At 45.4% G+C, this 66,009-nt stretch overlaps 1 protein-coding gene across 2 annotated transcripts; it reads right to left on the reverse strand.

Annotated features, from left to right (window-relative positions):
* Positions 1-3,053: 3,053 nt before the first annotated feature.
* On the reverse strand, positions 3,054-29,837 carry KSR1 (kinase suppressor of ras 1). Of its 2 annotated transcripts, none has more exons than XM_010157959.1 (18): positions 29,700-29,837; positions 18,405-18,552; positions 15,799-16,270; positions 14,391-14,395; positions 12,839-12,899; positions 11,821-11,904; positions 11,176-11,237; positions 10,962-11,068; positions 10,482-10,650; positions 9,180-9,221; positions 8,778-8,832; positions 8,029-8,074; positions 6,977-7,356; positions 5,942-6,038; positions 5,077-5,210; positions 3,959-4,090; positions 3,536-3,671; positions 3,054-3,191 (listed from the first exon to the last, which is right to left on the reverse strand). In XM_010157959.1, the coding sequence occupies exons 2-18, from the start codon at positions 18,511-18,513 to the stop codon at positions 3,054-3,056; spliced, it is 2,229 nt and encodes a 742-aa protein (XP_010156261.1). In that variant the 5' UTR covers positions 18,514-18,552; positions 29,700-29,837. The 2 variants fall into 2 exon arrangements, with proteins under 2 accessions (XP_010156261.1, XP_010156260.1); XM_010157958.1 differs by lacking the exon at positions 29,700-29,837 and adding an exon at positions 26,097-26,370.
* Positions 29,838-66,009: the final 36,172 nt, after the last annotated feature.

Consider the following 66,009-nt stretch of genomic DNA (forward strand, 5'->3'; position numbering starts at 1 on the left):
TTATTGCACCAGTAGCTACAACCTACAGAGAAATAGGGGAGGGAAGGGAAAAAGACACCGTGAGAGTTAGTTTCCCGTTACTGGAAGCAAGCCCTTGAGCCCTACATACTGCGACAGCAGAATAAAGCAGGGGGTTAGTGTCACGTCTCTCAGCGGGGAGCTGACCGTGCCTTCAGAGGGGTTTGAGTCGGAGGGGTCTCTGGCCCAGCCACGGGGACCCTCCCACGAGTGACTTGAAGAGAGCGCAGCCCGCAGGGGGTGAACAACCACCGGGCGCACTAATTCACCCCTCAAGGCTGGTCAGCATTACTGACCCCCGAAGGACCCCTCCCCGCAAGGTGCTTTCAGCAAAGTATTAACGTATGCAAATCGGTGGGAACCACTCGCGGGGGGCGGAGGGGGATGTCGGTCCGTCTACCCAGGGAAGAATAATGCGGGTAGCTACTAGATAAGACATCGCTCCGCAGTCCCACCAGCTGTTTGAGAGTAACTCCCTACGGAAACACTAATCCAAAGTAATCACTTGGCAAACTGCTCTGGAACTGAGCATTCTCGGGAACGGGCTGCCCCAGTGGGAAGCGTTACTGCACGCCCAGTGTGATGGCAGAGGACACGGCGAGGGTGGGACTGCCCGCGTGGGAGCGTGGGGACAGCCTGGGCTCTCGGACTGCTCCGCCGCGTCTGGTCAGGCAGGTGACAAGGTGTCAAACCAGCGTCAGGGTTAACGACCCCACGCAAGCAGATCTTAGCGTGGAGAGAAACGAGAGCAGGGGAGTGCTGACGCACAGGACGCCAGTGCTGGAGCACAGCGTGTTTCTGTACGAAGGGAAGATACCACCCGGGGCCTGCTGCATGGTGCAAACCCCCCGGCAAAAGGGTTCTCGTCTTTATGACCTAACGTGATGTAAATACAGCCGTTTTCCTTGGAGCAAGGGAGAACAAGTTTAGTAAAGCAAGAAGAAAATGTCATAAGTGAAGGTGGACTTGCAGGGAAGGACAATGGAAAAGCACATACTGAGGGGAGCAGGGTTGGTCTGGCCAGCGCAGGCTGTGCCTGGAAACGGGGTCAGAAGAGGAAAAACCACTGCTTTGCTTCAATTCCGGCTGAAGGACAGGTAAGAAGCAGCAGTTACCCACAGGTTCATTTCTCAGCCCAGATTTCGTTGGTTTCTATTTAAAAAGAATCTGGACAACCGAACCACAAGGAGAGCAGCGGAGCTGGGGCAGCCGCGCTGGAGCAGTGCCGGGGCTGCAGGGACACCCTCCCTGCCAGCGACGTGCCACGGCACGTAGGGACAGCCACGGACGACGCACGCAGTTGGTGCCCAGCGTCAGGCGCTCTCCAGCCCTGGAGGCCCCTTGTTAAAGCCCGTGCTGTGCGCTCTGCCCGTCTCCCCCGGGGGAAGAACACCAGGCCGCTCCAGGTACCAGCGAGCGGGCAGCCAGCACTCGACCTCGGCCGACAATCGCGGCCCTTGGCGTAAAGATGAGGCGCGTTCTTGGAAGAGCATTCCACATTTTGAAGTTGTTAGCTATTGTAATGTGTCGGGGACACAGTCCAACAACCCTTAGGGAAAAGGGTTTTCTCTCCTTAGGGAGACAAACAGCAAAATATTCACCCAAAACCCCAAACAAGGCACAAACAACGCTGTCACCACAGAAGCAAGCAGAAGCGTTTGGTCAGTTATGGTAAGGTACAGCAGGATGATCGTGAAGGGTTATGGGAAAGAAAGGGGTAGATTAAACATCAAAAAAAGGAGGAAAAAGAAAAAAATGAGAAGTTAGTAGATGAAAACAAAGACTGAGCAAAGCCTGTGGTAAATGGGCACTGGCTGCAAGCACTCATGGTCACCCCATGAGGTCACCGAAATGGAACCTTGTGCCTGACAGAACTCCACGCGTGCTGCTGACACGGCTCGGGCTGTCTTCCACGGGGGCTGGCAGGCCCGGCCCAGGCACGGAATCCACTGGAGCTGCTGGGGTAACAGCCATCAGCAGGGGGGACTGGACAACTGGCATGAAACTGGTCTGGGGTGGGGGCTTCAGCCTCTTGGCTCCAGAAACTGTATCTGCTTGGCTTCCACTTGGTTTCGGTAGAAGTCGAACTGGGAGCCATCCCTCTCTGAGGGACAGGTTATCCATGAGGAGGGAGGCTGAAAGTTTCAGGCCTTGTGGCTTTATGTTCATCCAGTCTGAACTGGAATACGCGTTTTATATTGTGGTCTGTCATGACAGATGTCACGGGAGGTACAACCAGGTGTTTGGAGGGACCTCTTCCAGTTCTGACAGTTCACGGACGCTTGATTGCCGAGACCTTCCTTCCCCAACTACCACACAGAACCTGACCTGGGATGTACCACAGCCTGACAGGCTGCCTTCTCACAACTTGTCTTTCCTCGGTCCAGATCTTGACAGCATTCCAGCTCAGAGATTGAGGCCAAACATTGCAGCCCGTTCCTAGCTGTCCGTTCACTGCACCTTCGGGACCCCTGAAGCGCTCACACGGGATCACCCCTCACTGGGTTTCTCCCCAGCAGCCAATTACTCCGAGTCCGGCCTAGCGCTGCTTTTCCTTATCTGCCTGTGCAAACCCAACACTCCTCCATGAGGAGGAGGAGGGGTTGGATTTTTTCCTACATGCTCCCAGAGGAAGGCTACAAATTAGGACATTTCCAAAATTTGACAGTTTCTTTTCAAAGGGAAATGGTGGCACATTCTCTGGCCCTTCCCTTCCTCAGTACCAGCCGTTATGGGGGAAATTCTAACCACATTGGGGTCAGTGTGGGCCCTTCCCGACACGGCTGGTACATAGTGTCTGAAAGCAAATACAAAGCTGGATAAGCAATCTGGGGAAGGAGGGAGGTGGATATGCTACAGTAGGAAATGAAGTGTGTGAAGCACACAAGCCTAACTGGACAGTTCCCAGTAACCCGAAAAGCAGAACAGCATACTGTTACTCTCCCAGCAGAGGTCTGACAGCCTCCAGGAAGGCACAATAAAGCACAGAAACAATCCATTAGCAAATTCCAACTGTTCTTAACAGCAGCAAATACTCACTCAGCAGACTTCCAGAAATGCCCTGGGTGGGAGAGCCGACGATTCAGTTTTGGCAGTTTTTCAAGCATATCCATGAGGACAGTGAAGCTAGGCCTCTCACTGACATCAAATGACCAGCACGCCGAGAGAATCTCCTGTAAAGGGTGGTTGTGGCTCGTTATCTCCACCCCGTTCACAGGTCAATTGTGCTGACCAGGCAACTGATGGAGCGCTGAGATTACTGTGAGCCCAGCCAGAGATACCGTTTAATAGAGGTCTGGGACATTCTTATAACCCAACAGTATCCTGCGTGCTGGTGGGTGCTCACTTCCACACGTCAGTTCCTGCACTCAGCACCTACCCTGCTGTCCCACTGTAATCCGTTCTCTCCCCTGCCCTTCAGTTCGGAGTTACCAGTAAGAGAAATCTCCTCTTTAAGCAACTCCCTCTTTCCTGAGGAACAGCTGTATGGAAGAATTCCTCCAACTGAGGTACTTACGTTGACTTCTTTCCCCAGACTAGCAGTTGCAAGGACTTGTTTCACTCCTTCGCCACTCCCGATCTGCCAGATGAGCGCCTCTGCGGGCTGGTTCTTGAAAGGCCATTCTCTTGCTTGGAGCTCATACCACACAGTCCTGCGCCACCAACAGACAAATCAAGCCTTTGCTTGCTCTTAAGAGAACGACACAACCCCCCGACACTGTTCCAATTCCTTCAGATAAGCTCTAGAAGGGGTATAAGGCCATGCAGCAAACCCCTCCCACACCCCCCATCTCCCACCCATGGCTTTCGCAGGGGGTGAGAAAACGGCATCCCAGGTAGAGCGCCGAGTGTGTGAGAAGAGCACCGACCCGCAAGGCTCAGCCTGTGAGAGATCTCAGGGTACCAGCTCCCACGGTACCCTCAGGTGTTCCTCTCTTACCCAAAGGCATAGATATCTGCAGCTTTGGAGAAAGGCAGCTTGTCTTCGTCTTTCCCCGGGGCCATCTCACGCACAATCTCAGGGGCCAGGTAGCACAACCAGTCATGGGGCAGCTTCAATTCATTCTCCCTCCTGAGTTCAAGAGAAAGAAGTGGTACTGAAACGCTGCTGCTTCAACCAAGAAATAGTGCGTAGACCGTATCTGTGCTTCACCTAATGCCCTGGCTTTATTTACTCAAATGTTGTTGCTAGCATTTCCTTTCTAATTTTCTTGCCATATTAAAAAATATACATTTTTAAATGGACATGTTGACAGTCAGCCTGACGACCCTCCAGCTCACTCTTGGGCTTAGAAGTTTTGTTTGTTCTGAGTCTTACTGGATACGTAACTTCCTAGATGGTTTTTGATTTTTCAAAAAAATCACTGAGCACCTCTGCCTTCTCCATATCCTGGGAAACCAGCTCTCCCATTTCCCTCTGCAGAGGGCCCACCTTTCCCCTGATCTTCCTTTTATCACCTGTTTACCTACAGAGGCCCTTCTGGTTGCCCTGATGTCCCTGGCCAGGTTTAATTCTGTCAGGGCTTTGGATTTCCTAACCTGATCTCTGACTTCTTGGACAACTCCTCTGGAATCCTCCCAGGCTCCCTGTCTCTGCTTCCACCCTCTGTAGACTTCCCTTTTGCGCCTCAGTTTGTCCAGGAGCTGCTTGTCCATCCATGCAGACCTCCTGGTGCTTTTACCTGACACTTTTACCTCTCCATTGGGATGCATCGCTCCTGAGCAGCTGGAATTCCCTTGTTTGCCAGGAGCTCTCCTGGTGCCCTGTGATTCTTCTCCAGGCTCTGGGCGCTTGTGGCACGGGTGGTTTTCCCCCCTTCCAGCCTGGTTTAAGGCTCTCTCCATGAGCCCCGCCAATTGATGGGCAAGAGCCCTTTTCCCCTTTCAGACAGCTGCAGGCCGTCTGTCGCCAGCTGGCCCCATGCCATGTAAACCACCCCCGTGATCAAAAACCCCCAAAACTCCACCCTTGGCACCAGCCTCTGAGCCATGAATTGATCAGGTGTGATTCTTATTTATCATTCTAGAAGTGGACCAAACATTGAAACCTCCACTTACCTTCCTTCCTGAACCACACCCGAAATCCCAAATAATCCAAAGTCAGTGATCACAACTTTCCCGTTGTCATAGAAAACATTCTTGGCTTTCAGATCCTTGTGTACAATCCCCTTTGCGTGAAGATACCCCATGCCCTGGGAAATACAGGCAGAGATTTAGTTTTTATTATTATTTACAGGCCTCTAACTCGGGGCACGCTTTGCTTTCTGATACACGTCTACTCTCACTCCTTCAGCAGAGATGACTAATTGTAAGCGGGGACACAGCAGCTGCCTGAGTTCTGCGGGAAGGGCGCAAGGGAGCAGATCTTAGCTTAGTGCTCGGCCTCTGAACTGCTTTTCAGCCCCTGCACAGCGGGCTGCTGGAAGGGCACACTCAGTTGAAGCACTAAGCGGCTGTGGACTTCCCAGTTCTGAAGAAGTCTGCATGTGCAAGAACAATGAACAACTGACACAGGTTTGCTCACTAAATTCACAGGTTATTTCTGCCAGAAAAGAAAACAGCTTTAGAAATGCTGTTTCTTCAGCTGAGAGATATGGAAAGCAAGCACAAAAAACCCAGTGCAAACCTGGGAGAAAATGCCATCTACTTCAGGATGCATTAACAAAGGGAAAAGACGGGGAAGAAAACCTCTCCTGATGCCCTTCTTCCTTGTTCCCTTTATGTAAATTCTTCCTCGCCAGTCCCTCACTGACAAGCAAAAGCTCCGTTTCTCTCCTTACAGGCCGTTGCTGCCCACGAAACTAGCAGGTTTCCATCAGCCAAGGAGTACCTCCTGCTGCAACACCCTGTTGGGCTACAGAGACTTGCAGGACCCCCCGGCTCTCGCTGAGGCACTGCCCACGTTAGCACAGTGTACCCTTACCTTAATGATCTCCTGTGCTATCTGCCTGGTTTTGTTAATATCCAGGGATATCTTGGGGTCCCGTACAAATGAGTGAAGCGTCCTTCCTTTGCAGAAGCTACAGGAAAGAGGAACAACAATCCTTAAAAAGGTCTTAAAAATGTTGGAGGGAATAAGAACGTAATGCTGGATGTTCAGTTGGTTTTCTTATCGTGTTGGCAGAATCCCAGCCCTCTTCCAGTGCCGAGAAATGCCACTTGGAAGAACTTGAAGGACCCAACTGATTTACATCTGCGTGGGTGTACATGTGTACAGGAGACCTATTGTTAAAGCAGGCTCAAGGGTATGCAACACATGCTCATTATTTCTGCAGAGACTCCATTGTTGTGATGCTGCTCTGACATATGAAGTCCAGTTTGCAAAGTCTGAGCACCAGTTTCTGCTGCTGCTGCTACTGGTCACTTAAGCAGGCAACTTCTTTTGGAGCTGGCAATTAGAAATGACAGAGCACCTCCTCACCAGGCTTGGAGAACCACATACCCTCAGCCTCACTTAAATTTAGCCTGCATGGGAACAGCCCAAAAAGCTGCTGTTATTCGGGAGCTAAATGATCCTCATCTCAACTAAATCCTGAAAACAGAAAGGAGGAGTAAGAGAGCAACATTTCTGCCTAATCAACAAGTGTCCCTAAGTGGAACAGAAAGGAAGAGAGAACTTGCATGATCAGCCTCACACATCGGTTTATTGACACTTTGCTGAACTGGAACCATCTGGAAGTAGATGGCAGAGGAACAGCCTGTTCCAGATTTTTTTTTTCCTCCTGCTTCTTGAATTTTATTATTTAAGAATTCAAAAATAAAAGGAAAATTGAAAAAAAAATTTCTATGTTCCCTAAAATGAGGCAACACTCATATCTAAAACTCTGAGTGACACAGAGTGCATTCATGTCTGCCATCTCCTGACTGCAGTGAGAGTTTTGTTTTTATCTATATATTAAGAATTACCTATCTATATAATACACATATTAAACAGAATACTCAGATGCTATATCCTTACCTGGTAATGATTGCTAGGTGAGGAGGGTTCATGCATGCTCCCATGAAAAGTACCACGTTCTCATGCCGGGTCTGTCTGTAGTTCATCACCTCCTTTTTAAAGAGCTTGAGATGATCCTGATTGTTCCCGTCTATCTCCAGCAGCCTGATGGCCACTTCCCCATGCCACTTCCCCTTGTAAACCTTCCCCCATCGTCCTTGACCTATAGGATCCCCCAGTTCGATCTGTTCAAAGGGGATGTCCCATTCTTGCAGGTAGACACTGGTCTGGCTAGGTTTGCGATAAATCATCCCTTGCAAGTGTGGCCGTCTGTTTGGCAAGTCTTCCACCTCATCCTCATCATCTTCAGGTTCTGATTTATTACTCTCTGGTTCTTCCACCTGTTCACAAAAAGAGAATGGAAACAGATTCCAAGAGTCCCACCAGAGGGGCAGAGGTCAAGGCTGCTTGGAGAGAACGTCAGTGGGCTGGACGTACACATGTAACTGCAGCTCTAGAAATACACCTCACAGGGGAAGTCATCCCAGAAGGCTACAAACCGTCAAACATCACCTGAACACATGCTTAGGCACTACCAAAATCATGAGTCTTGTGGATAGGTATGGAAAGGCTTTCCTACACCAAACATGAGCTCGTGGCAGATCCTGCGTGGCACAGCCTGTGAGCACGGACTAACTGACCAGGGGTGGCACCTACACACGCTTTACTTGCACATCTGAGGTCTGCAGAGCATTCAGACCTCGTAACTCCAGCAGCAGGCCTGCAGCTCTTGTGATGTAAGAACTGCTGTGCCACACTGAGTGAGTCAAAATTTGAAAAATATCATCTTATCCAGGTGAGAAAAACTTAGGTATTGTTACAAGTACTGAATTGCTTCAACCTAGCTACAGCAACCAGGGATTTTCAGCTGAGATCTCTGCAGTACAAACATTCCAGTGGAACAGAGGGAAGGCACAGCTCAGCTATGATCACAATTTCAGGGACACAACGTTTTTATTACACTTTCAACACTGCATTTCTAACTGTGCAACAGGGCAGACCAGAAAACCTACCTCTGCTTCACATCCAAGGCCATCTGTGTCTGGCTGTTGCACGGCACTAACAAGAGAAGACAGGTTTACAGTGAAAATCATGTTTGCGTATCCACCCGAGCCGCAAAATCAGGCTGTGACATATGCCATTAGTGGGGTGGAAAGCAGCAAACAGTGAACAGATCTTGATAGCATTGTAGAAGGTCAAAGAAAAATACAACTACTGCTCCACTTAACAGATAAGGACTTTCTCAGCCCACTTTAGCAAATGAGGGACAAAGACTTGGAAGTGATTTACAACGGTAAGTGGTAGGTATTGACTGGGCGGTGGCATGGCTGCATTATTAAGTGTGCCAGTAAGGGATACTCCCATTCCTACTACAGTAACACCTACAGTGGAGAAGCAGTTGCGAGTGCTGGCAATGCAGGCCCAACTACTGCACATGCCTTACAACTCAGATCTTTGAAAGATGTGTGCTTGCAGCTGTGTCATGCTTTTTCAATTGCAAAACTCCGTTACTTCTATTTCACTGCCCTTTCCGATCTCGGGAATGCACATGTAACTAGATACTAGAGGGATGTGACTGTCTGATCTGATGTAAATATCAGGCTCAGCTTTATAAAACTGGGAATACTGGTATCACCCCTGCTGACTGAAATGATCCTGTGAGTTCTCAGATGACCGGTTTTGGTCAAACCACAGTGACAGACTGATCTGAAGATTATCAGGTAAACACTATGCGAATAGAAGAATTTAAAACTATACTTACTTAGTGTCTGCAGCAGTTTCTGGAGGCTGTGTTATTTGTGCAGGACTGGGAATTTCTGGGAAGGTAGAAACATTTATAATGCATATTTATACTAGCTAAGTATATAACCCTAAAAATGAGACTTTTTAAAGAATGAACGTAGCTGTGTACAGAATCCCACAGCAGAAAGCTACTGTTTTACAAATGAATATTCAGTTTCCCCTTAGTGCATAAATCACATCACTATCTCATATCAGGAGAGAGAGGCCAGAATTACATACCGAGATAAGAGAAAGTTTGAATTGGTTTAAGTACTTTTTTTAAAAAGCAGAATTACTGTTCTTGGGCAGCATGCAGAAGTTTACAAACACGTTACTTTTCAGCAGAAGCAGTTGGTTAGCAGAATTAAAACAATCAACTCACCTGGGAAGATAAATTGTTGTCTATGCTGAATGTAGTAGGCAGCTTTTTTTTTTTTTTTTTTTTAAAGGACAGCAAAAAAAATTAGGAGAAAAAAAACACAAACAGGTTAGAGGATCATCAGTAAGTGCCCAATGTGCATTCAATGAATTAGTCCCAACTCACTGCTGGGAAACAGATTAGTAGATTATCAGCCTGCTTGAGGGGTGAATTTCAGCACATGCAGTTCTGGAGGCCTCTGCGCAGTGCCACTTCACCAATGAAAGCTATGCTACCTATAAGCAAACAGTCTGGTGGGAAAACAACACGTTCAGACTTCCAGTGGCAGAAGCAAATCTAGAGAACCCAGGAACGCTAAAGGCAGGCCCAGGGGAAAGCTGGTGCTTCAACGCTCTCTCATGTCTCCAGCTCTCCAGAGACGCACCCGGAGGAGCTGAAGCTCATGAGCCACCTGTAAGCAGGTTTTTTTATTTCAGTGAATTTGCACAGTATGCCCTAACACAAAGTAGTTGCAGTAGAATCCTCGTACTGAACTGGCTCTGCTTCTGCTCCCTCTGAGCAGGCTAAAAGAGCAACTTCCACTCACAGATCAAAAGCTTGCAAATTACAGCAATGCAGAAGGCCAGAGGTAGCAGCTAGTGAGCAGCATGTGACTTCATTTCCAGATCAAAGGAATCAAATGTATTCTCACTATTTAAATCTTTGCCCTTGTCAGAGAGCCTTGCCTCTATCACTTTGGTAAGGACTGTGTATTTGGGGCCTTCATCTGTAAGGTATGTAGGGTAATTTCTTCTCCACCCTAGTGTATGTCAGTGGTTGAAAAATGAGCATCGATTGCTGGTTATCTTTTGGAAAGGGACTGGTAAAGGAAAACATCCCAGTTTTCATTTTCACATTTTGCCCTAGCAATCAACTTACTCGTGGTTTAAAGCCACTGGTGACCAAACACAGCAGGCAGCATGCATTTTACAGTACAATACACTGAGAAAAGGGAGGAGAAAGAGAGTAATACTTTTTTTTTGTTCTTTTCAATAAAGGCAAAAACAGAAAGATCAAGTCATTTAAGAAAGATGCCAACATTCCTCAATAATCTGTCTCCTGCAAAGATATATTGTTGATACCACATAAAAACATGTAAGAACAGACCATTTGCTTTTATCAGGTAACATGAGATACCTTCATGCCTTGCTTAAGACACAACCATGTATTCAGAAACCAGCAACTGCCTATGAAGTGCTGCTCAGGCTCTGCCTGCTAGACGCCTTTCTGATCTTGGCAGAGGTCTCCTGAAAAAGGTAAGTTTACCTGGGAAGTTAAATCGTCCATCCCTCTGGCCCATAGGAGATGGGTTTGGGGGAGGCGTTGCGCTGGGAGGGTTGGAAGACTGGAAAGGTGCTGGAGAAGATGGTGTGGATGACGTTGTAGAAGAGGGATTACTGCTAGAATCCAGATGATTTATTGCTGGTGGATGCTCCTGCAAAGCAAGGAAAGGCACTCGTGAAAAAACAATAAAGTAAGAATTCCCCTCAATGTTTACTGCACAACAGAGAAAGAAAAACTGTCCCTAGCCTCGATCATAGCTTAGTTTTTCTAAGTGAGCAGGCAGCCGGAGCTGTGCACAACCAGTGTTTAACAGGCAGAAAATGTCAACTATCAAAGTCTTCTTGCAAAGAGGCAGCTCAAGATGCCATTCTTGCTCCAGCCAGGGAGGTCCTGCTGCCACCTCCCCATATTACAGCTCCTCAGTGACTTGCAGACACAAGACTCACTTCAGTCACCGTGTACCTTTTTAGTTAGTGCTTTGGGAAGAGTTCCAAACTGTGGTTCCGTTGGTCTGTCTACTGGATTATTGATATCAGAAGGAACAGACTCTGTTCTTCTTATTTTTGTTACTGAAAAACAGGTTGGAGAAGGGAGGAAAAAGCTTTAATCAGACTTTTTATTCTTGTGATACCATCAATTACATTGAAATGCTAAGAACTTGTCGAAAATTACTTACTGGGAAGGAAAGATATTCTACAAGCAGGTGCCTCTTTAGTACATTTGTTGTGACATTTTAATCTGAAAGAGAAACATTACATGTTAAATAGCAACTTGTTCTTTCCCAAAAAGAGGAAGCCTACCCTTAATTCATCATTCTTAAGCTAATCTCAGAAGGAGTTCTGGAAGGCTCCAGGCCCCAAAGCAGCATGCATTCATATGAAGAATCCCATTATGTGTGTCATTAGGCTAATGAAATCCATATACATATCTTAGCATCTCATTTATTTTTAATATAGTTACCTTCCCTGATGCTCATCCTGCCACAGTGAAGCACTAAAATCTCAGCGCTCTGGACTAACAACTCAGAGAAGCAAAAACTAAAACCCTCGCTGTTATTTAGGTATCCAGCTCTCACTACAAGATCTGCCCATGATCAGGTAGGAAGCCTGTGGTGAGGAAATAAATTTGGCTCGTCTATGTGTCAGGTTGCCAAAGGAAGTCTAAGTTGTGCTGAGAATCCCTGTGCCAGTTCAGAAGCTGACTGTAAAAATGATGCCACTGTCATCACTGAGTGTATCGCTTCAAGAGATACTTGTCACTGGCAAACTTCAGCGAACCAAGTGCAAAGTTGTTCTGAAAAAGCTCATCACTGTGTGCTCACCTGCAGTACTTACACTTCACCCCGAACATCATGCTTTTCTGACAGACTTGGCAAATCTGAGACAACCAAGATTTTGTAGAGAACCTATGGGGAGACAGGAGGAGGAAAATGATGTTAACTGGTGTCTAAGGGAAAATTAACATTTGTGGGTAGTTAAAGACAGGCTACGCTCCTTTAGCCCTTTCTGAAAAGGGCAAGTGGTGTTGAGGGGAAGACTGCCCTTTTTTGATCAAAAGCAACTGAAAGAAGGCTGGCACCAGCTCTGCCTGCCTCTTGCTGCTTCTCCACTCTTGGGACAGCCGAGAGATGCTCAGAGGCGCCTCTGACATGGGGACAGGGTGTGCACGAACACACGTCCCTAGAAGGCCCTCAAAGCTGCAGCTCAGCAATTACAGATCTGAAGCCTCATGTAGTCAATGATATCCGAGTGACAGAACATCACTTCTTTTCACAAAAATAACTCACACTGGAATTGAGCTTCACCTCATGACACAAACAAGGACTCTGAGAGGGAGCAGCCAGCATGCACTCCCTTCTATCAGAAAATTAATTGGAGAGCTGGTTTGTCATTGGATCTGGCTTGCCTAGTTTTGGTTGGGATTGGGCAGGGATGCAGGAAGCTACAAGGGAAGAAAAAGGGAAATACATGCTCTTTCCATGCAGGAAGGAAGGAGCAGCTTCCCTTTCATTTGTAGCAGTGGAAGCATTTTAGAAAGGGCATTATTACACATTTGGCATGCGTGGTCCTGTCACCCCATACACATCGTCGCTACTGCTGGTAGGCTAGTCACCACGGAATCACCAGTAAAAAGGGTTTCAAGTGCTGGACACATCAGTGACATATTAAAAAGAAAAGAAACTGAAAAACAGAAATAAGGCTGAACATGGCAAGCGGGGCACCCAACCCAACTTCAAGCCTATCAGAGTCATCGCTGCTACAAACACATTAAACAGGATCTGTCCTGGTCCGACCCTCCCGTTCGTTCCCTTCGGGGCTCCCCCAGCACATGTCGCTTACCTGTGTGTTACAGCTAAGCCAAAGTCTCTTCGTACCGTTTGAGGGGATCCTTGGGAGAGTTCTGACGGAGAACAAAAGGACGTTTTAGGGAAGCATTACGTACAAGTGTGCTTACCAGTCTAGACAGAAACAGAGCAATCACGGTCAGAGATAAGGACTAGCAGCCGTGATGCTGTTAGCAGCACGGCCGAGACTGGTTTGCCTTCTGCTGTAAAGCTACCAGATTCTGCTCTTCTGTTTGTTTTCAAATGGAGGCAATGTAAGATAAGATTTGGGGATGGAATCATAATTCTTCCTTCCTTTTGTTAAATCACTGTGGTTTACATTTAGGGATCACACAAGTCCACCTGATTAGGTGTAGGCCATTCTTCAAGTGGAAAGACAGACTTCACTCCCAATTGGTTTACCACGAATACCATCACCTGGTTTCCAGGCAGTGTCGGTAGACTTCAGAATATTCTTTTACACTGAAAATATTCTTTTCCATTTCATAGACAGGGTCAGTGTGACCCAGAATAAAAAGATTTATGTGGGATCCCTTAGCTAGCTGGTAAGTGCAGAAAGCAAGACCTAGACTTCAAAATGCCAGTCCAACACTCCAGTGGCTATACCACGCAGCTTCCTAAAATCTCTCAAAAGCTAAGATCCTGGCAAATTTCCTGAATTAAATCTATAGCCATACTGCAAATCTGGAGAAAACTCAAATCTGCAGGCATCAAGACAGCTTCAAGGCTGGACACTGTCAATGCTTACAAAAAGCCAGTCTCTTTCTTTGACCCTAGATGGCACCAGACTCTTTCTTACCATTATTCCAGTGAACTTTTAAAGGCATCTGTGGCCTTCAGCATCTTAGAACAGGCTGGAATGACTAGCTGCTTTTCCAAGCAGTACTGCTGATCTAGTGTGACCATCCAAGTGCACCATCATCTGAATTAATCATCATATAACGCCCGTATACGGCGTTACGCTAGCTAGCTTCCAAGGTTACAGGTTGTGTTTGTGAGAGCCACATTAGGATAGCTGAAACACTAACTGGATAAAAACACAACTCCTAGTCCTGGAAACCCTTAAACGTGTGAATAGGCTCATCAGCATCAGAGGAAACATTCCACATTCAAACACATGCAGAAGCATTTCTCAGAAAGCTGCACACAACTGCCTAATTTAATTTCAGATACTTGGCAATGAATATCCAAAGATACTGAATGGTTAAATACGAAGTTATTTCCAGTACCAAAAGGCACCAATAACAGCTGTCTGATGTCACAGACAAGCAATTACACCCCAACTCCTTGTATTAACCCTTTGAACATCAGTGTTTCTTTTCTCCTTGCTTTTGTCATCTGAAGAAACATCAGGTACAAAAACCACCACAAACATCCTGCAGTTTTCCAGCAGACCAAGCTCCTGCCAAACCTAACAGAAACTCTGGGATACAAGGCCTGTTTGAGGACCTCCAGAGGTTGCATAGGGATGATCAACAGACAGTTGACAACGACAGGTTCTTCTCTTTCAGCAATGAAACGAAGACAGCCCCGTAAAAATCTCTTACCGAACCTAGAGAAGAAAAAAAAATACATTTTGTTTCAGCCACTGATCCTCATGCGAGAGGCTACACACTTCGCTAGAGCAGAAACTTTCCTGCAGACTGGATGTCAGGTTTACAAACAGGTTTTGCACAGGCTCCTGAAGTCACTGCATAGCCAGTACTTTCCTGCCTACAATCGGTAGGCTTTGCTGATAGAGCTGAGAGCGAAGGGCGCACGTGGGCAGCTGAATTTTAGCTTGCAGACAAGAGTGTTAATGGGGCTGCACAGCTCAGCTGGCAGGTGCCGTCAAAGTGCCTGAATCACAGAAGTGCTGCATTTTGCACTTCACCCATCAGCAGCACCTGGATCACAGCAGAACCAGGTTCTTATCACCAGATTTCAGAACAAAGCCTTGCATTGGCCACAGATCTTTTCAGTTCAAAGTCATGTTTTTCATCCATCCATACATTCACTGCATTTAGAGGTTTAGCAACGTGCAGGTTTTAGTACACACTTCACGCGCACTCAGTGTGAAAGAATACCCTACTGCTTACAGTGCTACGCCTCTGTAACAGCCTTTCACATCCGCCAGCAGGCAATCCAGTACTGCAGCATCAAAAGCACAGCCCTTTGCTGCTAATGCTGACACCCAAATCCCAACTGCATTCCGAGCTGGGCTTGTTTCCCTTATACGAAAATCTAATTTTGGCAAAAAGGTCCTGAGTAGAACAAACTCTTTGAACCCCTCCAGGTGCTCAAAGAGTTAGGGTAAGTTGTAATGATCCAGCGCCTGCTACAGCAGTTGGATGCTGACTTGAGTTTCTGCAGGGTTTAGGGACAGTCGGGGGCTTTGGAAGGTGCCTTTCTCTCCCAGTTTCAGCTATTAGTTAAACGTTAGATTAATATGCCTTTTTTTGTGTAGGTAGGATGGAAGGTACCTCAAAGCCTGGGTCAGTACAAGAAAGGTGTAGCCTAAGACCATTTGCCTCGTTATGGAGCAACAGTTGTGTTTTAAAGCTCTCACTAGCAGCTAATACTGCTAAGATTTTAAGATAAAAACATGAAAGGATACCAGGCACTTGAACTGTGAGGAACATTTAAAGTCAAGAGAATTATAGTATGTGGAAGTGGCTACGACCTGCTTGAGAAAAACTGGTTGGGGCCCTTTAATAGCAGCAGCCATCCCAACCTCCCCAGCAGGTGCGATTTCAAATGAATTCAAACAAATTTCAAGTAAGTGCACTATTAACAAGCAGGTTTTGTGGTTGTCTTGGTCTATCCCACTGATACAGATTGTCAGACTACAGTGAGGCCCTGAGGAGGCAACTGGACACCAGCTCGTTTACAGAGTCCTAACTGGAGCACTGCACGCCCTTTGGCATGAACGCAGCCCACCAGTGCCCTGGGAGAGGGAGGAAGTGTCATGCTTACTTTATTGGAGGAACTTCATCTATCCTGTTTCCCAACTGCGATTCATGGGACTTGCTCCTTGTGAGGGTTGGAAAGTTAGGTAGCAGCTGAAAAACCTTCCGGCAAGGGGGAGGAGGAGTCCGTGGTGGCTTCAACTTATGCCGTCTCTTGGCTTGAGGAGTGGTTGGTGGAGTGATGGTGATGCTATGAGGAGTCCTTGGTGTTAACCTTCCGCTATGTGCAGGGAATGCAAAAGGGTCCAGGAGGTTTTCTGCATAGATAGAAGGTCCATGACTCGAGGCAAGAGAGTCTGAAGCGGGGACTGCAGATACTGACACCGAGCGTGCCTGCTGGCTGTTGCCCTTGGGATGGTGCAGTGCCGAGGGAGTCCATGTGGGCGCAGAGGAGCAGGGGGACTCGGTCACGTTCGTCGAGCTGTTCTCTCGGCGTGCCTCAGAAAGATGCATCAGCACATCGTCCTTTAACTCCCCGCCTGTTCACCAACCGTAGCAACGTTAGTGACTGATTAAAAAGAAAAGGCACCGCGTACACACATACCAGATCACGCTGCTATAAGGGGTGTTTTTTGCACCAGCTGAGGTGCAAGCCTAGTTTCTCCTCCCCTGACACCCATCTCAGACATGAGCTAAAGTAACCTTTAAAATGAAAATGGCAGTAACTACCCTTCTTCCCTTCTGTACCTATGTATCTCAAAAGCTAAAACCAGGTCCTGTGTTCTAAGATGGGCTGAGTTCTAACAGACCGGGCCCTACGGAAAAACGTGGGTTACACGTAACCTGCACAAAACAGGCACACACACCCCACTGCAAGCTTACATTGATTTGGTGCCAATCTGTTTAGACAAATCTGTACATCCAACCTGGCACCCTGTCTGCTTTTACAGTGGTCTTTAGTAAAAAGGAAACTATTTTCTATTCACCAACAGAACTGCTAAATGCCATGTAAACTGAGAAAGGCTCTTAGACTGGAAACAAAGGGTATGTAGGAGCTTCTGATGCTCATTTGGGCACCTCTCTCTGGCATGGAACCAGTGCCAAGAACTCACCTGACACCCGGAGTGCTGGGGCACTGCTCTTCAATTAGAGGCAGCAGCAGCAGCAGCACAGAGCCGCTTGTTTGCTCCGACTGCGTTAGGCAGAGCTGCACCGGGGACAGACGGGCAGACAGGGACCACCACAGCCTGCTGGGCGGCTGGTGGAGCCCAGCACTGCCTGCTGCAAGGCCTGGTGCTGTCATCCAGAATGGTCCAGTACGGCTTGTAGAGCAATTCTTAGTATAAATGGGAAAAAAAAGTACAAAGGCCTGCAGGTAGCAAAGCAGGCAGTCACAGATCACTGGGATGATTTCAGAGGCTTAATTCATCAGGGTAACTCTCTGGCTTTATTTTAAGTATGTCCTTAATGACTTAAATCAAGGTGAACAGTCAAAACTTCGGGCCCTGACATCCTGCTGACCAGTCAGTGGTTGAAATGTCATGGCACACCTGGATTTTAAAAAAATGTCATTTCTGCATAGTACGTGAATGCCATGACTTCTGAACAGCGGCTGCGTTTGCCACAGTATGTATGGAAAGTATTTGACAAGCCAGGACAAGAAAGATTAGAAAAAAGGAAATATGAAACTGAGCTGTTTGCTGACTTTTCCATTAACTAATCTTTATGATTTACAAATTGCATGAACTGTCATAATACCAACAGGAAACATCACCTTTCAGTGTCAGACTGATAACTGCTACAAAGAAAGACCTGATGCACGTTAGCAACAGTATGCTGCGGGAAACACTGGTACAAAGAGATTTTACAATGCCTTTGAAAGCAGCCTGGGGAAGGTGACAGGGGCAGACACTGAAACAGCACTCGGAATCTTGAGTTTGATCTTAAGTGACTTGGTCAGATCCATCTGCCTGCTGAAAACATGCATTCTGAATTACACAGCACCCTTCTTTCCATCATTTCAAGGTAAATCAGGGAAACTTCTAGCTCTTGAATCTGCTATTGGAATTCAGCTAATGATCCCATCAATTCTAGCAGGCAAAGAGGAGGCAAGTGGTTTTACAGAGAAATGAATCAACTGGCACACTACAAGCTATGTGGTGATAAAGGGTTTTCAGAGCAATGTTTGTCTCTTCCAAAGCATTGAGCTGAACAATTCTCAGGCTTCTGAGCAAAGTAATGCCAAATAGAATTATACCTTCTCTCTGACCTGGCACTATGTGGGGAGGTGATTACCTACAAGAAATCTGGTTGTATTCATTAAGTCAAGGATATGTGCACCAATGGAGGATTAACTGGAGCATTAGACACAATTCTGAACAGAGAGGGAACAAGGATATAGCCTGTTGAGTAGGAGAGGATATTTCTACACCCCTTTATTTCCACTTATTTATTTATTTGACATGCTGTCAAAACCAAAGCCAATCCACAGCTCTAGATGCATTTGATCACTGCAACGTCATGTACGTCCAAGAGCCATAACCTAATACTGGTTACAGAATACACCCAACGACATTCTCCAGGGTTTTTTCCAGATTGTCTCAGATGAAAGGAAGCAGGAGAGGGCAGGGTTGCTGAGAAACTAATTCCATGGAACAACAAGGCAATCCGTACCTGATGCAGTCACCTTCCGTAAGCAGCTCAGTGCCCCATTGAGTCTGGAGCACTCCTCATCTCTGGCACCACATCTCTTCATTGTTTCTTTCACCTTTGACTCATTCATTTCTAGTAAGGCATCTAAGGTTAGCTCCTCTGGTATTCTCTGCAGAAAAACAAGATGATATATTTATTTGCCTTTAATATACATGTATAGATAAGACTGTCAACTGTTATTCTGATGTACTTTAAATAGTGCCACTGTCTCGTTGCCTGGGCTGACTCATGATTTATTCATTTTGGTAGTGCATTGCTCTTAGGGATCACTGGGCCAGTAACAGCCATGCAGCAGATCTCAGCAGGGTTCAACAGCTGCTCTCCCTCCTCCCTACACCAGGAGAGACCAGGCATATGTTCGAGTGTGCTGGTATCACTAGGATGCTGTGGTCAGTCTCTGGTATTTAAGTTAGGATTAGAGATGATTGAAATATTCTTTTCCCCTTGTGGAAAGTTTTCACTCAGTATTTTTTAAAAGCTACTAACAAAAGCGTAACTTTTTCATTAAAAATAGCAGTCAGAAACAAAACAGGCCTAGAACGTAGAAAAAACATCAAGATGTTTGGCTTTTCAGTAGGGAAGTGAAAAGCAAAAACAGTGAGGAAAATTACTCCTTTCGTTAAACAAAAGTAAATATTTTGACAAAGATATAGCAACCTCCTCCTCCTCAAGCAATTTTCCCCTCATTAGAGAACCAGCCTTACCCATATCTTGCTTGGAAAGATATTTGTGCAGAACTCCTCGTACATCTTAACAGACCAAAGGCCCCAAAGTGATGAGGTTTAGATCAGGCAGACCCAAAAGACTGCAAAGCATGAAATGAGCTGGTATTTCCTGACACAGAAATGAGCTGTGTGCCTCTCACCTCCCCCATTCAAATGTTTCCAGAGTAAGTCTGCAGCAATTGTGGTTAATAAACAAAACCAGGATACTTAGCCCAGATATCCAGGAATTTCCCTGAAAGTTTTGCCTAAACAAACCTCACTGCTGCCTACTCTCACAATGAGATCACAAATTTCACAATATTTGGCCTCTGTCCTAAAGTTCCAGCTCCTGGAATCATGTTATATAAAAGGCTTTCAACTTTCATTTGAAAGGAAAACTCAAGTGTCTCACTCTTTGAAAACAACAAGCTTGAAATCCTCTAGATTCTTAAACCCCACTTCCGACTGCAAATCAAATTTGCATGGAATGTCCTTCAACAATCACATCTTTCTTAATCCAGACTCATGCTTGTGAGATGTGATGCATGACTTTTAACCGCGACAATGCTAGAAACAACCCCAACCCCTGGAGGTGGTAACAGAGTAATCACATCGTTTCCATTTTTAGTAACTGTTGCAAGGAGTAAAGAAAAATAATAAATTAAGAAAGGGCAGAAGTCTAAGAAACACATCTTCTGCCACAGGCCCTGATACGGATGAAACACAAAAACACAGCTGACACAAGGAGAGGCCAAGAATTTAAATGAGCCATAAACACAAAGGAGGTTCATAGTAGAGCCAGAGTTCAATGAAGTTTGGGTAAATTTTCTTGTTCTTCTATAATTAGTATTAGCAGAGTAACAAAAGCATAGATATCCCACCCGACACGTGGTATTATTCATTTTTCTGCACACCTGCACCACCAAGATGCAGGAGTAAGACTGCCTCCAAAAGCTTGCTCTTGCATGACTTCCACCTGGATAAACTGCAGGAAGCACACAGACTCCAGTGAAAACGCAGTGCAGAATCTGCTCTCCTGGGATTGCTAACCTGATACTATGCTCCAGAGGACGAAATAAAAAAACAGGGGTGCAGATCATCTAAGTTGAAACTGGGATGAGTTTCAACAATTCAAATATTCCAGCGCACAGCCAGTGCTAGAACAGGTTTGCTCACACACAGCCCCAGCCAAACCGGGATGATAACAACAGAATTAAACCGAGTCTTTCTCGTAGTTAGTTATTTCCCCAGCACCCCTTGAACTCCTCTCCCAGCACGCAGACCGGCAGTTCACAGTAGCATCCTTGTTCAGCGCTATTGCAAGGGCAGTTCTGCGATGCAGGACACAGGCAGCTAGCTCTAAAAGGGACAGTGACTGGGGGCAAACAGCCATAGAGCAAGTTAGAACGTAGTACAGAAGAGAGTTTTCCACAGCACCACGGGTGCCCCTGTGCTCTGGAGCATGGAAGGTGATGCTTCCCCATTAAGCATAAGGGAAAGCTTACCAAAACTTTTATCCCATTTCATGCTTTTGCATGGTCTTAGAGTAAGCAGGATTACAGCGATGTCATTCGTGAATTATCTTAAAACATTTCCTCACTCCACCACTCCCCTCTAAGAAAACAACCCAGATTACGTAGCCACTGGTTTAAGCAGCAGCGTCATTCCAGATCCCAGTATAAGCTACCAAGTCACGTTCCCCAGTATCACCTCACTTCCCTACCCTTCGCACGACACAAATGTAACCAGTAACTTATTAGAGCTATTACTAAGTCAATCAGTAAAGTGGAAGAGACCAAGATTTCCTTGGTAAAGCAAAACTTTTCCACCACAACCAGTTCCACAGCCCAGGCTTGAAATGGCCACTGCAAGCAGCTGAAACGCAGGGCCAGCTGGGACGGGACTGGTCGCAGCACAGTTGGGGACCTGGTGTCACCAGTGCCCGCTCTGTGGCAGGTTCCAGGGTGGACAAGCACGGCTCATCGGCAGCGTTGACACTCGGGCAGTGACGGACACGGGGGGTATCAAGGCTTAGCAGCAAACAGCAATGGGGCTGACAGAAATGCTAGTGAGCCACAAAGCCTCGTAACAGCACGTGTGGCATCAGATACTGAAAAACCTTCTCTCTGCCTAGTTTAGAGGTCACAGGAAAGTCAGTAAACACATCCCAATAAAGTAATTTTAAAAACCCCAAAATACAGACGCTAGAAAAAAAAAGGAGGCCACCAGGCTGATCTGCCAGCCTGTGTTGACTCAAGGAGCTGGGATGCAGTGGGGTTCTCTGCTGCCTGTTCTTTTACAAGGAGGACAAAGTACAGCAGTTACACAGGGCAGATGCCACCACACCTTTGACAACAGCCTTCCACCTGTACAGTTAGTTTCAGTGGTGTGAGAAAAGGGCTATGAGGTCTTTGGACTGAAAAAATTGAGTCTATACCGAGTGCGTGCTTCAGTTTGTATCAGTAAGGCAGAACTGACTGTTTCAACTTTCCCCATATTGGCTCTCCTGGTTGTGCTAGAACAGACAAGGTTTAACAGGGGAATTCCCACTCCCTATTGTAAGAGGTACGTGGAATGACACCTGTGCTCAGCTCCAGGTTGTAACAGCACACATGCTCACGACTCCCAAGGCACAACTCACAACCACAAAACCGTTGAGCTCACAACCGGCACAGACATCCCAGGATGGCAGGGGTGGGGTATTGTGACAGTCACCAAGTGGGCCTGGGTCCTGCGCAGCGGCATCCAGCGCCACACAGGCCCTTCTCTCACTGCCAGGGACAAAACCAAACGTCTACTGGCACAGAGAACTTCGCTGTCATCTCTGTCCCAGGCAGCTTGATGGTTAAACTTCAGGGTTGCCTGTTCTTGCAAGTCTGATGGTGTCTAGAGCTTTTCTTTTTTTTTAAAGATCAAACGCCTGCAACCAGGAATCCCCAGCTTTCACTTTTAATTTTCAAGCCTTCCTGGCTGCAGAGAAAAACCTTGAAAGTTACTTCTTTAAAAATTATAAAGCATTCCAAACTACTGAGCTTTTTAGAAGTGTTTGGGCATTTTTTCCTTTGTCTCATTACTTTGCAGGACACAATGACTGTGGAGGGCTTGAGTTCCCCTAAGCTGGTGGGTTTCACTTCCTTAAACAAGTCTGTACTCTACAACTCAATGTGTGGCCTGCCCTGAAAGCTGTAACAGTTCACACCAGGCACAACTGAGCAGCAAAGAGCAGCCCCAGCTCTTCATCCAGCTTTGCTCTGCATCCTTAGCACGATCTCATGCAGACATGAACCCGGACAAAGGGTCCAGCCTGCTGCTCCCTCGCTCCCGTTCTGGGCCTGCCTGTAAAGTCCAATCTACTCTTTCGCTCAACAGTTTAATTTTAGAAAGACAGAATAGCAAGTTGTAGGAAAGTATAAGTACAGAAAAGGAGATTATATTTAAACAATCCCAGTGACCTTGAGCTGGGAGAGCTCAGACTTTCTGAACCTGCTGCCAGCCCCCATGACACGCGACAAAAGAAATAAGCCTTAAAAGCAGGGGGAGGGAAGGGAAGTAAGAGGCTTTCTTTAAACAGCCACTCATGTGCTGCACATATGGGGTGGCTTAATATAAAACTGGTCAACCTGATCCCTCTAAGATTGGCCTGATATGATTTAGCTCCGTGTTAGCCCCCCAGCCAATGTGATAATGATGAGGGTCACTAGTTCAAGACGGCTCTTCAAACAGGTTCAGTTGCTGCGGATGCTCTGGCTCAGCTGTTGAGTTGGGGGGAATAATGTCCCCTGCGAAGTGCCCTGACAGGGTCCATCTCAGAGGAGCATAGCGCGGGCTCCAACCCCCTCAGTGCAAGTGCAATTCTGGGCCCTGAGGGTGAGAAAAGTGGGTCCAACAGATCTCTCTCCACCTGCTTTTCATGGGTGCTGTGGCATTAAAAAAAATACAGCTTTTAAAAAATGCAGCTTAAAGGCTTGCATTAGGACCAAGCTAAGTACCACCTCCCGTGGCACACCTTGCCTTGACCACAGAATGACAGGGGAAGCTCCAAGATACTCAGATACTACTCTAATAATTATTCAGGTCAGATTAAAAAAAAAAAAAAAAAAAAGAAGAAAGAGTAGGAGGAGGAAGAACCTGCTTACAATCTTTCAGCATCTCAAAACTGCCAGTGAAATCTAAAGCCTTCCTCACCACACATTGCTCAACAGAAGTAAAGCTAAAAAGCCCAAACCAGGAAATCATTCCTCTCTACAACAGGTAAGAGGACTTTTCTACAAGCCCTCCAGGTTATCAGACTTACACACTGTGCACTTTATGGTATGCATGTTTAAAAGAGGGAAAAGTAAACCACAGCGTATCCAAGAAGCCATCCAAAGGTTAGTCCCAATTAGTTAGGGTGAAAAGTTCACAATAGTATAAGAAGGTCTTTAATCTTGTCTGGTGTCCAACTTAAATCCCTGAAACATGGCAAAAATGTTGGTATCTAGCACAGTGGATGGGTTATTTTTGGTAAAGTTTCCTCCCTGCAGATAAGCCTACAGAGCTAATGCTGCTGCTAGCGCTCCGCAAAAATCAGTCTGACCCTCTTCTCGACCTAGTAGCCATGGCTCTTCCTTTAAAGCCAGATAGTTTTCAAGGCCCCAAATGCCTCCTCTTAAATCAATACATTCCCTCACCAGTCATCCTCCCGAAAAGCAGCAGATGCTAGAAGAGAAAGCCCATTACATAAGGTGCTTAAATTCCTACTGATAGCTCTAAGCAAAGCATGTAAAGATGCTCTTAAGAACATCTTGTGCCTGCCAGTTGTTATTTTGCTTTGGTTTTCTGGTGTCCAGCAAAGAAGGTACTGAAAAAATGTAGTAATATTACATTGCCGGCGATTTTATGGGCATTCTGGAAAGCTTCTCACATGAAATTTCTAGCTTGCATTAAGCTGTAAGTATACAGGCTACAGTTCCACATGACATCTCCCTCTGTGTCACCTCACACACCAGGTGAGGTGAAGAGGATCCGACAGTCTGAGGGCATTCCCATTCAGCTTGCTCTCTGTGGGCAGGACAGCTGCTGTCACTTACTACTTCTCTGTGGGAAGACAGATGTGGCAGTTGCAGTGTTTCACTGCAGACCCTGAGGGGACACGCGAGCCTTGTGCTGACCTCATGCCATGAGCCATTCTCAGTGACCCCGGGCTGCAAGGGGCACCTGGACCCACTGGCAGGGGAAGGGAACCCTGGCAGTAGTAGAGTATATTTTCCAAGAGCTCTTTATTCCAGCCTTCGGCTGGAACATGGCGATGGAGTTTTAGGTTCAGGAAGCCAGCAGGACAGAGTTAATTTGCATACACACAATTAGCACATTCAGGATCTCTGCTATCTGGCGGTCCAGTCCGAGCTTCTGCTGCCAGAGCCATGGAAATCCCCAGCAAATGGCCAAGTCCTCATAGTCTGTTCATGCAGATATGCTGATAGAAAAAGATGAGGATACAGCTGTGGCAACCTGACAGGCAGATCGGCTTCTCCTATTTCCCCAGCCGAAGGATGCACACACATAAACCGACACTTTTCCTCGACTGATCAGCATGATCTGCTACAAGCCAGATCACGGTCCATGCGAGTAGAACCATCTGCTGCAGGCTCATAGTATCGACCCCACGCCAACGTCTCATCCCCTACAGACTTCTACAGGGGCAGCAGGAGACTGAACAGACAATCCCTACTCAAGGCACAAGCCTTTCCTGCTCTGCTCCCCAGTGTGCCAAGTGTTGCCCCTGGCTTGCTCAGGAACCACTGCCGGCTGCTTCCAAGATATAAGGTCTTTGGCATAAATGAAAATGGGGAACGAGGCAAGTTCCACAAGCAAACAGGAGTTGTTATGAGAAAATGTGTATATTGGGAGTCAAGGATGTTCCCCAAGTGAACAGCCATAAACCAGACCCGATTGTTTCATCTGCTCCCAGATAGTCTGCCTGGTGGGAAAGTTCTGCTTATAGCCAGCAATCCCTAGGGCAGGATTTGCCCCTCCCTGTGCACGACAGTTATCTGCTCTAAAAACAGCTTTCCTAACTTGATTGACTGGAACCCCTGCTACATGGCAGGCAGGGCTGGTTCAGACACGTTTCAGAAGATGATAAGGAGATGACTGTGTTCTTAAGTTACTTTTTAAGATGGTGATGGGTTATGTGTGGGAACAAATATAATAGGGACACTTCTGGGAAGAACAACGGTAAAGACACAGAGGCTTTTTTCTGTGCTAAAGAAAATAAACCAATAGATTTTATTTTTTTAATCTCTCTACTTTTGGCAGACCTGCCACAAACCCAGAACCTAGTAAGTAGCTCTGCAAGAGACTTCTTCCATCAGTAGGGACAGCACTCTGCTCACATCCTCCCTCACTCTTACATCCCCCATCAATTCTTGAATCCAACTTTCTAGGGGAGGAGGACAATCCAGATCAGTATACATTTCTAGGTCCATTTTAACAGCAACTTTTAGCCCCTGGAGACAGCTAAAATATATCTTCTGCCTATACGGTTCCTTCTCCTATCTTTTCTAGTTCTCAGTTCAAATATCTCTTTTCCCAGTTTCAAATATCTCAGTTTCAATCCACAATATTTAACCATTTATGCATCATTTTCAGTATTAAACAACATGTACACAGTACTAATCAATCTCTGGGACTCACAGCCAAAACCAAGAACTCCAACATTTCCTAGAAAAACACTTAAAAAGAAAGTTACAGAACAATATTAGCCAAGTCCCAGAGCTGAGCCTGCTCCACACTCGCCACCGTTTTCTATGATAAAAATCTGTCTGGCAACTGATTAGAGGAACAATCACAAAGCAACAGAAATAGCACAAGTTGGGGTGGGGGGGTCCAAGTTTCCTTACCCCTCAGAACTGTGTATTCACAGACAGCAAACAGGATCACAAACTCGAAGCCTGTATTCACAACCTACCTCCAAGTCTGCTAGGTCCACAGAGAACAGCCCTTTCACTCTCCGCAGCACGACCGGCTGACTGTTATCCGTGCTCGCAGGAGTTTTAGCTGTTGCCCAACGCCATAAACAGTGCATTGTTATTACTATAATCTCCTCCAGAACTAAAGGATTTTACAAGCAGTCATTATTCTTGGTTTAAATATAGGTTTTCAAAGAAAGAAAAGATCCCGACAAGACACCAATTATAACAGCAAGAGCTTTCAAGCTTCACACTGTCTAGACCAAGTCAGTGAGCAAAAATAGTCTTCACTCTGGACTAGAGGAGTCAGCAGATATTCTAAATTAGAGCTGGTGCCCTGACAGGAGAGCCTGGGAGCTTCTGTGCTTCCCTGCACGGCAGCTTTATTTGGGAGAGGACTGGGGGGGAGAGAGGGGAGGGGAAGAGAGAGGGAAGAAAAGAGCATTGTTTCTCTAACCACTGAGCTACAAAACTGTTTGCAATTAGGCTGTTTTTCAGAGGTGTTATGTCACAGATTAGCACAACCTTGAAATACTCCCTCCACCAACATCAGAAATGCAAATGGAATCAGAGCCATTTAAAAAAAAAAAACAACTCACCACACTAACTCAGGCCTTTCTCCCAGTTTGTCCCTGATGAGCAGTGGGTCACCGGAGAGCCCCTCACAGGCACACTCCTCCTGCATTGTGCCCGCGGGTTCTGTTTGGATCTCAGAGGTGGCCAGGGAAGGGCTCTGGTGCAGCTCTTCGCCGACACTCTACAGGTACCTGGCAACTTCTCCAACCCGTTTCGCAGCCAAAATGTTTCAAGAAGAAGGGGCTATGTACCCAGCAAAAAAAACTACAATACTTGTGGAGTTTCCCTTTGCTCTGTAGCCCTTGTTGGAAGCATTAAGGAGAAAGCCCAGTATGACCAATTCAGTTTTACAGATGAGCTAACACTATCTTAGTGATGGGAAGTCATTCCCCAGTGTACTGTACACCAGCCACAGACCAGGTATGGGACTCAAATGTTCCCATTTTCACTGTCTGACCTACTCAGCCATCTCTTCAAAGGCTCCCTAACCACCTCTCTCCCCAGTCTTTTCAAAAGCAGTGTGCACAAAAGCTAAGGGAAAACATTATGTATTTCTTAATAACTAACCTATTAAAGCTCCTTCTGTCAGTGATTTCCATTTGGAAAGCATTCAGCTGAAATGCAGTTCACATGCTGTATGAAATGTAAGCAACAGCAGGACCGAGCCCAGGATACCTTTAACATTTCTGAAAGACAACTAACTCCCCACAAACACCTGCCCTGCACTGTCTGCTGATGGCCATGCTACAAACCCCAACAGTGACTGCATCGCTATTTTCTATGCAATAAAATAACAGGACAAAAAAAGTCACTGCAAGCACAGAGCGACTGGTTTCTTAGCCCAGCTATTTCCATTTCCCCCAGGTTACAGCCTGTTCCAGCATGCCTACTCAGAAATAATTCTAATGACCCAATGGGTGCTGCAGTGCTGTCCAGCTAATCTAAACGCTACGGAAGTTGTCTGCAGCTACATGACATGGAAGCAGAACCATACATTTGGAATCACAGAGGGATGTAAATGCTTTGTACAATGCTCATATTTCTGTCCCAGAGAAGAGAAGGAATACAGTCCATTACACTGGGCATTGCCTGGGAGAGGGCAGCAATAGCACAAATGAAGATAAGAAACAGTTGGAAAACGTCCTCTTCCTGCCTTAGACCACCACTCAATTTGTTCATCCTTCTCAGAGACCACACAAACAGACGGGCAAGTCTCAATGCTATCTACACCCTGAATTAGCAGGATGTAGCAGATTTGAAGTGTCCACCTCCCTCCCCCTTCCTCCACCCTTCTACTTCACCTCTTCCCTTCCCCCAGTTCTGCAGGCATCACAAAGGATTTAAAAAAGAGCTACAAAGACATTCTTTTAGGCTCAGGCAATTCCAGTAACCTTAGAAACCAACAATAGTTGGGAGCCTGGCAGTTTGGTCACAGCAACAGGCTGCTTTTCTGTTCTCTCACTGCCACTGCTGCACCTTTAGCCGAGCTACCGAAAACCTCGCGGGGTTGGAAGGCAATATCCAGCATCATGTTCAAAATAAACAGTAGTCAATAAAAGGAACAACTCGGTCCTGAACTCATTTCACCAGAGTCTGCTCGGTTCCATCAGGACCAAACTGGAATAACTTCCATGAAACTTTGCTGAATTTTTCACTCAGGCACATTCACGCTGAAGTCAAAGAAAATTTTTGCTTGTGTAAGGATCAAAGGAAACTGAATGAGAACACTGTGATCTGGTCACAGAGCCAAAAATGGAAAAAATAATGGAAAAGGCCTTCTCCGCTTATTTTAGCCATCAGTGGACTGAACTCTACTTACATTGCCATTAACATTACACTGAACTGAGCTGTCCCCAGTACAGAGCAGCATGGGGAATCCAGGCACAGTCCAGACCCAAGGGACAAATGTGGTGTCAGTGCCCCGCACTCCTGGAGTTCCCAGCAACCACCTGGTGGAGGATTTCAGGCTCCTCTTCCATAAAAAATAAAATGTGTCAGAGACAGGAGCTGGGGGCCTTGGCTCATCTGGTCATTCCTGATTCGAACAGAAGTGTCAGATTATTTTACACAGTAGAGAGGCTTCCAGGGATTTGCATGTTAAAAATGAAACTGTGAAGATCAGCAGGAGCCCGGGTCTGCGAGCAAGAACAGCTGATGATGGCCACCACACAGACCACCACAGGAGTTACTCATTCCATTCTTTTACACTGATGCAATGGTCTTTCATATCAGATAGAACCAGGGACTTCACTCATGGGTGAGTGTGCGTGTGTACAAAATGCAAAAACTTCTCTTGTTTCTGAGCAAAGACCCCCACCCAGTCAAAATCCAGATGAAAATCCCCCTATCCACTACTGACTCGCAGTCTGCTGGATTTTGTAGTCGGAGTGCTGTGTGAAGCTACAGAGTTTCAAAACCATCAGTCTGTGACAAACTTGTAGACTAGCAGAAGGGGTCAGAGTTTAAGTTTAGAGGGACACAGTGCTGTTGGCTATTTTTGGATCTTGGTTGATTTATAATTGTGGCATGTATGCTTTTAGAAAAACAAAAGCTCTTGGCAGTAACAACTCAACGTTTCTGTCCACTTGTTGGATATGTCAGTTCAAAAAGTTGTAACGCTTGGTCCTTTTTTGGCTAGTACCTACACAGAGTATAGTATGGTACAGCATTATTATCTGAAAGTCAGTAAGTGATTAAGTTATGGCGTCATTCTCAGACCCAGCAGGCAGGAGAGGAGTTCCTGGTAATGCAGGACCTTGGTCTCATACTGAGCAAGAGGTGTGAGGTGTTGCTTCATATACTATGATGAGAAGGGAGGAGGACAAAGGGAAGGAGTGTTTCAGCACCCACTGGGTGATCACTGCTTCTGAGAGGGAGGAAGCACCCTTTCCAAAGGTCCCTCTGTGAACCCACACACTCCCACCTTGCCTGAAAGTAGCTTCAGGAAACTGGCTTAAACCCAGCAGGCAGGTGGAATGTCTCGACTGGGCAGGAAGGTTCTGTGTTGAGGGTTGTCCTCCCCTTACCTGCACAACTTCCTTCCTCACATTAACGATGTCCAACCAGTCATTGAATCTCGGGTAGCTGTTGAGCTCTGCTGTCCTGTCGTTGAGAGGCACGCTGAGCTTGCACTGCCGCTGCCTGTGGATGTAGTCAATCAGCTTCACCTGTTGGGATGCAGAAAGTCAAGAGTTAAGTTCCTGGGATTCCTTGTCCTCTTCCTGGGCAATAACTGGTCTGCACAGTACCTAGCCAAAGGGGATGCTGGTTTGTGAGTGGGGCTCTTTCATGACAAAAATAACAAACTCTTAGCCGGACTCTGGGAAATTCATGCAAGGAAGCACTTCCCTCATGTCGAGCATCTTTACTCCTCAACATCTCAGTAGACCTTGCATTTACACTCTGACCACCCAGCTGAAACCAGAGGAACCTTTTAACCATAACTTCCTGACATGGCTTTGGAGCATAAGCCCTAAAAGAGACTACCTTGGAAATCCCACTCAATGGTTCTTAGTCTCAGTACCTCTTTTTTATTTTACTTCCTTTTTCCACACTTTGTCTGCTTTCCATAGGCAGACCCCATGCTGCAGAGCAGGACAGGGCAGGCAGCCATGGTTCTGCTGAAGCCAGCCAGGCTCCGAAGGATGGGCTCAGCAGGGACCCGGGCACCACCGACAGCCACGTTCTCGTGCCTGTACTCTGTGCCAGTTAGAGACAAGCCAGCTTGCCCCCTCAGCAGCGTGCCATATGGTAGTGTGACTATGTGACTTTTAAACACTGCTGCAGCTTGTTCTGCCTGTACCCGTACTCTTAAACTTGCTGTCAGCTGTCCTCTCCTACACAGTTGCACCTTCAGTTGGACGCACCTCTAAATTAACATGTTCCGGGAGCATGCATGCTCTGTCCCTTCAGAGTCAACCCAGCCCCGGCAAGGGGCACACATGATGTCGTTGGCTGGCTTAGTCATCACCTTCTGCTTTCTTACGCCATACGTATTTGCCCAAACCAGCCTATCCAACAAGCTCTCCCATTCAGTCAGGTCAGAAATTATCTGGGCTTCAAGTATCTTCCTGCTAAGTGCTTGGTTTATATTTCTTCTGCTTCCCAGTGTACTTTCTCCCCACCTGAAGGCTTGGCTTCGTATCGGATACACAGCAGCTGCAGGGTGATGCAGATCTGCCTAGCCCTCACTGGTGTCTGCGCAGAGCTGGGGGTCACTCCCCTGTTAGGGCAGAAGCTGGAAACACTGTCTCCTACGGTTACCGCAACTGTTCCACAGCTGGGACTGAACATGCTCATGGATCTTCATAGACTCAGAGAACACCAGGCTGGAAGGAACCTCAAGGACCATTTAGCCCAAACTTCCTTAGCAAAAGCACAGTCTAGACAAGATGGCCCAGCACCTTGTCCAGCTGAAACGTAGAAGTGTCCAATGCTGAGAATCCACCACTTGCCTGGGGTGATTATTCCATTCTTGTTGTGAAAATCTTGACTAGGACTTATGACTATCTGCCCTAAAACTTTTTTAACAGGAAAGAGCTACTTTCATCATTAGGGTTTCATTCCACTCAAGACACTTGGTTCTGTTCTTACTGCCTCCAAATGTATCCTGTTTGCATCCTGGGTTCTTCTCTTGAAAGACACTAGGGAGGAAGAGATTAGAATGAGAAAGAAGGCCTTTGCTGTGGGTGAAGACAGGACACGGGATAGTCAAGAGCCCTGACAGGAGAAGTGGAGCACATTTGCCCTTCCTCTGAAAGAAGGGGGGATCTTGGCAACCCATGGGCTGTAAGTGTGGTTAACAAAGAACACAGGGTGGGAATGGAGGAAATAGGAACTGGTATGCATAGAGCCTAATAAGAGGCAGAAAGAAGAGGCTGCAGGAAGTTTGAGGACTACTCAATAGCCCTCAATATGTCACAAGTCAGCCTACATAAATCAAAAATAGTTTTCCAGCTGTGCAATAGATATGCCATGGAAAGGGGAAGGAAGACAGAAATCACCCAAGCCTTCTCTTTTTCTGGAGGCCGTTCCAAGCAAGGTTCAATGATGATATGCACTTTGATATACAAACTTCAACCACAAAATCCAGCCCAAGGCAAACAAGTCAGCTGTGCATTTGTAAACCGCGGTATGTAGAATTCCCAGGGTATGGTGGTATGTTACTGCTTCTTCCCCCGGGTCACCGCACCCTTTCTCCAGTCCTGGACATACCTCAACGTTGCTGAGTACCTAGGGTAAGAAGCAAGATTGCACAGTGATTTTGAAACTGGTACAACCAGGCATGACAGGCCTCGGTGTAAAAGCTGGAGTTCGGCTCCTGAGTCTGTTCGTAATCTATTATTTTAGTGTAGGACCTCCCAGCAGGCAAGATTTATTCTCCTGGAAGAAGGATGAGATATCAGCATACTTTTTAAAGCTAGAGCTCCATGCTTAGTTATATGTAACGCTAATTATATGCAAGTGTCTTAAAGGTAGCGCATAAAGCAAGGAACTGCAAGCACTGACAGTGGCAAGTAAAGGTGTGGGAATCTGTTCCAGAAACCACAGTGGAAAGCAAGACGGACTCTACACCTATTTATAGACTAAAATCACAAATTAAGTAAAAAAATTATACAAAGAGTGTGCTGATTGAGGAAGGATATCCTTGAGGTACAGTCACTATTCTTGCACTCCCCACAGAAGTTCCCTTCACCACTTTCAATGCAGCACCAGAAGCATCCCGCAGCACCAGAAGCATCCCATTTAATGAAGAAGAGCTGGGCTCCACTCCTAGCTCTGCCACTGACCTGCTGTCTGACAGTGAGCACATTAAATAATCTGTCCCCTCTCCACCCCACACGTAGCTCTGCTTGCCTGTACTGTGTAAACTCCCTGGAGCGGACGCTGTCTTCAACTATTTTTGTACTGCTTAAAAAAATATGGGTTAAAGTATTTTCACTTGACAAGTCTCATCCATAGCATGAACTCCTAAAAGGATACTGCTGGAAGGTATTCTACACAACACAGATTTCAATGTCAAACTTCTCTTCTTTATTGGGTTATAACAAAAATATAATTCTCAAAAATGGAAAAGCAGTCTGACAGCACAGATCTAAGTATCTTAGACCACCAAGTCCAGTTTTCCCATGATAACTCCTTCGCATTGACTCTTCAAGTCCAAATTTGTTTTCCCCTAATCCTATAAATAGTATATTTGCATTCTCTTCCCACCCTACACGCACCACGCTTCTCCCCTAGGATGAATTTCATTTTGTTATTTCCTGCCCAGACTTTTAACTAAACTACATGGTTTGGCTTTAATAGCTGTGCTGTTGCAAAACCCTTTTCTGAGAATATAATAAAACTTCTGGGTTCAGTGACGCACATAAAAACCCACAAACAACATGCAGGTCTCCAACCACAAACTAGACAGAGAGATAAAGCCAATAGTAAGCTATTCACTGCCTGCTTGCCAAACGGCACATCCTACTCATCACAAATGGCAAAGCCCACAACAGAAGCAGCGATACTCCAACTGCCTTAAACCCACAGAGATGGGAAAGAACAAGAACAGAGACAGGATATGGAGCAGCTGGAGTAAATCGCTGTTTACAGGGTGTGCTCCACGACAGCCCTCCTTCTCTCTGTCTGGTGGAGCTGATGGCCAGGACAACCAGTTCTTATTTTGCCCCAGGGACTGCACATTGCAAGGTATGGTCCTGGATGCACATTTGTCTTCTCCTTACGGCACTTTTAAAATGAATATCCCCTTACAGCATATGCAAAAATCAGGCCCAAGGTGTTGAGGAAAAAACTGCCAAGCTTGGACTTTTAAAATTTATGTATACAAAATAAACAGCAGATCTCTTAAGATACGTTTGCCTGTATCCATGCCCTTAAGCCAAGAGTCAGGAGTTCAAACGACTATGAACAACAACAAAAAAAACACCAACCAACCACCCACAAGTTCTTCAGTTGCACTTCTGCAGACATGGCACAAGAAAGCAAGGGCATCTGTAAAACCAGCTCACTGGCATCCGGGTGTAAAATTCAGGAGTCGTTGGCAAGCAAGGGGAGACTGCAAGGATGAGTTGGAAGAATTCAGTGTTCAAACTGCAGCCAAAATATTTCTGGCCTCTGGTTAATTGATCAGAAATCACATCCTCACTTCGTCAGAGGATGTTAATAGTTACGGTCCCTAACCAGAGAAATTAAGTTTCATGCATTTGGGGTCAACTGTCTCTCAGCATTTTGTCAGTTATGTTTTGTTCATGTTTAGAAAAATGACATCTTATCCCAGAAGTCATTAAAAGGCAAGCGCAACAAACCTACTGTAGCTTTTGCACTTGATCAAAACCCAATCAGTCTGACCTCAATAACCAGGGGGGAAGGAACAGAGGATAGAAGAGTTTGCATTTTTCTTAAGTCTTCCCTAGCTTATTCTCATGCTTTTAACCCACATATCTTGGAATACCCTATAAATGCAGCAAGGATAATTATTTTCAATTCACAAAAAAAAGGGAAACTGAGGCATAGAATGCAAATTATACAGTAAACTTAGGGAGAGCCAGAGGGACTCTGCTATACCAAAGTGCCAGGCAGGATTCCTTCATAATATCAACAGTTTGAGACCAAGTTTGATCCTGTCACAGATTTCACAACCAAACACCATGTTTACACATTTATACAAAACTTCATAATGCTCTGCTCACTGATGCCTACGGCTTTTCCTGATGACTTAAAACATATGCAATGTTTAGAAGAGTTTTTTTTTGCAATATCCAAAGAAAACAATCGTCAGTACTTAATCAACAAATCAAATACATGTTCGAAAGCAGATCATATTTCTCCTGTCCCAGGAGATGAAATCTCATGGAGTCTGGCAGCACTTGAAAAGACGATAAATATGAGCTTACACCAGTAGTTCCAAGCCTACAAGCACTTACTGCCTTGCAATTTAACAAGCCAGTGGCTGAAGTTTTAAAAGGATCAGATCGATGTATGACCCAGCTCTCACATGTGTCTAAGAGAAATGCAAATCATTTATCTTCCTTCAGACAGGAATTAATCAGGAAGGAACCCCCCTATTAACCTCCTGCCAAGAACAGGACCCAGGGGGCAACGGTGCATTCTCTGAAGCATCAGACAATAGCTACTGCTGTAGCAGGAGGTTGCACTAGCTGGACCAGTATCTCATGCAGTGAGGGAGTGCCTGCATTTCTAGCTCCTGAAACAGAAGACAGAATTTATGATCTCTGCACAGGACACTGGAGAAAGTCAGATGAGTCATTTTAAGGCATCCAGTGAAAGTGGATTCACTTCACACCTTTAGCTGACTCTTATCTGTTTATGCCAGTGCCATTACAGAGACAAACCCTAAGTCAGACCAAAAAAAAAATATTCAGCAACCTGAGCATCGAAGAGAACATCAAAAAGGTCAGGCTCTGACTTGCCAATTTGTCTCTGCAGTCATGCTCAGCATCCATGTGAGAAAGTAATAAAGAATTCAACAAGCATTCAGAGACTAGCAGCAATGCAAGTGTACTTCAGGACAGTTTTTTCAAAGTCATCTGAGTTCAAAAAGAAAAAAGGTGCAACTGAATTAATCCATGTGAAGGAAAGAACTAGCACTTCAGTTTCATAGAGCAAGCTATTCTGTATGCAAGGCTGCTTGCTTTGAGGTATGAAAGTTGAGCGCTGGGGAAGAACCTGTGATCTGAACCAGAGCTCGGAAGGCCCCTGTGCAGATGGCCAGCACAGCGAGCCACCTTCCTGACCTCGCTGGTGCTTGCTCCAAGGACAGCCCAGCCATGAGGGTAACTGCTCGGCACTTTGGAGATACAGGTGACACCATCCACGCTGCTTCATGGTTCCACCTTTGAAACAGCCCTAAGAGCACACCTTCTTGCATGAGTTTTGGAAAGCTGATCACAACACAACTAGTAAGTCACCTGGATACCACAGTAATGGGGAGAGAATACTGCATTGGTGGAAAGTAGCAAACACCAAAGTAATAGAAATACCAGCTAGTTTCTCCCATTAGGACTGAACTGCAGCGGTGCTGTGTGTGTCCTGAGCAGACCCTCCCTGGTACGTGGTAATCAAAGCAATCACAGTTTGCACTCAGAGCTGTTGGCCAGAACACTTATCTGGGGCCAGAGGAGACCCAAGGAAATACACCAGGACGAAGTGCCTGACCAGAGGAGATGAGAATAAGGCCAAAGAACCATTACGGTGAAACAGTGCTGAAGTTTTCCTGGTCTGTCTTGCAGACTGTGCACAGAGCCAGAAGCAGACGGATGGAGGATCACAAGACACAGCTTCTAGTCCCAGGTCTGCCAGGGATCTGCAGACACAGGGCAAGCCACCTCATGCATGCCTGAGAGGCCAGCCAGCCAGTCACCCACCCAATCCTCAACAGTTCTGACCCAAAGTAACAGTCTGCAATAGCCTTCAAGTAACAACAGATCGACTGTCTTTGTAACTCCTGTATGCCACACAACCCAACACTGAGCTGTTCCTCCTGTGAACTTCAACATTAAGCAGCTGACTCATTTGAATGCCCCCTGGCTATCTGAACTGTTATCATCATCTGATCACAGCATCACCAAGCAGCAGCGGAAGTCTCAGAAATTCTCATTTCCCCCTCTGTGTTGAGAGGACCAGCTTGGTGTGGGTATAGGTACAAAGATACCTTGTAACAGTGAAGACTCTTCCCTCCTTAGTATAGGGAGAGCTAAACCAAAGCCTGTTTTTGACTGGTTTAAAACCCAAGGTGCCTGGTGAAATGGAGAGAGCAGGTCTGCACCCTTTTAACATGACATATGTTCATTTTGCTGCGAAAACTCATCCAAACCTGTTCATAGAACATTTCGTTCGACCACACAGAAAACCATCCTTCCCATCTGGGCTTTCATTAAGAATACTCAGATGATGCAGGATTCAGCCGGAGAGTCTCAGAATATCACAAACTTCAAAGCTACCTTGAATCCAGCATGGAATTCAAACAATTCGTTCCAAGCCAAGCACGAGAGCTGCAGAGGGGCAAAATGCACAACCCAAAATAAGAAGATTAAAAAACCCCAAACAAACATATTTATTTAGGATACATTTTTACATCCTAAAAAAAAAAAAAAACCCAACACTTTTCAGGATACAATTATTTGTATCCTAAAAATGAGGTCACTCAATTTCTCACCCACATTGCTTTGCCCTCAAGGACAACAGAGCTGAATCCACTAAAGGATGATATTTTGACACGTACCTTCACCAGCCATATATGAGTAAGGCCAAGCTAGCAGATAAAACATTACAAAGGAATAGCTGGTAGCAGATTAATTTGTTTATTTGAGATGGTATCTGAGAAAAGGAGCATGCATGCATGTCCGACACTGACTTGCAGCCTGTGCAATTCACATCCACTTACTTGTACCCAGCCAACTGATTCAGCAAGGAGGTGTAGCACCGTGAGCAGGACTCCTGTCTGGGGTGTGAGGCCTGGCTCCTAGCCCTGGCTCTGCTGAAACAACAGGCAGAGTACACACTCCCTTGGGCCTCTCTCCCCTCCACCTCCCCACTGATGAACTGGTGCAAAGGTACCAGATGCGCACGTTACTGTTATGCTGGACCACAGGCACAGTCCCCCCTGAAAAAGGCAGCTTGCAAAACAGTGCCCCTGCTCTGAGTGCCAAACACAACTCAGGAACATGCACATCCTCACAAGACCCCATGCAGTAGCACCTTTTTAAAAATAAGAAAGAGGAAGAGGGATTAAAAATAATTTGCACACAGTCAAGGAGCAGTTCTAAAAACAGGTCATGAAAGACCTGACCTTCAGTCCTTTGATCTGACCACTAGATGATGGCAGCACTGACTGCGACAGAGCTGCTAAGAAGCAGAGGAAATCAGAGGGATGACACGGGTGGGAGCAAGCACCCCGAGTGACCGCTGCACTCGGGGTACCTCTCGGCAGGCTGCAGCATGCCGCAGCGCGGGAGCCGTGCTCGCTCAAGTCAGCTGAGCGGCTGCGTGTGGTTTCACTGCCAGCCTTACATGCAGCGGCTCCTGCACAGAACCAACTGCCAGCCTGCTGCTCCTGCAGCCCCAGGGTGTCTGGGCTGACTGAAGGACTCCTGGGTTTGCTCAAAAAAGAGAAGGAAATAGTTTCTCGGTGCATTACTAAACAGACCCTGCAAAACAGGACCCAGCACAAGCCAGCAGAAAAGTGTCCTGACAAGGTATGCTCTGCAGAGGGGGGAGGAACCCTTAAGAGAAATTAGTAAATAAAAGCACAGAAAGGTGGAGGGATAGGGAGAGATGGAACACCAGATGGATGGATTTTCCTTTGAACCTTCAGTCATGCCTGAGGCTGACACAATAGCCACTGCCCAAACACTACAGTATGTTATTTCTGCTTTGTCAGATGATGCAGACAGCATCATTTCTGGGTCACTTGGAGGCCATAGTCCACCCTTTTTTTCTCTCCCCTCCTTTCTTTTTCACAATCCCAGTGACTGAGAGACATGAACACTCAGTTGAGGCCTCCCCAGCTCAGAGTGGGAGGATGAAACTGCACAATCAAGTGGTTCCCTGCACCTGATAACATGATTCTCCTCCAAGATTTCATCCTAGTGAGCATCCAAGCCTAATGCAGCTGCATGAATAGTCCTCTGCTTAAATATCTTAAATATCTGTTGTGGTTTAACCCCAGACAGCAACTGAGCACCACACAGCCACTCACTCCTCCCCATCCCAGCAGGATGGGGTAGAAAATCAGAAGAGTAAAAATGAGAAAACTTGCGGGTTGAGATAAAGGCAGTTTAACAGGTCAAGCAGAAGCCTCGCACCCAAGCAAAGCAACACAAGGAATTCATTCCCCACTTCCCATGGGCAGGCAGGGGGTCAGCCATCCCCAGGAAAGCAGGGCTCCACCACGCGTAACGGGGACTTGAGAAGACACACACCATCCCTCTGAACATCCCCCCTTTCTCCTTCTTCCCCAGCTTTATATGCTGAGCATGACACCGCATGGGACAGAATATCCCTTGGGTCAGTGGGGTCAGCTGTCCCAGCTGTGTCCCCTCCCAGCTTCCTGTGCCCCCCGAGCCTCCTCGCTGGTGGGGTGGGGTGAGGAGCAGAAAAGGCCTTGGCTCTGTGCAAGCACTGCTCAGCAGTAACGAAACATCCCTGTGTTACCAACACTGTTTCCAGCCAAATTCCAAAACACAGCCCCATGCTAACTATTATGAAGAAAATTAACTCTCTCCCAGCCAAAACCAGCACAATATCAAAGATTTCACACCCACTGCACACTAAAAATGAAAGCCCTCCCCCCTCCTTTTTAACCTGAGGACATGCAACTGCAACAGAACAACTGAGAGTGCTCTGCAATACTAAGAACTGTACTTGCCACGTGCTGAGCACAACCCTGCTGCTGCCACATCAGATCTGCAGCTCAACCTCTTCTCAGCTCTGACTTCTCTCCAGCACCCATCAGGCTTTTTCAGCTCAGCTATGCTTCATCAGGTTTAACTGCATTTCCAACCAGAGCAGAGGAAGACTAATGCCTCCTCTTGCACAAAGCACCTACTGAAGGATATCATTACTTCAAACCGGTCTATAGACCTGTTAAGGTTTCCCATCCATTCATGAATTTAGTGCATGTGTCACTTAGCAGGCTTATGGATTTACCCTGCTGTGAAGAACACTTCTGTCCAAGCACAGCACACCTCCTGTTCTCATGCATTTCACTCCTTCCACATGGTGCCCAGAGCCTGTATCTGTTTACATGCAGTCAAATCTCAACCAGCTGAAACAAACTGGGTAACTACCTGTAAGAGTATCACCATCAGCCCAGAACCTGGTCCTCAACAGCTAAGGCTTCCCAAATTCTAGTCCAACAGTCTTGGCCTTCAACCAAGGTCATTAACAGTAAGTTAACAAGCATCTGTCAGAAATGGACTAGGCAGAGCTACCCATGCCTTTAGCAAGACAGCAAAAAGGATCTCCGGAGATCTCTTCCAGGGATTCTAAATTGGCTGAGACACTGATATACATCATAACCGCACTGGAAGAAATCTGGAGAGCCTCAAAAAATCAAAGATTTCCACCTCCCAGTCCCAAGCAAAGATCAGCCCTGAATAAATCTTTCTTGATAGCTGGGGAAACTCAGACTCCGAACCTTCCTCTCCTTCCTATTTCCTGCATGCTCCTAAGAAACCACTGCAGGCCAGATCCTGCAGGCTTCAGTACCGAATTAGGGCCTTACATACTTTGATGGTTCCACAGTTTTCAAGGCTCAGTTCCTGGCTTGTTAGAGCATACAAAGTCCTACCCTATTTCACCCAGCTGGGCAAAAGGGAGGAGTTTACGAGGCGCTCAGATCCTAATACAACACAAGCTTCCCAAAGTATTGCAGATAAACAATTACTTGTCCATCTTATCTGCTGTAGTTATACAGAGGTGAATGCAGCCCAATGATAAGATTAATACTATGCTTTACTAATTGTTCAGTGTCTTGGCAAATCCATTGTATCTCTCCTCCCTTAAAGAAAACAACTACCCCACGTCCCTGGAGGGTTTTAGAATGACTGCAGCCAGAAAGCAGCAAGTGACAGGGAGAAAGACTACAAAAGGTTCATAATCTGAAGAGGAAACACCAGGTCATGGCTGGGGGATAGGGGTTGTGTTATAACCCATGGATCTCTCTGTAACATTCAAAACTTAAACTACCTTTAAAGACAGTACCTTCCACCATTTTTATGATTGCACCTATCATTTTCACACCTCTGTAAAAGATCTCTCAAGTATATTTGATTGCATGGTGGGGCAGGAATGAAGAAACCAACCACCTGTGCACATGTAAATCATAGAATCATAGAATCACTAGGTTGGAAAAGACCTTAGAGATCATCCAGTCCAACCGTATCTGTCCGCCACTAAACCACATCTCTCAGCACCTCATCCACCCGTCTCTTAAACACATCCAGGGATGGTGACTCCACCACCTCCCTGGGCAGCCTGTTCCAGTGCGTGATAACCCTTTCAGTGAAGAACTTCTTCCTTACATCCAATCTAAACCTCCCCTGGCGCAGTTTGAGTCCATTCCCCCTCGTCCGATGATCTGTCATTAGGGAGAAGAGACCAACACCCACTTCTCCACAGCCTCCTTTCAGGGAGTTGTAGGCAGTGATCAGGTCTCCTCTCAGCCTCCTCTTCTCAAGGCTAAACAAGCCCAGTTCCCTCAGTCGCTCCTCATAAGACATATTCTCCAGACCCTTCACCAGTTTTGTAGCCCTTCTCTGGACACGCTCCAGGACCTCAATGTCTTTCTTGTAGTGAGGGGCCCAAAACTGAACACAGTACTCGAGGTGCGGCCTCACCAGTGCCGAGTACAGGGGGAGAATCACATCCCGGGACCTGCTGGCCACGCTGTTTTTGATACAAGCCAAGATGCCGTTGGCCTTCTTGGCCACCTGGGCACACTGCTGGCTCATGTTCAAAATGAGCACACTCCTTTACTTGCAGCACAAGTAAAGAAGTAGAGTTTACAGTAAAAAATGTAAAGCCAGACATTTCCTTCAGCAAAGTCAGAAAGGGAATGACTAATTCTAGGCCTCCATCATATTCTTGCACTTCCCTTTCCTCTTCGTTGCATGCCTCATCCTGCAAGGTACCGAGCACCCCCAGCTCTCATCAGAGAGAGTGAGGGACCACCTTGCATGTCTGGCCTGAAAGCTCCCAGTACTGGCTGAAGGAACGGAGAGGTCTCTGATGGAAATGAGCTCTTTGATGAAGGATTTGACTGCCCAGGATGCAGCCCCTGCTCCCAAAGGGCTTTTTCACATTTCTCTGCCCCTTCCCAGAATCTCCCTTTCACCTTGCGCATTTCTATTTCTGAAGCCTCAATAAAATAAAATCTATTCACAAGCCTCCTGTGTCTTCCATTCCCTCAGACACGGGCCGGAAATGAGACAGGTCAGCAACTCGTTCTTTGCAGCACCTGGACTTATTAGCAGACCCAGGGAAGGAAAACAAAACACAACAAAAATCAAATCCTCTGCTCCTTTGCGTCAATTATTTCAGCACTTCAAGAGTTCCACCTTCCCCTCCTCCCTCTGACACACACACTTCCTCAAATTGCTGCTGGGCTGGACTTTGGGGAAGAGGTTCACACAGAAGTTTAAGCCCATGCAGGAGCAGGGTGCAGGTCTTAAGAGCTGGAGACGTATCTCTGCACCCTGGGAAGTCTTAGCTAAGAAACCTTATTCTGTGAAATGTTCCAAATTATTAGCTTTGCACTAGAAAAAAATGGAGCTATTTTGGGAAGGACTGGGGTCACACTTCTCTTTTCACCGACGCTGCATGAGAAAGCTGCCATGGCTCACTGCTCACATTTTGTTTTTCCAAAAATCTCTTTGGGGTTCTGTCTTACCAGTTAACATTTGCCTACAGCAGTCACATGGGATTTCAACCAGTACTTCAAGTGCAAACACAGTACTTAGAGTAGAGACACCTGAATCCAGATTCCCACACCACAAAAGAACATTTTTCATTTGTGACTCAGACTTATCTAAGCCATGTTGTGCCCACTCAGAAAGTGGAGGAAAATATAGCTGCTGACCTAGTGATAGTTGTATGAGGAAAAACACACAGGAGCAGCAACTGGCCATACAACAGCCAGTACTGCAACAGCTATTTGCATCATACAACAGCCTGGAAAGATTTTAATCAACACTGAAAAATGATCACACACGATGCAACAAGCCCCAAGTTTAGCATCTTTACGCCAGATACGATATCCATTACTTTTGTGAATCCCACAGAAACTCCACCCAGCCCATTTGTCTCTGTGCCTAGTCGGAGGTGGGGTTTGGGGTTGTTTTTTCGTTTGTTTTTGTTTAAGTGTATTATGACAAACGTTTTGTCAAACTCAAGACATCCCCATGACAGGGATCTAGGTAAGTTTCTCATTTTCAGACCATTTCATGGAAACAAAGCACATTTCTCAAAACATTCTTTTCTCCTTAAAAACTGCATTTAAAAAGATTTCGCTTATGCACTGAAGGTATAATGAAAGGAAAAGTGCCAGTTCAGGATCAAAATTTAAGCATTTTGTGTATGTGTCCAAAAATTCTTTGATGCAGAATTTGGGGAAAAAAAAAAAAAAAAAAAAAAAAAAAAACCTGACTTGGCGCTCCCCTTGAGACTGGAAAAAGGTCTTCAGAACAGGAAAGTTCTCACATTTGCCATCATGTCTACCCAGAAGTCCTGATCACTCAAAAATTCTGAAAACAATCCCAGAGCCTGTACAAACATTTCTACAATGTAATTTATACACTTGTTCTCCTTCATTCCAGTTATCTGCTGAGCTTTGCAATTTTTTACATCTTTCAATTTTCATGCTATACAGTCTCCTAGGAAACACTTCAGAATCTTCATCACCCCTTTTGAATTACACGTGCTAGGTTAGATCCCCTTTGTCTGAAGTATCTCTTCTGATTATCCACTAGAGAGCAAGTTCAGCAGCCTTTGGCATTCAGGATTTCTCTCAACCTCTTGCTCAGATGACTGCAGAGGAGGGACTCTGCTGAGTGACAGGGACCAGAAACGAGAAAAAAAAGACATGACTGCTTATGAGAAAATAAAAAGCCATTGTAACAAGCCTGTATGCTATTCTGTAATGGAAATACTCCCCTCCTAAGGAGCAGCGGAAAGACAAAGGGATTCTGTGTTGTATTCTTCTGCTTGCGAACTGACAGTTCTGAGTGCTGGATACAAATTCAGTCCTTAAGCTTTGAGACTTTTTCACTGCAGCCAACCAACCCTTCATCGTTATGCAAAGAGCACTCTTGTGTTTTTTTCAGACTCCTTTCATTGCCATATTTAATCTTATTCATGTCCCTTTGGGAAAGATCAAGTTAGGTATTACTGAAAATGCTAACTTCCCTAGGATGCTTTTGAAGACCATGCCACACCTCTCCAATGGAAGATGCTAAATGCCACTGGTCCTCTACTACACCTCCCTCCAGGTGTGATACGAAACACTGGTGGGAGTAATTCTTCCTACAGCACCCCTCCAGAGTAACACCACCAGAAATACAGTGAAGGCCTACACGTTTGAGGGATGCAGCAGTGCGACAGACAGCTTCTTACCTATCTCCCAGGCACAAAGTCAGTGGCCACATACAGCTTTCCTAACATTTGGCTTGTTTGAAAAAAGAGCACATCAGTTCTCCTTCCAAAGCTGCTGTTCTGAGGATGTCCAGACACAAAACTTATATCTACTAAGCCCTCACGTGATGGGTGAACAAAATAGGAGGATTCCTTAAGCATCAGCAGTCTTTCTTTAGTATCCAGCTTCTGAATCCAAAATGACTTTTAACAAAAAACTTCCTACCTTCATCCTTTTGTCATAGTCTTATTTGTCTTTCGCATTTTGCAACGGGAATTTAAAAAACTACTGGATTGTTTACAGTATACTCTTGGAAGTGCAAACAATGAGCAGCAAACTATTACTAGCTTTCCAGCTGTGAACCAATTTAAAGAACATTGACGTTATCTGAAACTGATTTCCCAGAACGCTGGATTAGGTCCCGTTTCTGTTCTCTGTTACCATAACACCATAGGTGACATTCATAGAATCATAGAATGGTTTGGGTAGGACATTAGAGCTTTGTGCTTGGTTAGGTTAGGAACACAGGCATTTGACAGCTCAGTACAAGCAGTTTGGCTGCCCACTCTGGTCCTCAGCCTAGTGTTTCATTTTCTGAAGTCCACTTCCAGAGCCTGCCTGCAAAAAACCCTGCATGTTGAGTCTTGCCTCTACAACACTGCCACTGCCAATCATTTTCTTCTATTGACGAGAGAAAAGGAGAGGACTGAGCAGTCACACAAAAATAGGAAGCTACAGCATTACTCACTACCTTGAGGATTTGCCTGCCCTTCTTCCTTTTCAATTACTCAGCAGATGTTCTTAAGTCAGTTACTCAGTTTTTAAATGCACCTGACAAAACCTGATTTCGCAGGACACGCATCCACCCACTGCACTCAGCAAGGTAGTTACTGCTACCCCCTTGCTCCAGTGAGAAAGAGCAAGGCATTTTTAGTGAGCCTCACTACTTCAAGCCCTAACACAGCATCAGGTACAGCAAGTGCTGCTGTACGTGGCTGAACAACTACCTGTTCATTCCTCTATCACAGGCTGCAGTCTGAAAGGGCAGGATTCCCAAAGGTTCTATTGCTGACTTGCGTTTAAGGTCTGCTGCAGTAAAAAAGGAAAACCTACCCCCATGAAGGAAAATACTATTGCTAAAAAAAGACACAGTTCTTAAAAACTCAAGTTTGCCATCTATGTTACAGACCCCAGCACCAGGGCTCCACGTTCTGTTCTCAGGATGAGACAAGCGGAGTTTGCTCCAGGGCTACTGCTAAAGCACGACTACGACCAAAACTTGTCAGCAAAAAGCAGTGGATTCTTTGAATTCATCTGAACAACCTTGGAGAAGAGCAGGTGAGGAGCCATATAAAAAGGCAGGGGAAAGACAAAAACCAATTCACATAAAAGCTTTTATTTCTTTATGTAAAGATGTTTGTACTGCCATCAGTTTTAAGCCTAGGAATAATTTAGTGTCACACAGCGGGACAGACTTCAGCTCCTGGCAGTAGATTGTCTACTGCTGTATGTCACTGCCTGCTGCTGTATGTCTGTCTCATCCACCATGCACTTTTTAAAACTAGCACGCGACCCACCAGTAACACATTTCTCCAGAGTGACTGAGAGATACACAGCTATAAACTTTGGGCTCTGCACTCTAACTGGGTTCTAAATATGTAACCCATTCCACAAGAAGAGTGTTAAAAGAAAGCACTTTTTATTTACACCGTATTTGATACAAAATATTCCCCACCACTCACTCATTAACATTTGTTTCTAAGAGAACAGACATTTACAATCAGGAGATCTTTACAGTACACAATGAATCAAAACACACAGGCACGCCACTGGTAGACACTGGCCTTCCATGGCTTCCCAAAGAAGACTCACCTCAAATGTGTAAGTATTAATACAGGGGTGAGGACTTCTGTGTTGTGGGTTTGGGGTTTTGGGGCTTCTCGCAGTGAAAATGGAGGAGGGAGATGGCTGAGAAAACCACACATTTAAAAAAAAAAAAAATATGTCAACTATAGGAAATTGCTTAACTGGGATGTGGCAACTTGCCACATTCTCTAAAAGTGTCTTTTAAAACAGCAAAACAGCTTTATTTTAACAAGCTGCTATGAGATTGCTTTTTGGGATTGTCAAAAAGAACAAAATACACTAAAACCCGCTCTGCTCAAAATGCTTTGAACTACAAGCAAGCTTCTTTATTTCAGATTTTAAGAGGGGAAACAAACCCACTTGGCTATGTTGTGCCATGCAGTGAGGATCAGAGATTTTTCAGTTTGCTCATCAACAGCAGAGAATGCTTCCAGAGAGCTGTGTGCAATGTGCTGAGGCACGAAATACAGGAATGAAAGATTCGTGCAAGCATAACTGAGATTCAGCTGCCAAGCTGAGTTCACCCACAGCTCAGCGCTAGAAAAGACTCCTAAAACAATTAAAAGATAAAATGGAGGCAACGGATGAGTCTTCTTTAGCGAGCAGAAGAGCCTAGCCCATGAGGTCTAAGACATGCCTTTCACCAGGCAGTATCCCCAAAACCAACTCCCATGCAACATGGTGAGTATGCACATCTCACAATCCGGATACAGTACAATGAACACAGAAATTCCTGTGATGCCTGAAGTATCCTGAGCTGGAGAATCACTTCTCCAAATCACTCCTGATTTCCTAGTCTAGAAGTACTCGCGCTCCTAGCATATTCACTTCACTCTCTGCAGAAGGCTAGAGATTTGTGAGATTTAAAAGTTTAAGACATTTACTTCTGTGCAGGCAGGAACAAGGGAGAACAGCATTCTGGATAGCCAATCACCCCAAAACCCAAGAGGGACTTCCCTGCAGCGGATTACAGGTAGAAAATTCTCTCTGAAACCCTCGGAGCATCCCACTGTAGAAGTCGGTGTTGTTGTAATGAGAAAGAAGGACGAGTTCAAGAAGTTTAGGTTTAACATGAGATGTGGAGAAATGCTAGGAAGCACAAGAATGGTGTTGTAGAAAGGCTTTATTTATTGCCTTTTTCCTGATTTTGTTTTGAAATTACTGAGGTAAGCTACGTGCATATGCTCTACTGTTTTATTCTGCTGTAAAACTGCTCTTCAGTTGTTGGGCTTCTTTGACTGTGTGTTGAATGAGGTTTTGTACTGTACTAGTTCTTCCTTCCTACTCCCCCTGCTATTTTGCAGGGACACAAACAGAAAGAGTGAGGCAACAGGAAGAGTAGGAGTCAGCTCTACAGAGAGAAAGCAGGATGTGACCTCTGTTCCTTAAATAGGGCAGAAATGGTTGGATCATGATATCCAAGCTGGTGTCTCCCTAAAGGAAAGACTATAGCAAGGACCAAAGTGAAGCTGTTAATCTTGGGTTAGAAACCGAGAATTTAATGACATCAGTGGTGCTTTGTAGGAGGAACTGTAACTGCAAAGAACTTAAATTAATGACTAACTTGAATTGGACTAAGATGGACACTTACTAAAGAAACCTTAAACACTCTAATACTTGATGGAGCCTCAACTCTGCTAAACTTTGATCTTACAAAGTATTGGTGCAGCTCCGACCTGGGAGCATCCAGCTGCTGCAGCCTTGGTGCTCTGCTGGATAGGACAGAGTGTCTGGAAACCTGTGTGACCTGTTTGTCCAGCCTGGAGGCAACCCTTCCGCTCAGGCTGTGCTGCCCTATTAAACTTTGCCTTTGAATTTAACAACCTATGACACTGTTTTGTTTCCAGGAGCTGCCTGAGCCTACTTCCCAGGGCAGTGCACAGGTTACTAGCTGGAAACAGGGCAACGAGAGTGGCTTACCGTAGGGCAGTCTCATCTCCAAGTACAGTCAGTGAGCTGTACAAAGTGCCTTTTCAAGCCTCAAATTTTTAAAAAAAATGCTGTATTAGTATGCAGCAAAATACAGTTGAGGGAGGCTTTACTGCTAGTAGCCAGGCACCCTCACTAACACAGCGCTCCCGTGCTGGCAATAATTATGGTTGGATTACTGTTGTTGGGACTGTACCAAAAGCACCAAAGAAGGTACCCCAATGCAAGAAGTTCATATTTTGAGGGTAATGATTCATCTAGTTCAGCCTGTTTAATTTCCAGTCCAGGAGATCACACCAACAACCTCTGAACATGCCTGCCTTCAAAGCCAGGGCCTTGGCTGACCTTGTCTACGAAGGATTTCTAGTAGTATCCTAGATAATAAGAAAAGAAAAGGCATTGAAGTTAAGATGACTAGTTCAGATAGTGGTAGCCAGGATGACTGAACCCCAGAGGAGCTACACCCACATACCATAACAGGGTTGGATTGCTCAGGCCACTGAAGTCAGAGCAGCCACATCTGCTAGGGCCACCAGTCTGACCCCAGCCTAGCAAGGTAGTTCTGCATATGTTTTATTCAGCTATGGCCTAGCTCAGGAATTCCAACACATACTGAGGCAAAGCTAAGAACTATACTCAGTACATCTCTAGAGACTAAGAAGGGAAGCTTCCACTGCCGTTTTAGTGCTTAGTGCTCCCTGTATCTCTTTTCGACTGGAAGGGACTTTACTTAGTTTATATGGATGACTGTTGAACCAGACCCTTGCAGTGCTTCAGCTCCAGCTTGCTTTTCCTGTTTAGCTGAAACACTTGTGTATGAAGCTAAGTAAAACTGACCTAGAGCTTGTTTATGCATTCAAAGGGTATATGCTCAGTGCTGGAAATGAGTACCTCTAACCAGACTGACTCTGCACTACAATAATAACTGGAAATGAACTCTGGACCATCGCCTCCCAGACACTCTACGTTAGATCATGTTGCATAAATAATAACCAAGTCTGGGGGAGGGGAAAACTTTCAATAACACAGAGCAACCTGTCTTCTGCTGCAAAGGCAAATACTCCTCTAGCAGTCACAAAGCTTCAGACTAGAGATGATATATATGAAACCAACAAAGACAGCAACGGGAGCCAGAGAGGGGAAAAAACTTGGGTTACACAGCAGCTGAAAGGAAGGGACCAGGTTATAAAACCAACTACTATACAGTTTCACTTGAGCCTGAACCTTGAGACTAGCAGATAACCTGTTAGGAGTTTGCTTCAGACATCCAATCCAGATAAGCAGTGCTACGGCTCCATTTCTCATAACCATGCCATCTCCACAGCCATTCCCACACAAGAATTACAACTGCACTTCTATTGCACTAAGTCCGTTCTTATCCCAACTTCCACACTGTCCTGTCTTCCAAATACTAGGTAACATCAGGACTACAAGAACTTTCTCCAAAATGTGTCTGCCCTAGCTACTTGCTGCGAGAGGTTAGAAAAGCTAGTGGCTAGTAGCAATGTTCTGATGAACAGGGGGATGCCTTTTGGTTCCTTTCTACTGAGACTGTGATGTGCTCAGCTTTCCTTGAACATTAAAAAACTCCCTTCTTGTCTTTGGTCATTCTGGAGAATGAAGAAGGATAAAGAGTTGGTTGAGTGCAGGCAGCCCTCCCTCTGATTGCAGGGGGAATGGCAGAGTACACCACTTCCCACCCCGATTGTTCATTCTGAAGAGCCTTTCAAAACATACTGACACATCCAGTATACCTACACAATCAGATTGTAAATGAGTCTTCGGCTTCACAAAGGCTAATGACAAATGATGATCTCCAAGGAGATACAATGAACCGCTAAATTGTCTAGTGGTCTCTTGGGGGGTTTCCAGGACCTCCCTGAATATCGTTTCCTAAAGTCAAACATCTGCACATATCCACTGAGAGAATGTATGGCTTGGGTAATGGTAGAGCCACTTTCCTACATACTATTCTTGATTCCAAACTATACTAAATAGTTCATTATCAGCCTCAGGAAAAAGTTCAAGCCCTTAAAAATGCAGCGAAAGACCTTAAGAGTAATTGGACTTTAAAGCATTCCTGTAACCATTTCAGTGGCAGAGATTTTAAAGGTAGGTGTGAACAAGTGCAATCTTTATGCAAACAGTGAGTATTATTGAGGTCACGGGTAGTGGTAGTTGCATGTTATGGAGGCAAGGACAAGCGCATCATGCAAGAAATTTCTTGCCACACATATGGCTCAAAAGGAAGAAACACAAAGATGACTTGGTTCTGGATACTATGAAGGGGCTGAAGAGCTGGAGCAGCAAAGCAGATATACAGAGGGAGGAACAAGAAAGGAGGCAACAGAGGAGGGTGAAGAGCAAGATACAGTCTTCGAATGGTGAAATAGCTCTGATGGTATGCTATTGTTGTCAAGGTATTATGCCAATTTACTGTTGTATTGGCCCCATAAGTGATGAGAGAAAACTAAGTAGGCCCTTGTCACATGGTCTTGTAACCTCTGTAACAGTCCTTTGTCCTTGTGCAATGGTGTGGAGAAGTTTTAAGTTGCAACTTTTGATCTGGAAGCATCAGCCTTGTGAACGCAGGATACTTTTTGTATAAATGATTAAAGCGTTTTTTATAGGTTGGAGACCAGTAATGGCAGAATAGCTGGAAACAGGACTCTGACAATCATTATATTCCCCTTTAACCCCAGCTATAAATATTGTTCAAGATAACTACATCAAATTTTGTACTTGGTTGTGCAACTACAAAACGTACAATTTCTGCAAAGACTTTTATAGATCAGATGCACAGGGTAAGTCAGCCCAGGATTTGTTTCTTTAACATGCGTATAGGAGAAATAAAATCATAGTAAAGTCATTGGCCTGATGTCAGATATGGCCTTCCATAGTGTAACAAATATCCTTTCTCCATACACTGGAAGGAATTTGACAGAAGCAAGAAAGACAAAGTCATCTTCATAAGTACTTATTAATTTTCCCATAATGAATGGAACTTGAGTTGCATCTAGAGCCTGCACATTAAGCGTTAAAACCACACCCAAGCTTATGCTCATTTTAAATACCAAATAAGCATAATCAATACCAGGCATAAGGTTTCCACAGGTGACAGTTCTGTATCACTGATGACGTATCTTCAAACTTCATTTACTTCAGAGGCTACGTAAGCAGTGAATGGAAGACGGTTACTGCTGTAAACTTACAGGTATACTTGGGTGGAGGTGGGCTGGTGTCCTCCTGTGCTGGGGCTCTCACAAAGAATGTGAGCTAAACTGGAAGAAAAGTAACATTGCTGAGACAAGCATCCAACAGGATGAAAGAAGAAGGGATATCTTATGTCTGTGAAACTGTCACCACCTTAAGGGACAGAGAAAGAATCCTTCTGTATTCTAAAAATATCCCCCCTCTCAGTTTATTATCCCTTGCTATTTGAGTGGTTTTTACTACCATGCCCATTCGAAAACCACTTACTTCAGACCAAGTCTGAAGACATTAAAAAAGCACCTCTGTTTAAATAGCTGGAGCTTCAAGTGAGGGTCAAGGCCACACCCTAAGGTATTCAACCTTGAAAGGCACTTACAAAAGAACTGAGCCAGCAGAGACTAAAGCTAAATTCGGCATTTACCCTAGTTTTAAACGGCTTCAACTCAGTCTGTTTTCAGCACAGCCACATCCAGTTTCTACTACTGTAAAGGAAAGTGGGCTCACATAACCTAACATTCGTCTAATGTCAACTGGGTAACCCCAAGGAACACAAGCGGAGTCCTAAGTTAAAGCCAGCTGTGCTCTTTGCTATAGATATGTCACTTACGTGATACCTTTAGCAGACCAAGTCATCAAGCGATACGGCTGTAAATAATTTACCAGCAACCCCATAACACTTGATTAAAACCTACTGAAAGAAGATCTAATTAAATTGTCTCTGAAAGAACAGATAATGATAGGATGACTGTGTAGAGGACAGATGGCAAGTAGAAGCTCACCAGAACACGAGAAAATAGTTTAGAAGAAGGTACCTTTATCTCTCTTGAGCTGTAGTGATCTCCACCTGTCTGATGCTGGCTGTTCTGGAGGTCATTCCTTCATTCTGCCTTTGGGCATCTGAAGTGACAGCAAGAGTACTGGCTGTCGCCATGAGTGGCATTTGGGTATCCATAAAGTACCTAATCTCTCATGCAACCAGGTTAGAAAGGGTTTACCACATCCTTTAGTGATGAGCAGCAGACAGCAGGTAAAGTTAGAATTGCAAGAGTCATAAAACTGGCAGTCTTTTTTATAAAGAGGTGGAAAATTTATTATAGGAATATGATGACTACCTTCCCGCAAATCTCATGTACTTTAAGATAAAGGAACACAGCTCACAGCAGACGTTCTCCATGTCTTTCAACCTTTGAGGAAGAAAAGAGCTCCATGTCTTAACTCACACCTAAGAAGAGACATGTACATAAAGCTGACATCAGGGAGTTAAGTATAAAACTACAGTAGCCCCAAGTTCAAATGGGTATCACCCAGTTCAAAGTTTTTGCTTGGAAACTAAGAACTTACTGAATAAAATAGAGACTTCTGTACTCTGTAGAATAAAGTACAACTCATAAGAAGGGCATGAACCACATGCATGCTCCTTTAACAATACTGCCCGTTTCCAGTAAGGTAGACTCAAAATATAAGGCATATCTTTTCCACCAGCTGAAGGGCAGTCCAGGGGTGAATCAAGGCTCATGTCTTCAGGATGTGCCTCTTCGTGTTCTCCTGTCTGAAGGAGTTTCACTGCTTAGGCCTCTCAGCTGCCATGAAAGAGGAGTGATGTTATAATCTTAATAACTACAGACTGTAGCAAGTTACAGTCTATCGCAGGCTGCGCTACCGGTGTGTCACAATGCAGGCCCTAAATCCTGTTCTACAAACAGGTCAAACTTGGACAGCCAGGTAGCAGCAGACACACTGTGGAGTTTCTCAAGAAACAAACAGCCTGGCCTAGAAGTCATCCTTACTTCTGGCTGGGATAAATTGATACAGACCTCCAGGTTGGGTCCCTGACACTGGACACAGTATTTTGAATTGCAGAAAAAAGTTATGGTAAACATAGGGATTGGGCTGAGTGCGGAAAGTTGAGTGGAAACTGCTCTAATATAATCCTCAATACTTCTTAAAAAAAAGTTAGCAATGCAAACACCCAGAAGAATAGCTCTTCCCCACATAAGCCCACATTAGAGGATGCAATACCCAAAATAAATCATCCCTTCCTCATACAGGGTTCATGCCAGCCCTCAGCCACAAAAGTATATTTATAGCCCAATTTGCCAGCACCTGGAAACAGCTTTCTTTTGAGGATATATTACTAACTACCTTCCCCTTTCCCCAACAGCATAAGCATAAACAAACCTGGAAATGAAAGCAACATTAGAAGATACTAAAATCAAAATTTGGCAGGTACCCAACCACATCATTTCTAGACAAATTTGGAAGACAGCCCTTCGAGTGGACAATAGTCATTAAGGAAAGAGATTTTCTCCAGTCATTCACTTGGGAATTAGCTTCTGGACATGCAACTGCAACGGCAGGGGCACTGTGATCCCCTAATTGCCAGAGACCAAACAGGAAATGCTTCCTGCTTTGGGGTCAGACCCTTAGCTAAAGTAAATAGGTCCCACTTCACATGAAGCTACACAAAATCCTTACAAGAAAAGGATTTGAACCATCTGGAGCGAACAGTGTGTGTTGTGTCACCAGTATGATGGGTGAAGGAGAGGTGCTCTGATAGTATCAAGTGCCATTGTTCTCATTTTGCCAATAATCTTCCTGCACCCCAGTAATCCCCAAGTGACTCAGAAAGCTCACGAGAAAGGAACCATCCCTCCTGAGCTGGGACACTGATCAACCTGCCTCTTTCTGCCCATGTGTCACTCAGAGTCAGATTTTAAGCTGTGAAGGGTCTCACCATTGTTTTGCAACCTCAGAAAATGACAGCCAACAGCAACTCTTCCACTAACTGCAGAAATGAAGGTTCAGCTTAGTCTCTGTGCTTGTCTATCCCAGCAGAGCTAAGAGAATTTGTTGCTCAGAGACAGGCTTTCGAAGTAATTAAATGTGGTTCTGGTGCAGCTACCTGCGATCAAAGCAAAGCTCTGCCATGTTATCCACCCTGATCTCACAGAAGCGGCAATCTACTCGCAGGCAGTTGCACTGGCATTGGGTACACGCTGGCCTTTGTTAAGGGGGAAATTGTTAGTCAATCTCACACATCGAAAATAAACACTGCAAAACTCAGTCCACTCCTCACTGGTCCTCACAATCGCTGCTGTGCAGGCTAACTTGTGAAGTACCTTTCCCAAAATGCCTGTCATTTGAGGACAGGAAGACCATGCACTTCAGAAAGTCTTATCCTTAAACACCTCGGCAGCCATCTGCACAGCAGTATGGAAACCACAGTCACTCTCCTGCAAACAGAAGGTGCTTTGGACTATTTAGTAGGCTAATACAGCAAAAAGAGGTGGTACCAGCACTTCTTAGGGGAAAAACTCCCAAAGTAATTTTTATCCCAAAGAAATGAGCCTTTCCTACAGATGAATTTCAGAATCCCTCACCCATCAGGGTGGCTCTCCAATTTTCCCCACATCCTCTGCCCCAAATTTTGAGGCCACATAATCCTCAGAACCACAGCTACGTGCATTAAGGGGTTGAAGGCTCAGCATGTAGAAGAATGCTAAAGAATTCTAGCAATGCAGAGACTTGCAGTGCTTGCCGATACTGTTCCCACACCACTGAGGCTTTGTCAGGAAAGCTGACAAAGGCCATGCTGCTAACCCACCCTGCAAAGTACAGTTTGGATGTGGAGACTATTCTCTGCAGTATAAAGGGGCCATGCCTGGTATGGCAGAGACCTCACACCAGCCTCCTCTCGTCAGGAATACAGAAAAGGCTGAGCCAGCCTGTTTATGTAGCGGATCCATGACGAGTGAAGGGGAGGGGCAGGGATCAGACCATGTGTATTCTCATGCGTTTCCCCTTCCCCCCTGCACCCTGGTTTTACAGCTGCAGAAAAGATCAAGCCAGAACTGTGCAAAATTGCTGAGTCAGGCTATCGCTGTGGGGCCTCTGAGAGGATGTCCGCAATGCTTACCCCAGAGGACAAAGCCTTGTGATAAGGCAGAAAGCGGAGCAGCTGGAAAGACACTGCGGGCTAGGGACAGCCAAGGGTACGATGCACCCACTGCAGGCACAAGCAGGATTTACTAGGCTGAAGGTACATAGGGCAGCTGAGCCTGGAAAAGGTTAAGAACCAGCAGCATTTTGTGTTACGAGAACTGGAAAGAGGATGTAAGTTAACCCTAGCAGAAGGATTTTGCTAGTCCTGGCTAAGTTAGCCCAAAGAAGATGGTCAGAAACAAGCACGGATGCTTCTGTGAGCTCCCAGCAGCCTGCTGAAAGATGTCCTGACATACAGCAGGAGTCTCTGACAACGAGAAAGATGCCTCAGGCAGTTAGGAGGTCTCTGTTGCCACAGAGTTCAGGCTCCCACATCGCAGGCACTTCCAGTCTATCTGGAAAGGGCTCTGCCTTTAGAACCACAGGGAAGAGCCAGCATTCTGGTCACAACTTCAGCTGCCTGCATCAGATGTCAAACTCAGCAAGGTGAGGGGTTAAGAAAATTTGGCCTCTGATGCCAGACAGGTAACAGGCATTTTATAACCCTTCTCTTCAAAAAAGGCTTGTACATCAGCAGTGTGTTAACCCTGAACTGTCTGGGCAAGAGCATCCGCAAGAGAGGGTGGCCAGCATGTTTCAGAGCTACAGGACCAGGCGTGCCGTCACAGAGACGCCTGAGCCACCCGCACTGATTGATGCTTACGCGCCTCAGACTTCTCACCCCCCATTCCAAACAGCTCCTAGTTGCTCCACTGCATCACAAAGCTGACTACCACAGCAAGGCTCAAAGCAATTTCTGTACGCAGCTTTAAGAAGGAATATCTTGTAGCTGTCAGCTCCGCATTCTGTTCCCTGCGCTGCCGTGAAAAACTGGATGCCTCAAAGCCAGATGGTTAAGTCCCTCAACTCACCTTCCTTGGCATAACAGTTTAAAAGGACACCGAAAAATCTGTTAGTAAAATGCTACCCCTTCGTTAAGGAACACGGCAAAAGCTCAACTACAGAGAGGAGCTGTACGGAGCACACTGACACTACCACAGACTCCGCTCAGGGCAGTGCTGCAACACCACCGCATTGCTGCTGCCGAAGCACTCATTTCTCACTCAAATGAAGGGATAGATGCTACTACCTTCAGTTTGAAATCTTATGTTGTGAGGTATCCATTAACTTCAAAGCTCTTCACCTCAGACCACAAACTAGTTATTCTTGGCAACTGAGGCAATTTGAGTAACGCAGTATAAAAAAAATAAGGAAAGAACGCATCAGTGGAACTGGAGCATGCTTTGGCAGCAGAGTCGTGCTGTAGATTCAGTTTCCCTAAGAACCAAAAACTAAACATTAGTGTCACTCCAGTAGAAGCATTCAGCTAGCTCTTGCTAAGTCAGCTATGCCTCCAGTTGTAGACTGGCAGGTGATACCTGACACAGCCCATTCAGTTAGAGAGGTGTTCAACTTCAGTATAAAAAACACCTTCTCCAAAAGTAGGATTGCATTCCCTACGTATGCGGTCTCAGTACAAATCCATCCAGTGTTTCAGTGAAGTAGCTAAAGACCTGGGCTTACAGCCACTCTCCTTTCTCACTCCAAACCTTAGTTTCCACACACTCCGCTCAAGTCACCAGCCATGACTGCAAATGGTCCAGGAATTTAGGGTGCACTGAGAGGATTCCCACACAAACTCTGCCTTATTAAACCCATACAAAATGCCACTGATAGAATAGTGCTTAAAACAGGTCTGTAGCAGTCAGCCAGCGGTTCTACAAATACTACACTTGACCCACAAAGCAAGACCAGACCAGTTTTAATGCACATAATATCCTTAATAAAATGGGGTTGACAAGCCTTTTGATATCTACACTGGAGTTTCTCCCAGCTTGGAAGTGTGAGCAAATGCTGTGTCTTTGGTGTTTATGCTCACCTTGGCTTACTTCAACCCTATGACCTACTTCCTCTTCCAGAGCACTTACTGACACCCTTGAGCTTCAAAAAAAGAAACCTTTCTTTTTCCACAGGGAGCAGGTTGAAGGCCTGTGTAAATCTCCCCAAGTGGATCAGTGTCCTGATAACAATACCTGTGCACCTGAGTCAGTTGTTTCCTTAACACAAGGGAGAATAGACGAGGGCATAGCTTCCAGAGTTCACTAGAATGAGGGGAAAACATACTGCGTATGATCTGCACCTGCACTGAGAGAGTCCGGTACTAGTAGCTGGTGCTGGTCTGAGGCACCCAGAACTGTCAGAAGTTATGGGAGAGTTCAAGTTAAAAGCCTTCACGAGAAATGTTTTACTTCGTGGAAAGTTTCAGTTTTGGTTAAAGAGACAAAAGGCCCATAAACTGAAATGCTTTGCTTGGCAGATGAAGAACACTTTTTCAGAGGGAGATGTCTAAAAATGTCAGGAAATTTTAAACAACAAAGACTGAGTACTTCTGCTGATGGCAGTGGAGCAATGCAAGTGCGTTGTAAGCCAGGAGTCTTCTAGCTTATTCTAAAGGTAGAAAGAAGAAAACACCGCTCTGTAAGAAAAAATACTGTTGCTAGAAAATGTTTCATGTTTTAAGGACAGGTAGAGAAACAGGCGTGGAAAAGTTCTCCTACAGCACTGTAAAACTGCCTAAGGGGCACTGACACACCTTCCAGTAACTGCGCTTACTGACAGGCTCATTTACCTCCCCTATCCAACACCTTTGAGTGCTGATTCCTTATTGAAGTTCTCAATCTGTAAAGCATGTTATTTCTTCTTTCCAGTTTATTCAGCATCATTAATAACTGAAAATAAAACTTCACACTGGAATCTGCAAGCCTCAACAATAGCCCACACACACAGCAGCAATGAGAAGCTCAAGACTTCCTTTCTAAATTTAGATTGCGTCAAACAGAAGTGAAAGTTCATTGACAAATCAACAAACCCATGTTTTAGAAGCACGTAATGAGAGTCGAACAGGGCAGGAAAGTGCTTGCCTGTCCTGTTAAACTTATTTGCAAAAGGTTCCTGAAGATTTTCAGGGACCCAGACCGACGGCTGCTGGTTGCCCTCTGAAAACGGCAATCGATAATGTGTTTCGGCAGCATTCAAGGGGGCCAGATCCGAGCCTGCATCTGCCGCATCCCAGCAAGATTCCTCAGTGTCATGTTAACTACTGCTCTAAAGTGGATCTTAGAGCTTCTGCTATTAGAGCTTTTCCATTTGGGATAACTAGTATCAGAGGCACTGTGCAGCCCCTGATCAAAGCATGATCCTATGATTCTTCTCTGCTTCCCGAAGATGCACACAGTACAAATTACATTTTCTTTCTAGGCAGAAAAGGAATGACAGAGATCTGGCCCCTGTTCACTTTAGAATACATTCCTTAGAGATAAAACTGTTATATTTTAACTTTAAAACCAAATTTAAAAGTACCAAAAGCAAGATGGGGGCAGTGGGTCCAATTCTGCCTGCCAAACCTTCAAAGCAGCCAGGGAATGGCTAATGGGCATGAAGCAGCTTCATTGCAACTGTTCTCTGAGTTATACCAGCAAATATCCAGGGAGGTTCTGCAGAGGATATTTGTAATTCCATTTACACTGACATTAAAAGAATAACTACTGTTCAGCTACCTTCTGGACAGTCACTGCCCTAAGCTAAGGCAAACTCGCGTTTCCCTGTAGGCACATACAAACACAGCATAGCCCCAGCAGACTTGGAGTTAGCCCTTTAAAACAAAGAGCATCAAGACAGATTCTCCCTACTGAAATTTAAAACCAGGACATCCTGGTCAGTGGATGGTTTTGCACCATGATGGGCCAGGGCACCCTTTATCTCTGTCGAGAAGCAGGGTTCAGAAGACGACACACTCACAGAAAAAAATTCAAGGCAATGACAAGGAGTCACCTATCTTGCTCTTAGACAGAGGATGCCATGAGCCTGCAACAGAATTCAGCACTCAACACTGTCCCTCCAACGACCTCCCCAAGGATAACCAGAAGAAACACATGAAACTCCTTTTCTCCTTTTAGGAAAATCACTACTAAAAAAATATGCCACAACAGGAAGCTGTCTCTCTTTTTCCTCTCATTCATTAAAGCATGGAAAGTGTATTCGAGTCACAGCCATCTAACCACACATTCTGCATGCACCATCTGTTACACCCCCTTCCCCGCATCTCTTTTGGCTGACCAAAGGTGTTGCTAGCCAATCTACAAAATTCACAGCCCATATTTAGGGGAGAGAGTTCTATCAAAAAGCTGGCTGCTTTTATCTGCCACTGTAGCTTTACTTTTCAGAAACAAGTAACATGAGGTATTTTGAACAATATGCTGAATAACACCTGAAAAGGCTCAAACAGAGCCAAAGAAAGTAAATATTCTGGCTTTGAGTTCTAGTTTAGTCTTTTCCACGCTAAGAGTAACATGCTTTTCCGACTATGCTGAACATGGCCATGTTACTAGCTGAACAGTCTTGACCTCAGGTGGGTAAGTCTAATGAGATTTGCATCTTCCATCTACCTCCAGCCCCAGCAGCTCAGACTGAAGAGACGTGCTGCCTAAGCTAAGGTCTGAGTTCCCACCTCAGGAATGATCTGGGGTTCAAGTTAAGTCCAAAAAGCAAAAACACATGCAAAAAGCAGGCTCACAATGTAGACAGTGAGCTCAGATACAGAACCGCCAACTGTCAGCTAGCACAGGTTCCAGTGAACACTACAGCCGCACTGATGATTGCTCCGTGTTCCTTGGCGTGTGCAGTGGAAGTTCAGCTGGGCCAGGACATGCCTCTGGGATCGATAGGTAGCACAGACACTCTGTGCAGCTCCAATAGATATGTCTGACCACCTGTATACTTGGGTGGTTCTCAGCTGTCCTCCCACCTCATCAGCAATTCAGAGTTTCTCCAGTTTAACTCGGGCCTGATCCTGTCCTAGATTCTAGGGCATGGACTACAACCCACCACCTGCCCACACCCAAGCTCTGCCAATAAGGAATAGCTGCAGGCAAAGCCAAGCCATATTGCTCAACTGTTTCTTCATCATGTTGAGCTAGTCTTTGGCTAGGTTCAGAACCCCACCAAGAAGCAGGAGTGCCCATGACACTGCCTGCACAGCTGCTCACAAGTTCTGTCTTGGAAGAACCAACCATTTCTTTTGGAGCCTCTGTGTTTCCAGACTCCAAGAGCCTCTGTTACCCCAGTTTGCTAGCCACAGCAACGCAGTGAGGCTGGTAGCGCTGGCTGTGTGGGATTACTCCACGGGAGCGAGAAATGAGCAGGAAAGAAAGTCTCAAAGAGATGTCTGAGTCAGTATCTCTGGGCTGTGTCATCTATACATCATTCTGTGCCTTTCACCACAGCAGTAATCCATCCAGTACCTTCTTCAACCCCCAAAACAGCGAGAGAGCCAGGCTTGCTTTCATCACAATTTTCCTTTAATAAAAAAAAAATCCCTATGGGATGAAAATAAGGATAAGAAATTTTAGTCTCAAAGGAAAGGTGAGGGCTTATCCCTCAAGCATCTGAAAGATTATACTGCCTATGCTGGAAATACCGTTTTAAGCACAACTACTCCCTACATAATTTGGCATGTCATGTGACTCTTTTGTTAAGTGTTCCTATTTATGAACAAGAACAGGTGATACATTTGTGTACCACCATGCTGACTCATAGCTGTAAATGTGTCACTAGCATGCAGCTGGAACACTAATCGGGGTTTTCCTTGTGTGAAGTGCAGTTAACAGCATTTGAACTTGAGCAGCAGACCAAGTTCTGCTCAGGTGGCGTCTATGCAAGCTTGGTTACGTCCATGAGCTTAGCCAGATACAGCTGAGATTCAAGCTGGGCTGCGTCGCTGCTTAGATCAATTCTGAACATGCAATACACATCAGAAACTGTATGCGGCGACTGAGGCTTGTCTGGCACAAGAGACTGTGGGTTCCTGTTAGTGTGTTCAGGCACGTAGGTACCAGAGGTCTCAACTCCAGGCCCTGACGAACTTCTTTATTGGAGTTCAGTTGCTGAAAAGGGTCTCCAAAGTGACTCTGCATGAAGACGGGCAGGAATAATTCTGTTTTAACATAATCCAGTGACCACACAAGCAGTCTGAGAGAGACAAAGGCAGCACAAAGTCTTACTCCGATAATTCCTTTCTTGCTTCCCAATCAGTGCATCATAGAATCCAATTCAAGGTGAGAAATACCTACAGACCTTGACAAAAAAGTGAAGACACCTCTGTTGTGTCTTCATCTTCATGATAACCTACTCATCAGAGCTTGTCCTGGAAACTCCAGGTATGTTAAAACACTCCTGCTGACTTTCTGTGTAAACATTTATATAAAAATCAATGTTAGAAGATACAGTGTTAGAGCTAAATTCCATTATGATGTGCAAATTCTGATCATACACAGAGACACACTAACACAAAGAAAAGATGATGTCTACAGACTTGATGATAATAATGTATGGGTTTCACTCCTTCCAAGTCAAACATAACCTCTGTTGAACCCTATCTTACATAAAGAAGTGCACCAATTCAGGAAAAAAAAGGGTCCTACAAAAAAAAAAAAGATGACACCTTTGAGAAAAACAAATGTGTTGCATACACGCAAAAAGAAAGATGAAGTAAGAGACCTTCTTCTCTTACATAAGACCTGCTGGGAAAGGAAGTCCTTTCAGCTGAACAAGGCTCAAACATGTGGCTACAGGTTGCAGTTTGGCCTGAAAAATTCACTACTCCCACTACTTTCAATTTACAAACACACATTTTTCCTTTCCTTAGCGTACCACAGGCCCAACTTCCAGTCTGCAAGTCTGGGCAACTACAATTCCTCTTCCTCTCCTCTCATGCCTCCCCCCATTTTCAAAGCATTTGTTTCTGCTTAGAGATTGGTTGGTAAGAGATAAGCCTTTTTTAGCCAAATTGCCAAATGAATCAAGATAATGCCAAAGCAAGTTCAAACACATTTAATCCACAGGTATCATTCAGCCAATATGCAAGGCTGATTTGTGGAGCAGTAGACCTCTTTGTGACACAGGACAGCCGAAGTCAAGCTTTCTGATCTGGTGGTGCTGAACACAAGACATTCCTAAGGAAGAAGTCCAAGTGACCTTTGCCGATGAGGCCAAGAGTGCCTCTATCACAGACATGGTCCGGCCAAAGAGCAATGAGGACAGTTTTTCTCAAAGAGCAGGCAGGCAGATGTCAGCAATACTTGCTACCGCCCCGCCCTGACACTCCCACCATAACCAGTTTGGAAGCGGCTTCCATGCCAGAAACACTCTAGTTAGTTCTTAATATGCAAGAGCGAAAGTAAAAAAATAAATCTGAAATCTAAATACACTCTAGGTCTCAGTTCAGCCTTATCTCTGACGCAGTTAAAAGTGGCAGGGGGCTGGGGAGGGTGTCCTGTTTAGTCTGGTAATTCCCACAGTATACTGAACTAGATATGCTGTTTCCAGCAGAAGAGATTAAGAAACCATAGGAACCTTCCCTCCAACCAGGACACAGGACTGTATTCTCCTCCTCACCTACAGCAGACTGGCTTGAGCTATGGTGTTAGAAGTTTCATGTGCTCCACTACAGATGTCACATCTATCCCATTATCAGCTTCCCAGCCAGAGAAATTAATCCAGAAAAATACCACTTCTACAAAAAAAAAACCAAACAAAACACACAGCTAAAAAGAATATGCTTATCACTTTGCAAAACCAATTTAAGAACATATAAGGGATTAGCATAGAGTCAGAGTTAAAGGCTGTCAGATTTGTTCCTTTCCAAGGACGCTTGGAGAAATGCTGGATGCTCACCACATGGCAAGACATTTTTTGCTCTCTTAGGTATGGGTTAAAATTACCATTATTTTCCATTTCAGTTCTGTTGTCGACTTGAGAAGTGAGTAAACCTGCTAGGACAGAAATGAAAGCAAGCTGTGTACCAAAGTGTTAGGTAAAAAGAAAAACACTCATTCGGCAGAATACATGAACATTTTTAAAACTACAAGACCTTGTGGCATCAGAGAACCTAGTCTGCTAATAACCAAACTAACACAATCTACTTTCCACTACAGGGAAACTCCCTGCCCTTCTAAGAAATGGCCTTCCTACACGTGAAACAGGGTCAGTTCATATAACACATCTACACTCAACGCGTTATTTGTGAGAAATTCCCATAGCCTGTTCTTCCCCTCCTCTCCGCCTCCTTTCTGCATTACAGAAAGTTCTCCCTGCACTCATTCGAGCTACCATGAGGGCTTATCTTTACCTGTCAAGGTCTCAGTCTGAAATCCTTATCTACCATGCGCTTTATTTTGAGAAGATCTTATACACAAGAGGAATGAGGAAGGACTTAAAGCATTCCAGTGACTTGGAGGGACATAAGCATGCATTCAAACACCTTTAGTTAGGTTGATGTTCTTGACTTGGAAACAGATTGTGAATCATGTGGTATGGATGATAGCTACCAAGGCTGTGAACAGGCACAGAGAGAAGTGGTACCAGAAGAACCAAGCTAGCATGTCTAGTGTAAAAAATAACACACATCTAGATGAATTTGCACTGGTGTTTTAGACTACAGATTCCATTCACATTACAATTACTTTTAGAACTTCACTTCAGGGCTGTGCTAACCTTGAGATTAGAACAGGCAATGAGCATACACTGCTGTCTGACCTGTGTTGGCATAGAGTTTAAATAGCCCTGTCTACCTGACAGCATTCACCCCCACACATGGGTGGTCTGAATGACTGCGGTTCTCTGATATAGAAGACTTTGTTCAAGGAGATATCTCTTCACCTGCTAAATTCAGAGTTTTGACACCAAAACTAGACATTACAGAACTTTCATAGAATCATGGAATGGTTTGAGCTGGAAGGGACCTTAAAGCCCATCTAGCTCCAAGCCCCTGCCATGGGAAGGGCCACCTTTCACTAGACCAGGTTACTCCAAGCCTCATCCAGCCTGGCCTTGGACACTTCCAGGGATGGGGCATCCACAGCTTATCTGGGCAACCTGTTCCAGTGCCTCACCACATGTATGGGCTATTTACATATCTCATTACAGACACTTCCCTGCGTTTTTTTCCCTTTGAATAACAACAAAAAGTGCAATCAATAAACTGATATTTGACTTACAATATTGGACTGTCTTCAAAACACACATGTGCAGCCTCACATTTGGCCTCAGGAGCTACTTCTTAAACTTCCAGAATCAAGTCCCCTCCCTTCCCAAACTAGTGCTTCCTGCTTCCAGTTTGCTTTTTATCTTATGTTTCATCATAGCCTTGTGACTTTGCTACACAGTTTACCAGTTATACTGATGCAGCTAAGTTTTCATAATTCTTTTTCCTCAAAAATGTTTCTGCACAAGAACAGAAGACACACATAGATTCAAATCCAAAGTATGGAGAAGGCTTGCAGGCCCAGCAGCCATACCACTAGTAGCTACTGATCACCACCCACATAGCCATTCAGCAAGTCATCCAAGCCACCCAGAGAAGCACCGCAGGCACTGGAGACCTCCGAGCTCCTACCTTCTGGCTAAACTACTTGCTCCTGGGGAGCTGCCCACAGCCTGCACAGAACTGCACGCCACAGCCAAAGCATCACAAAGACCAGCTCTCTGCAGTATCAGCGCACCTGTCTCTACCAACGCCACACGTGGCATTTCTGACACATTAACCAAGGCACAGTAATTACACTGCACAGTGCCACAGGCAGGCCACCTAGTACGTGAGACAACACTGCAGCCCACCAGCCTCTGGTACGCCATGGGAAATTACATCTTAGGGAAGTAAACAGAGACCATCATCTCCTACAGCCTGTTTCTCTGCTCTGCACCTGCAGACTGCGCAGAGAGTTAAGCACAAGACTTGGGCTATGCTTGACAACATGTGTTTCGGTACAGGCAACTGAACAGAGCGAAGGGCACAGCGGCTATATCCATGCCCATAGCTTCACGTGTTGGCAGAGGTCCAGTACTTGGTTGAACTCCCAGAGAAACTGTATACTGGACCATGTATCAAAGAGAATTTTTTCAGCTAAGATTTCTTCTGATCATAAAATTCATGATCATCAGTGAATGCAGCACCCATTTGTCTAAGCAAATAAATATTTAAGAGGAATCCATGCACCCACTCAACAACTATCAATAGAAACAGCTTTTGTTGCTTTAAGAAGAACCTGAAGATGATAGCAGACCATTATCCTTTGTGAATAAAGGTTTCCTTCCAGAACAGGTCTACCAGCAAAATAGTGATGATCATTTTCCAAAATGATGCTGATTGACACTGAGCATTAAAAACACTGACAGTAGAGTTGCCAAAAGCCTACACAAATACTGTTTTATAAAGAATACTCTTTTGAACACTGTTTGGTGGTGGCAGGAAAGAGCGCTACAAATTTGAAATAAACAAACCAAAACACCACACAAACCAAACACACACACAAAAAGGCAGAGGAAAAAAAAAGGAAGACCAACCTAAACCGTTCTATGATTCTCTGATAGATTTCCAAGAGATTGTGCTGAAAGCTACCTACCACCTATTGCTTCACAATTTTCCCAAACTTCTTGTCTCATGTGATGAATCTTGCAGCTTTTATGTTTGTTACAGTTACACTGTTGCAATGATCTTTCTTCCTAAAGGCTCAACACTCTGGCTTCACAGCCTCCAGCATCAGACTGGAGAAAAGGACCATTAGCCTTTATATGAAACTATCAAAGAAGGGGACAGGGGGGATTTTTACTCTTAGAGCAACAGTACCTGCACGCAACGTAAAAGGACATGTTATTGAAGTATCTATAGATCAAACAACCTAAGCAAAAATATATCTATATTCCCTGTCTAAATACTAATTCAGACTCATGTACAGATGTAGCCCTTCTCTGAAAGCATCACAACAGCACGTTTTGGGCTTAAATAGTTTCATATAACCTTTATAAACAGCAAAACGTCTCTCCAACCCAGACCACGATGCTGTTTGTCAACCACACCAACGGAGTGAAAAGGAGGATCAGATTAGATCTGTGAAACTGAGCCAAGGATAGAGAGACAGGCCTGGAGCAGAGGGCAGGAACCCTCAGAAGGAAACACTTGAGGGAAAGCGCGAGTCTATCCAGCTTCCCAGGACAGGCGATGAGGCGACTCATTCTGCTGGGCAGCGTCCTCACCTCTGGCTCCCACCTCACACGGCATCTACCCTCAGTGACACGGCAGCCCAGCTGCAGGCCCCGGGGCCGCGCAGCACGACCGCACCGGAGCCCCGCAGCCCCCG

Source organism: Eurypyga helias, unplaced genomic scaffold (genome assembly GCF_000690775.1).
Source record: "Eurypyga helias isolate BGI_N326 unplaced genomic scaffold, ASM69077v1 scaffold14358, whole genome shotgun sequence".
In the NCBI taxonomy this organism is placed as follows: Eukaryota; Metazoa; Chordata; class Aves; order Eurypygiformes; family Eurypygidae; genus Eurypyga; species Eurypyga helias.

What these genes read in the sequence shown, in the direction of transcription:
- KSR1 (XM_010157958.1), bottom strand. Translation starts at nt 26,213, where the DNA reads ATGCACTGTTTATGGCGTTGGGCAACAGCTAAAACTCCTGCGAGCACG. An exon ending in TGGACCTAGCAGACTTGGAG is followed by an intron (nt 18,553 to 26,096) that starts GTAGGTTGTGAA and finishes GTTTTTCTGCAG; the next exon opens with AGAATACCAGAGGAGCTAAC. An exon ending in GCAGATATCTATGCCTTTGG is followed by an intron (nt 3,672 to 3,958) that starts GTAAGAGAGGAA and finishes TTGGTGGCGCAG; the next exon opens with GACTGTGTGGTATGAGCTCC.